This window comes from Camellia sinensis, chromosome 1 (genome assembly GCF_055761805.1).
Source record: "Camellia sinensis isolate YWXY chromosome 1, ASM5576180v1, whole genome shotgun sequence".
NCBI classification, from domain to species: Eukaryota; Viridiplantae; Streptophyta; class Magnoliopsida; order Ericales; family Theaceae; genus Camellia; species Camellia sinensis.
The window spans coordinates 250,363,654-250,435,742 of NC_138961.1; the positions used below are offsets into that span (position 1 = coordinate 250,363,654).

General features: G+C 34.0%; 4 protein-coding genes and 1 long non-coding RNA gene across 12 annotated transcripts; 2 read left to right on the plus strand and 3 right to left on the minus strand.

Moving 5' to 3' along the window:
* Positions 1–4,467: 4,467 nt before the first annotated feature.
* On the plus strand, positions 4,468–9,406 carry LOC114308069 (lysine histidine transporter 1). The gene is made up of 8 exons (XM_028253559.2): positions 4,468–4,864; positions 6,662–6,819; positions 7,231–7,614; positions 7,952–8,345; positions 8,443–8,548; positions 8,670–8,761; positions 8,858–8,926; positions 9,031–9,406. The coding sequence occupies exons 1-8, from the start codon at positions 4,820–4,822 to the stop codon at positions 9,127–9,129; spliced, it is 1,347 nt and encodes a 448-aa protein (XP_028109360.1). The 5' UTR covers positions 4,468–4,819; the 3' UTR covers positions 9,130–9,406.
* Positions 9,407–10,337: 931 nt separating this feature from the next.
* Positions 10,338–13,835, plus strand: LOC114308070 (lysine histidine transporter 1). The gene is made up of 8 exons (XM_028253560.2): positions 10,338–10,663; positions 10,981–11,138; positions 11,919–12,302; positions 12,479–12,872; positions 12,947–13,052; positions 13,162–13,253; positions 13,359–13,427; positions 13,541–13,835. Exons 1-8 carry the CDS (start codon positions 10,583–10,585, stop codon positions 13,640–13,642), a joined length of 1,386 nt encoding a protein of 461 aa, XP_028109361.2. The 5' UTR covers positions 10,338–10,582; the 3' UTR covers positions 13,643–13,835.
* Positions 13,836–15,671: 1,836 nt separating this feature from the next.
* On the minus strand, positions 15,672–16,762 carry LOC114308071 (TLC domain-containing protein At5g14285). Its single transcript, XM_028253561.2, has one exon. It carries the CDS (start codon positions 16,617–16,619, stop codon positions 15,861–15,863), a length of 759 nt encoding a protein of 252 aa, XP_028109362.2. The 5' UTR covers positions 16,620–16,762; the 3' UTR covers positions 15,672–15,860.
* A 4,217-nt stretch (positions 16,763–20,979) lies between these two features.
* Positions 20,980–27,441, minus strand: LOC114308073 (transcription factor GTE8). Its single transcript, XM_028253562.2, has 11 exons — positions 27,009–27,441; positions 24,997–26,290; positions 24,841–24,889; positions 24,602–24,733; positions 23,194–23,264; positions 22,934–23,000; positions 22,538–22,615; positions 22,343–22,458; positions 22,164–22,230; positions 21,898–22,028; positions 20,980–21,818 (listed from the first exon to the last, which is right to left on the minus strand). The coding sequence occupies exons 2-11, from the start codon at positions 26,221–26,223 to the stop codon at positions 21,549–21,551; spliced, it is 2,208 nt and encodes a 735-aa protein (XP_028109363.2). The 5' UTR covers positions 26,224–26,290; positions 27,009–27,441; the 3' UTR covers positions 20,980–21,548.
* Positions 27,442–46,240: 18,799 nt separating this feature from the next.
* On the minus strand, positions 46,241–51,283 carry LOC114308034 (uncharacterized). Of its 8 annotated transcripts, none has more exons than XR_014348659.1 (13): positions 51,077–51,283; positions 50,873–50,995; positions 50,632–50,681; positions 50,365–50,479; positions 50,170–50,275; positions 49,970–50,045; positions 49,802–49,870; positions 48,473–48,562; positions 48,262–48,343; positions 48,021–48,080; positions 47,889–47,941; positions 46,628–46,720; positions 46,241–46,535 (listed from the first exon to the last, which is right to left on the minus strand). It is a non-coding gene; the product is annotated as an uncharacterized LOC114308034 (long non-coding RNA). The 8 variants fall into 8 exon arrangements; XR_014348668.1 differs by having other exon boundaries at positions 48,428–48,562; XR_014348669.1 differs by having other exon boundaries at positions 48,262–48,562; positions 49,837–49,854.
* Between the last annotated feature and the right edge of the window lie 20,806 nt (positions 51,284–72,089).

The following is a 72,089-nucleotide window of genomic DNA, read 5'->3' on the forward strand; positions in this document are numbered from 1 at the left end:
GATTGAATGACCGGTAGATGGGTCATGGTAATGAGAATTGAATAGTAATCATTTTGGAAATTAGATAAACTTGGTTTTGAAACGTGATTTTAAAATTTCGGAGACGAAATTCCTTAAGGGGGAAAGGTTATAGCTATCCCAGTTTTGACCCGACCTTTGTTGTATTCCGGACTCGAGTTTCGCGGTTTAATATTGTTATCCATGTCTTGTTTTCCTCCTTTAACTCTTTGAATTTGAGCTATCGGTGGAAGATGACTATGATTGTAGAAATTACATGATGATTAGGTGAATTGAAACTGATCATTTAAATTATGTCATTGAATATGACGGTATGATTGAAACATTGAATATGTGTTGTGGATAGTCATTGTATATGATGATGCTTTAAAATACATTGTATATGTATTATTGTTTGATAGGAGATAGATGATATACTCCATTGTTTGGGAGGAAATAAGGGATGGACTCCATTTAAAATTAAGTTGGTCGGAGTGTCCAGGGTGAAAGTCCTGAAATCTTATATATATATATATATATATGGGTGCCAATTCCCTCAGACGAGAATTCATAAAATGGCAAAATTGAAGTGTTTGAAAAATAGTTGTATTGAATTGTGAATCATTGAGTTTTAGTCTCATTTGGATTATTTAGATAACAATGAACCTGACTCATGAATTGACTTGAAATGAAACGAATTGACTTGATATGAATGGATGGAAATGGATTGAGGGGTGTGTATCAGTATTAAATGGTCTTGGAAAGAATGTAAGTTGGTCGTTAATATTGAACGTTTATCTAACACTTATATCTTAGTTAAACCTTATATATCGTGTTGGTATATCTTTATTGGGTTTTGGCTCACCTTACTTGGGAAACCATTTTTAGGTACTGGTGACATGCCACCTCCAAGGACATAGAGCTTAGGACTCTTTCTTTTGTTGTAACCAAGTGATATCTTGGAAAGATGTAAGCCGTAGGGCATTTATTTTGTTATCACCAACTTGTATTACATGCTGTAGATTCAGAATGAATGTTTGTGAATGTGTAATGCATGTAATACCTTTTTGTAATATAAACTCTGATGAATAAAAGTATATCATTTTCATTAAATCGATGAATCTTATAAAGGGATTATTTATATTGTTTTTTTTTCACGGCGTTACATTAACTATCCCTTTCGACTAGTAATCCTCTCATTGATAAGACTATCAATCCCATAGGAAGATTTGGATTAGAAATTGAGGGAATGAGTGAATTTTAAAATAATTTGTAAACAAAATTTATATTGTTTAAAACAAAAATAATAATAATTATTATATTAAAAAATACTAAAAATTAAAAAATATTAATTTGGGAATTTTTTTTAATGTCCCTGATATTAAGATTTTATAGTATAAAGGACACCCGATATTTTTATAATGTCTAAGGTCTCTTAACATCGATCCAAAGGAAATTTGACCTAGAGAATTTCTTTAGACTTCTCAGAGAATTTCACTGTGTTTTGACCAATTTTATCTAGTTTGCTCATAATTTTCTCTGTATTTTTTTGTTAAACCAGAGAAAATTGAACAATCACCATTTTCATTTTGACCAATTTTCTCTACACTGTAAGACATTCAGACAACAACAATCCAGAGAAAGTTGAACAACCACCATTTTCATTTTGACTAATTTTCTTTGGACTATAAAATATCCAGATAATAGCAAATTAGAAAAAATTGAACAACAACCATTTTCATTTTGACCAATTTTCCCTGGACTGTAAGACATTCAGACAACAACAACCCACAGAAAATTGAACAACCACCATTTTCATTTTGACCAATTTTCTCTAGACTGTAAGATATTCAAACAACAACAAATCAGAGAAAATTGAACAACCACCATTTTGATCAATTTTCCCTGGACTGTAAGACATTCGAACAACAGGTGCACCAATGTCGATCGAAGAGATCTTGCTTCTAGTGTATGCATAAAATATTGCAAATACAAATAGAGCAAATGAGAGTTACCTCGTCAATTTGGGCAAAATAGATGAAAACATCCACCCAAAAATCAAATCATTAGTATTCTAATTTACAATATTAATCAAATTAATGATGAATTCTAGAAATAAAAACACCAAAAGCAATGGATATCACAATACAGCACTTAACCAAACTAGTAAATTTCACAAACAACAAGTGCAATCAAACGAAAATCAAGAATTAAGTTGTTTTTTCTTTTGTATATTACCCAAAATTGTATTAAAATCAGTGATGTAGATAGGCCCTTGTGGTTCTAAAAAGATCAATTATAGAGAGAGAGAGAGAGAGAGAGAGAGAGAGTGTGTGTGTATGTGTATGTGTGTGTGTGTGTGTGTGTGTGTGTGTGTGTGTGTGTGTGTGACTGTTTAGGAGACGATGTATTCGGGCATGAAGTTGTTAGTGGCAACTTTGAGGTCTAAGAAAGAGAACTCCGAAAAGGAGAAAACTCTGGTGTCTGGTTTGCCGGAAGATCGTCGGTGGATGAAAAGTGGGTTTGTGCTCTGCGGCGGCTATTAGAGATGATGAGTATATGTGGTGGTCTTGAAACAATATTGATAGTGATGACGATGACGATAATGAAGGAACCATTAAAAACGAAGAGTTATCAATGGCAGTGACAATTGTAGTAGAAATGAAGATTAGGGTGAAGAGTTGCAGAGGGGAAGATTAGGATGTATATTTCCCAAAATTGTATTAAAATCAATGATGTAGATAGACCCTTGTGGTTCTAAAAAGATCAATTACAAAGAGAGAGAGAGTGTGTAACTGTTTAGGAGACGATGTAGTCGAGAATGAAGTTGTTAGTGGCAACTTTGAGGTCTAAGAAAGAGAACTCCGAAAAAGAGGAAACTCCGGTGTCTAGTTTGCCGGAAGGCCGTCGGTGGATGAAAAATGGGTTTGTGCTTTGCGACGGCTATTAGAGATAATAAGTACGTGTAGTGGTCTTGAAACAATATTGATGGTGATGACGATAATGGAGGAACCACTGAAAATGAAGAGTCATCAATGGCGATGACAATTGTAGTAGGGATGAAGATTAGGGTGAAGAGTTGCAGAGGGAAAACCATGGTTCTTGTTTCACTTGTAAAGGGAGAGAGAGATCGAGAGCGTAAGGAAGAGACATGAAAGAGGATATGACTGAGGGAACTTAGACTACAAAAAAAATATTGTGGATATTTCTCATTACTAAAAGTTGGGGAGGGATGTTAGACTAAATTTTCCTATTAATACTGTGTATAATATTACTAATCCAATGATATACAAATAAATATTTTTTATTTTATATCTCCAATCTAACACCATCATACTGATAACGATAATGTTAGGGATATCAAATTTTCTACTAAATAAATAACCAAATATCTCATATGGGTGTGGAGTTCGCAATTTTGTGAATCATACATTCCATGTAAGACATTTAGTCATTTATTTAATAGAAAATTTAAGACCTATAACATTTTCCTACTAATAATGGTAATGTTAAGAATATTAAATTTTCTACCAAATAAATGACTAAATGTCTCATATGGATGTGGGTCCACAATTTTGTGAATCCTACACACATATAAGACATTTAGTCATTTAGGCCTCATTTGGGAACAGGTTAATTTAGTAACTTTTTGACTATTTAGCTAAAATATGAGCTAAAAAAAATTAATATGTTTGGGATGATTTTTTGACTTTTTATGAAAAGATGTGCAAAAAGTAGAGAGAAAAGAGAATCTTTGACTTTTTGGTATGAGTTGTTGATTTTTTAATTTTTTACTGACTTTTTGACTTTTTAGCTAAATGGGTCACTTCCCAAACGAGACCTTATTAAGTAAAAAATTTAGGACCTATAACCTTTTTCTACTAACAAGGATAATAATGTTAGAAATATTAAATTTTCTACTAAATAAATGACTAAAGGGTGATTTGGAATGATCTAATAAATATACTTTTTAATTTTTTATGAAATATTGGTTGAGTTTGAAATGATATGATAGAAAAGTGATGTGACTTAAATAAGATAATGTGAATTAAATAAAATTGTGACTTTTTAATTCTTTTAAGTTATGACAAACAAAATCTAGATATCTCACATAAATATGAACGTAAAACATTTAATTATTTATTTAATAAAAAATTGGGCAAATTACATATACCCCTCGAGATTTGGCTAAATTACAGATACCCCTAAGGTTTCGAAAATTACATCCCGCCCCTGAGGTTTGTATTTTCATAACAATTTGTCTCCTGAGGTTTATATTTCATAACAAATTACCCCCTAATTTCTTATGCAAATATAGTATTCAGGGAGAAATTCGTAATTTCTCAAACCTCAGAGATATCTGTAATTTAACCAAATCTCGAGGGGTATATGTAATTTGTCCTAAAAAATTTAAAACTTATAATAAGAAATAGTAATGTTAAAAATACGAAATGTGGCCATATTGTCATTTTCCGTACTCTTCCATGGTGTGAAATCAAACAAATATGGCCACACTGTTAAAGTAGTTCTTTGAATAATTATATATATTTAAAAATAAGGTTCGCTGTCTTCAGTAGCGGACTTGGGAAAGTCAAATAAAAAACGTCACGTTCAATCTCTCTCTCTCTCTCTCTCTCTAAAACTTTCTGGCTGAATCTCTTTATATCCACACGGCAATTTTGAATCTCTTTTATATATATGCCCTAACCTTACTCATTTCTGTAGTTTCTGATTTCAGAGCTCTCTCTCTTTTTGTTTTTCTTCTATCGTTTCAGTTTCTCGTTGTTTCTGGAATCTCTCTCTCTCTCTCTACTGAATAGGCATGGGAACTCAAGCTCCAAATGATCAGAACTATAACCCCAACAATGTCAGCTTCTCTCTCTCTCCCTCTATACATATAGCTATGTCTCTCTGCTTTTTGTGTATGTATGTTGATGTGTGATTTGATAGTGTTCTGCTTCTGATAATGAAGTCAAGTTAAGATTTGTTATTGTTGCTTCGTTTGTTGTTGTTGTTGTTGTTGTAAGTTTTGGGATTTAAATCTTCGATTTTGATTTTGGTTGACTTGAAAAGAGTTGAAATTTTACCTCTGTGTGTGAAGTTCCGGTCATATTTGACAAGATTAATTAATTTCTTCAGTTGTTTAAAAGGTAGATACAAAATTATAAATATTCCTCTCATTTTGATATTTTCTTGGGAAGACGTAAAAATAAAATGATTAAATGGTCTAATTAGAGGAATTCAACATTTACTAGTAATTGTCATAAGGATTTTTTTTTATATATAAAAAACCATATACCAAGAAAATTTTTTTAAAAAAACAAATATTACAATTTTCCAAAAATTATAGTTGTCCTGATTCCGAACTATAATTTTTTTAAAAAAATTATTTTTCTAAGTAATTTTTTTTGAATTTTTTTTTTTTTTTTTGGATAGATTCATAAGTTATATACCAAAAAAATAGGTAATACAGTGAAACTCGTTACACGCGCATAGGCAATACACCCTTCATGAAGGAAACAAACATGCCTAACTTTTATACAAAATCTAACAAGTAGATTAATATACAAGGAGAAATCAAAATTGGGCCAAGCAATAATGAAGGGACACACTTACGATTTCAAAGGAGTCTTACAATTTGATTTTTCAGAGTTGATAGAGAGGCTACCCTCTTAAGTTAGGTTAAGATGGCAATTCTCTCAAGGAATTTTTTTTTGTTTTCTACCTTTGAAGATGAATTGTCTATGAAATAACGAATGTTCCCTCTAAAATGGATTGAGGAGCTCTTTTAAGATGTGAAAATCGTGGACTGACCCATTTTTATTTTTTTTGAATCCTAACACGGGCTTGCTATCAAAAGTCTAAAGAGGTTCATTAGTGTGGACCCTTTTTGTTGGGAAAGACGTTGAACCCACGGCAATTTCGGTTTCTATTCCTGATGTATCACAACCACACAAAAAAATTTGGATCCAAGCTTATCTTATAGGCAATAAATAGTAGCCAAGTTGTCAAGTGGGTGTTTGAAAAATTGCTATTTTAGCAAGTTATTTAAGCTTTTGACTATTTTAGTAAGTTAAAATTTTTATATTTGGAAAGATATATTTTTTTATAGTTGGATATGATGTTTGTGAGAGTAAAAGTGAAATGATTATGGATTTGATGTAATATTTTATCTCATTAGCTATTTTAGTTTATTTTGTCTTTTTATGAATTTTAGCCAAAAATTAGCTAAAATCTCACCTGCCAAACACCACCTACTAACATAACTGTGACTAAAAATCAAGCTACTATGATTTCGTTTTTATTAAAATTTAAATAAAGATTAATTTAACACAAGGGGTACTAGGCTTTGTCTTTTTTTTTTTACCATAATATTTTCAAAAAATAAAAAATTGGAGAAACAGACTCTGCACATGCCTTGTGCTTGGCAGTGAAATTTTCCACTTATTATGTAATGTCTAATATACTCGAAAGATTAATACACACCGTAAAAATAATAAATAATAAATAATAAAAAAAAAGATTATTATACATCTAAATGTCTATTGTGACTGGTTTATGGTTACACAGATTATATTAATGATGTTTTTTATTAAAACTGTGTTTTCTTTTTTTTAATCTTTTTTTTTTTTGGTTGAATTTATTTGAAACAAACATGCTACAGGTTGACACACAGTCTGAGAAGGAGAAGGCGATCAATGATTGGCTTCCAATCACTTCATCAAGAAATGCAAAGTGGTGGTACTCTGCTTTCCACAATGTCACCGCCATGGTTGGAGCTGGCGTCCTCAGTCTCCCGTATGCCATGTCAGAGCTCGGATGGTATGCACTATGCATAATCATGAATCATGATCACCAAACAATTTACTTTAATTCATTAATAATTTTAACTTAAGACAAGCATTTTTAATTAGTTGAAAATAATTTCAATGAAAATCAATGTATTGTGGCGTCTAACTGAATATGTTTGATAAAGCGCAATGTTATTAAAATGTTCATTTTAGACCATTCATTCTTGTAAAGGGCTACTTTTTCAAATTTTTTTTACCATAGAAGTTTTTATTTTCTGAAACTTTTTTAAGATTTTCGAATAATTGAGAGTCTGAGACATATGAATTTCTTTAAATTAACCATTTTCATTTTACTTCTCAATCAAAAAAGAAATTTTTATTTTTATTTTTATTTTGGAAATTTTACAGTCAAGTAACTGAGTTATACTCTTTTGATTTTCAGGGGTCCTGGTGTGGCTGTACTGGTTATATCATGGGTTGTCACTTTTTACACCTTGTGGCAAATGGTTGAAATGCATGAGATGGTACCTGGAAAACGTTTCGACAGGTATCATGAGCTTGGCCAGCATGCATTTGGTGAAAAGCTTGGTCTATACATTGTGGTGCCCCAACAGCTTGTCTGTGAGGTTGGTGTGGACATAGTCTATATGGTCACTGGAGGGAAGTCACTCAAAAAATTCCATGATTTGGTGTGCAAAGATTGCCAAAATATTAGGCTCACTTTCTTCATCATGATTTTTGCCTCTGTCCACTTCGTGCTCTCCCATCTTCCCAACTTCAACTCCATCTCCGGTGTGTCTTTGGCTGCAGCAGTCATGTCCTTGAGGTACAGTCCCTCTTGCTTTTCTATTCCATTTTATGTTACATTGACTCAGGTACACACAGTTATGTGTGTGAGTGTCTAATTCATCTAATTATCATGTCAAAGGACACGAGAGTCCATGAAACATAGTTTTAATGTCCAAAATTCATCTTCTCATTGATGCCATTTCATCATTGTTTCCCAATAATTTTATGTTTGCATGAAAAAATATAATTAAACCTAGCAGTCACATGAAAATTCGTGGAAAAAAAAGGCAACCCCTAATTTTTATTAGTGCTCCAATGCTTAATATTGATCGGCAAGCAAGTACAGCAATATCTTTGATTTCGATGTCCTGCAGTTACTCTACCATTGCATGGGCTGCTTCGCTTCACAAGGGTGTGCAACCGAATGTCCAATATTCATATACAGAGAAGAGCACAGCGGGAAAAGTCTTCAACTTCTTCAGTGCCTTGGGTGATGTGGCTTTTGCCTATGCAGGCCACAACGTGGTCTTGGAGATTCAAGCAACAATCCCTTCTACACCCGAGAAGCCTTCCAAGGGCCCCATGTGGAAGGGAGTGATAGTTGCCTATATCGTCGTGGCCTTGTGCTACTTCCCTGTGGCACTGATCGGTTATTGGACATTTGGGAACAATGTTCAAGACAATATCCTCATCTCATTACAGAAACCCACATGGCTCATTGCAATGGCTAACATGTTTGTTGTTATTCATGTTATTGGAAGCTATCAGGTGCAAGCCATAATTTCTTGATTTGATTAAGTTGATAAACTTTCTTTGGTGGATCTCTATCTGATTTTTTTTTTTTTTTTTTTTTTTGTTGATTTAGATTTATGCAATGCCGGTGTTTGACATGATAGAAACGACTTTGGTAAAAAAATTGAATTTCAAGCCCACTTTAATGCTTCGCTTTGTTTCTCGAAATATATATGTGGGTAAGTGAATTGTACTCCTCATCTTCATCCAATTACTGCATTATTTTACATGAATTTGTGATTTTGTCAAAAGCAAAAAGTTACGTTTTTCCAAAGTTAATATAATTTCTTTTTCTTGCAGCATTCACAATGTTTGTTGGCATTACGTTTCCTTTCTTTGGTGGTCTTCTTGGATTCTTTGGAGGATTTGCATTTGCCCCTACAACATACTTTGTAAGCAACTCTCTTGTCTCTTTTTTATTGAAACCATATAGAATGAAGAAACAAACATCGTATGATTGCTTACTCTCATTCTTGCTTTTTCTACAGTTACCATGCATCATTTGGCTTGCTATCTATAAGCCGAGGAGGTTCAGCTTGTCTTGGGTTACTAACTGGGTATGACTGAAACTTAAAATTAATTTCACATTGCTTTCATTTTTTTTCCTTGTGGTTTGAAATTTAAAGCTTAATTAATTTTGATTTGGCTTCATCAATTTCAGATCTGCATTATACTGGGTGTTCTTTTGATGATCTTGTCGCCTATTGGAGGGCTAAGGCAAATTATAAAAGCTGCAAAGGACTATCAATTCTACTCATAAGCAAATCTTCATACGCCAAGAGGACGTGGCTGTCGTAAAATACCCAAATGGAGAAGAGAAGATCATGACGACACTTAGAATGGCCATGGCAAAATGACTAAAGTGGGATTCATCAAATGGGACATCAATTGAAATTTCTGTAATTTTATCGCTTGTTATGGAAAAATGGCATTCCAGCCATGGAACCAACTAAGAAAGCTTCCTGGAGGCCTTTATTTACAGCTTCTTTTCATTCAATGGTGTGCAGATATATATCAGTTTCATGTTTGTTATCTTATATTTCTTCTTCTTCTTCTTCTTCTTCTTCTTCTTTTCCTTTCTTTTTTTTTTTTTTTTTTTTTTTTTTTTTTTTTTTTTTGGATTAACTTTCACTTGTGAGATAGAAGTGGATTCTAATTCTTTCTGAATTTGTGCTGGCTAGAGGTTGTGTGACTTTGATGATTAGCATTAATGTTTTACAAATGAAGGTTTTTATTACAACAATGACCCTGATTCTAACGTGCAATCTGATTAATGTTTTTACATCTTCCGCTCCACAAGGCTCCGTGGTGGCAGTGTCTGGGATGGGGTTGTGTTTAAAACCCATGATGCCCAGTTCAAAATGAAGCAACCTTACCGTTATGCCAACTAATGGAACAGGATATGAGAGGAGGAAAAAAAATTGAGTTCTCAATTCTCTCTCAGAATAGAGTAGAGGCACAAATCATACCTAGTAGAGAACAGCTCCCTCCTTTCCATGCCCTTCAATGATTAATTTGTTATTTTTGTTTTATGCAATATGTCTGATCAAACACAACAAGAAACAAAGAAATAAAGAGGTAAATTAATGGACATTGTGCACTACTTGCTTTGTTTCTATCAAACAACATATGGTTGTCTGTTATTGAGCAGTTGAGTACAACTAGAATCTACTCTGCATTAAAATTGTCAGTAAATTAATCTTTACAGCGCAGACCCTGAACCAGATGATTAACATAGATGACGTTGAAAATTAATGCAATGTCATTGTACTTAACGAAGCCATTTTGTAACCATTCAGTATAAAATTATTCATTTGATGTGAATAATGAAGCATTTGTCATAGTACTTACCGGTACCAATTCAGTTCGACTTGAATGGTGTGGTGTCACATCCTGTGAAGCCGGCCTGCTTCATCACAGTTTGATTCGAATAATCAACTATATAAACTTTGTTTAATGTTTGCTCTTAAAGACGTCAAATTCAAGACAGCTCCAAAAGACTGTTGTTGCTTCATTTGTCTAAAGAAGAATTATTTTCAACAAAAATTGCTTAAATACAAACAGTATATTCCCTATCTCTTTGAATTGCAGGCTGAGCTTCTTCCTATTAAAGTTCAGACAGTTTTGATATTTCAGAGTTGGAATAGCTTTTATACGATCGTAGATTTTTTCTTTTATTTTGTGCTTCATCTTCCCCTGTGGTGTGTAAAGACATGGTAACTCAATCACCAAGTGCAACAGATGACAACTCCAATACTACCACAGCAAATGAGAACTCCATTACCACCACAATTGTAAGACTACCTCTCCCTCTCTCTCGGGCGTGCGTGTGGAGATGTCCATTTTGTGTCAAAGCAACCTTGTTCCAATGAGCAATACAAGCAATAACGCAAACATGTTGACACAAATTTCAAAAAATGCAAGACATAAGATGAGGATACGCGCAAAATATACCATTCTATATATATATATATATATATCATTCAAATATAAGAAATAAAAAAATAAAAAAATGCAACATTAAACTAATTCCTATAAATTTACATTACTTATTGTTTAGCGTTGCTGCTGCATACTGATTACTGATTCAGTGTGTCATGCATTATTGCAGATTGATGAGAAGAGGGCACAGCAGAAGGCCATAGATGATTGGCTTCCGATCACTTCATCGAGGAATGCAAAATGGTGGTACTCTGCTTTCCACAATGTCACTGCCATGGTTGGGGCTGGAGTCCTCAGTCTTCCCTATGCCATGGCTGCTCTTGGATGGTATGAAAATATGAATCAAAGTTGAAAACAGCTCCAACTGAAAATTACTAATTAAAAATATTGGTACAATAATCTCTTGCTAGAGTATATGACATAATATAGGGAAACTTCAGGGCATTAAGTGCAATAAAATTTAACATTTGAATATAAAATCAACTTACATGTCTTCTTCAATTCTTGAAGGCCTGTAAGGGTCTTCATTTGCCCAAGGTACACAGCTCGGCCCAACCCTACCCTGCCCATTTGCTTTTACCCATCTCAAACCCATACCTCAAGTGGGATTGGGCGAATAAGGTTTGGGTTAGACATGGGCTTAGTTGTTGAAGCCTGACCAGTTGACTCATGATAGGTGGCTCAGTCTACAAGCTTGGCAAAAAATAGAAAATGAAAAAAATCTGAAGGTCAGCTCATTGGGCTTAGCCTGTGGGTCTGCCCGTTAACCCATTGGGCAGGGCGTGGGCCTACAGCGTTTTGTCTGGGCCGGTCTGAGCCCATAAAAAAAGCCTATCAAGCTTGACCCATGGGTAGGCTTGGGCACTATTTTCGCGAGCTGAGCTGAACGATTCTAACCCTTAAGGGCTGTTAGGTTGCATTTTTGTTTTTAGTAATTTTTGGAAAAAAAAAAAAAAAAAAAGAGCGAAAACTTCAAAAATATGTTTTTTATTTTTATTTTTGTGCAAAAAATAGTTTTTGTAAATTCAAAACCTGTTAGTGTTTCTTAAAAATAGGTTGTTTTTCAATTTTTACCAATAATGAGAAGTTATTATATGGTTGAAATAGGGGACCAGGTGTTGTGGTACTGATACTATCATGGTTCATAACATTGTACACATTGTGGCAAATGGTTGAGATGCATGAGATGGTTCCTGGGAAAAGGTTCGATCGATACCATGAACTTGGTCAGCATGCTTTTGGTGAGAAGCTGGGGCTTTACATAGTGGTTCCCCAACAGCTGATTGTTGAGGTTGGAGTCAACATAGTCTACATGGTCACTGGAGGCAAGTCTCTCAAGAAATTCCATCAACTGGTCTGCAAAGATTGCACTGATATCAAACTCACCTACTTCATCATGATCTTTGCCTCTGTCCACTTTGTGCTTTCCCATCTTCCCAACTTCAACTCCATCTCGGGTGTCTCTTTGGCTGCCGCTGTCATGTCCTTGAGGTAACCTCTCACATCAGAGACGGAAAAAAGTGAAAACAAAGAAAACAGAAACACAATCAAACAGCTTTCAATAAACAGAAAACCGTGCAGTTTTACATTACCTAGTTTGAAATTGAATGGGAAAAATTAATCAAAATGTTGAATATGTGGTGGTGGTTGTTGTTGTTGTTATACAGTTACTCTACAATAGCTTGGACAGCTTCACTCCACAAGGGAGTGAAAAAGGATGTACAATATGGTTACAAAGCCACAACCCCAGCAGGAACAGTGTTCAACTTCTTCACAGCCTTAGGTGATGTAGCTTTTGCCTACGCTGGCCACAATGTGGTGTTGGAGATCCAAGCAACCATCCCTTCCACCCCTGAAAAGCCCTCCAAGGGACCCATGTGGAAAGGAGTGCTCGTAGCCTATTTCGTCGTTGCTTTGTGCTATTTCCCAGTCGCTCTCATTGGGTATCGGATGTTTGGAAACCAAGTCGAAGACAACATTCTCATCTCACTTGAGAAACCGGCATGGCTCATTGCTATGGCTAACATGTTTGTTGTCGTCCATGTCATCGGAAGCTATCAGGTTCAAACTTAGGCCTATGTGTCAAGATTTAGTTTGATATATATACGATGTGTTTTTCATTTTTGTGTTTGTAGATATATGCAATGCCAGTGTTCGACATGATAGAAACAGTGTTGGTCACGAAGCTAAAATTCAAGCCCAGCACAATGCTTCGCTTTATTTCACGCAATATATACGTGGGTTAGTAAATTATCAATTGCTTTCAATAGAGTGAGGTTCTGATTTTGATGGTGTTGAGAGAATTGTTTTGATATTGTATATATTTGATGCATCATCTTCTCTGTTTCAGCATTCACAATGCTCATTGCCATTTCATTCCCCTTCTTTGGTGGCCTCCTCGGATTTTTTGGGGGATTTGCATTCGCACCTACAACATACTTTGTAAGTCATTCTTGAAATTTTCTGCTGATTTCAGTTTAAGTCAAGTAATTATTCATATTATATGCACAATTATTGGTTTAATCTCTCATTGTACTTCTTCCACAGCTACCTTGTGTCATGTGGCTTTCCATCTACAAACCGAAAAAATTCAGCTTCTCTTGGTTTGCTAACTGGGTAAATATATACTTATCGTGCAAAATTTCTCTGTTATTTCTTCTTTTTTCGATTAGACTAGGTCTGTCAAAAAAGTTGATCTCTAAGATTGGATCAATTCAATGAACTTTCAGGTTTGCATTACACTTGGAATTCTGTTGATGATTCTATCGCCTATCGGAGGGCTAAGGAATATCATACTCCAAGCCAGAGACTATCATTTCTTCTCTCGATAGGACAAGAACTAATCAGAGATATAGAACTCATTATGTTATCTCCTCTTCAATATATTGATTGTGTGTGCGCTTCTCATGTTTGTTTTTCCATTTTAGATATGGAACTGTAAATGTAAATAAGATAGTCGACGAGTCGAGTCTAATAAAATTAACAAATTCTAAAATAAATTCAATTCTTTGGTTTTCAAATCAATCTCAAATGAGGTTCAACTAAGAAGATTATGAATCGAATATGAGTGACTCTTCTTTTCAGCATATATAAGTTTATCGAATCAAGTTTAAGCTGACCTCAATAAATTAACAAGATTCAATTTGAGTTTGATTTGTTTTGAGCTGATTTCACTAGAAAATCTCGACCAGATTTTTTACAAGCCAAGTCCGATTAACTTCATTTTAGAGATCTTCAATAAAAATAAGGGTTCTACTTAAAATGCATCTCTTTGTGTGAGAATTAGAGACAAATTTGTCTTAAAATAAAAGGAGGGCAAGTAATAGATTGTTCATTTATTTTAAAATAAATGTATTCTATTTATGTAGCTATCTATATCCAATTAAACTAATTTTTTGTATGAATTATATGTTCAAGAATTCTTACAAAAACAATAATTCTAACTCTAAAATTAGGCCTGGGATGGCCCCCACCGAGGGTCAGAGCTTATTTTAAATGATCTTAGAATATTAGGGGTACATTAATAAACTGGTTATGGTTATTAAACAAAATCATTTCAACATAAACACCACAATAAATTGTTTTAACATCAATAATACAATCATAATCAAATTAGTGTACCAAATTTTAAACAAAACACAACACAACACAACCAAAATTAATGCTGAAAGAATGTCATCAACCATTGCTCGTGACAGTCCAATTCACTCTGCCAGAAGAAAACTCAAACCCAAACTAATGTACAATGAATAAACATCCAAAGTCCAGCAAGCCAAACATGTCTAGAGAGTGACAGCCTAACACAGCTGACTCGGAATTTAAAAACAAAGTTAGTAAACCACCACCGACGAATTAGATGAGGCGGCCTCAAGGTGACAATAAATGACTACAGCATTTGGGAGAAAGAAAGGAAGTTTCATAACCACCAAAACTAACTTGCGGAATTATGAGTTTATTCCTACCTATGCAATAAATTCCACATTTATAGTTAGCATGGCCCAACTACACAACAGTTATTGTGTATTTTTGTGCAACATTAGATCTTATTGGTGGTGGGTTGAGATTGAGAGAGTGAGACATTTCTCTTCCAGATCACTAACCATAACTTAAATCTTCAAGGCAAGCAAGGCAGTTAACTATTTGCATAATTGCATTGGATCTTTGCAGAATGCACAACAATTATGAATAGTGGAATCGTGGACCACATCAATTAATGGATCCAAATCCAAAGTCCGCTGCCTATTTCCACTTACATTACAATAAAGCCATGTTTGCTTGAGCGACGAGCCTTGAGATTCGATTAATAATTCAACAAAATACGTAATTCCATTAAAAACTACCAGGACATGGTATCGAATCCCAAGAGCCAGGTGAGATACAAAATGGAAAATAAAGTAGAGATTTAGATTCGTCGGCTAAACTATAAAATTGATAGGATTTTACCAATACCTCTCCATAATCTTAAATCAATTGATAATTTCAATACTGGCTTCATTTGGAATGTGAATTGATTTTTTAACTTTTTGAGCATTTTAGACTGGGACTAAAAAGTTTTATTTAAAATAAATTTTTTAACATTTTTAACTTTTGTGAAAAAATAAAATAAAATAATTATAATTTGAATGTGATATTTTATCTAATTGACTTTTTAATTTATTTAATCTTTTTATGACTATTTTAATTTGATTGCCCCTTGAACTCACATGCCAAACCAGAACTAAGAAATACTAATCTCATCTGATCTAATCCATCCAAATAAGTCTAAAAGCTGCTAAAACAAGATCTATACAGTACCTTCAAACTGGAACTGAACTGAGCTAACTACTGATTGCAATAACTTCAAACTGGAAAAAAAACAACTCAAAGCAAACAAGCTTTTGAACAAGTTCATTAAACCCAATAACTCAATGGCACAAATTGCATACAACAAACTATCCGTTATTCTAATTCCAAAAAACAAAAACTCCAAGAAAACATTCGATAAATTTCATGAATTCCTCCAATGAACACACACAATAAACAAAATCACAATTACCAGTAATTTTCTTTTTAGGAAACTTTCTTCTTCAGAATTGTTCCAGTTCTTTCTCTATAAAACTCAACCCAGAGATTCGAAATCCACAATATGCTAACAGAAATCGCCATTACAACTACAATCACCCAAGAAACCCAAACCCATCTCGGAATCACATCATCCGCAGCCCCACTCCAATAAAACTTACTCATTTCATACATAAACATCGGTCCAGCCAAACCCCTAACAACAGAGTAAAATGCATAAAATGGAGGAGACAAAAAATCGTACACTCTCTTCGCAACCCTCGAATCGCCTCTCCTTGCACTCGCCAGAGTCCACGTGTTCTGGCAAAAGCTCGTCACCTCCGCAAGAACAAGAAGGATGAGAATGGCGTAGCCTCCATGGAAGACAACGTAGCGACAAGTAACGAAGACGAAGAGAGTGGCTAAATGGTGACCTATGAAGAGCAAATCACTGGGATAGAAGATGAGGTAGTGACAGAGGTCCATTAAAAAGTAAGCGATACTGTAATCGAGGACTGAGTTTTGGGAATTGGTGTTGATCGAAGCAAAACCTCGATTTGGATCGGAGAAAATTGCGCGAGAGGCCAAGAACAAGGCGGGAGTGCCGTGAGCAAGAGAGATGGCACAGCTGGAAGCTTCGGGTCGGAATTTAGGGCTCCAATTGGGGAAGATGATGAAGTAGGCGATGAGGTATATGATGAGGAACATGAGGAAGAAGAGAGGGAGGTTAGGGATTGAAGGAGATTGGATTGGGGTTAGGGTTTCCATTTAGAAACCCTTGATTGAAATCGATTGAATTGAATGATTTGAGTTTTAGGGTTTGATGAGGAGGGAATGAGAGGGACGACGATACAGAGAAAGAGTCAGAAGGCCAGTGGACTCGTCTGTGAAGAATATAAATATATTAACGGGGTGTGATTGGAATTTGAGATTTTGAGAGAGAGAGAGAGAGAGAAATGGGGACGTGACAAATTTCACGTATTTTGGTGTGCAAATTAAAACAACGACAATGCTACGTAACTCAAATTTTGTGACTTAAAAGTGATTTAAATGGTCAAAACGACGTCGTTTTGAGGACAGAACAACATAAAAATGGTCAAAACGACATCGTTTTGACCATTTGAATCACTTTTGAACCACAAAATTTGAAATACGAGACATTTTTCTTAAAACAAAACAATACTCCGATCTGTTAGGTAACCCCACCTATTATAAAAATTATAAATATTTTAAACTTTATCACATTATTTTTTAGTATATTTATTAATAAACTGATTGCTACATATGGCATTTTTTTAGTGGTATTCTACTTAGTGATGCTACATACACTAATTAATTAATGTACTAACACTAATTATGATATTATTATTAATTTCATTTATTATATAAATTACAAATATAAAAACTCTCTTAAATTATACGGTAATGCTTTATGCAACAATTAGTATACTAACTAGTGTACCAACACTAGTTATAATATTATTATTGATTTCATTCATTAATTACATTACAAATTCTAAAAACTTCTTAAATTATGTCACGTCATCAATTGATACACTAGTTAGTACATTAATTAATGCATATAACATTATTCTAAATTATATCATATCATCAATTAATACATTAATTAATATATTAATTAGCACAAATAATATAATTTTATGAATAATGTTATATGTACCAATTAATATACACACTAATATAATAATAAATAATATAACATTATTTATATAATTTTAAATATTTATAACCTGTATAACAAATATGATCAATAATAATATCATAAAACTAATTAATACATTAATACGTCTATTAATTAGTTCATGTTGTAGCACCGTTAATCTATTTTACTCCGATGGGTAGGGTAGGAAGGACTAATGAGAGCTTCGAGACAGAAAGGGAGATCCCATACGATACGAGTCACTACTACTAGCTATGCACCTTTTATTTTTTTTCATCTTTTTAAGGTCATTTTTCCAAATTTATACTTTTTTTATAAGTTATCAAATTATTTTTTACATCTCTTTTTAATTTTTAACTTTTAATCTATTTTAAATTACATTATCTCCCATATAACTTATTTATAAAAAATCAAAATAAGTTGAAAAAATTAAAAAATTAATTTTTAACCCATTTCTCAAAACTCCTCTCAATATTCTCATGACATATTATTATATCATATCAATCATTTATAAATATATAAAAATAGTATTGTGTGTTTGGTTTGAGTTTTTTGAATTAAATTTTTTGATATTTTTTATTTTTTCTATTTTTTTGTTTTTAGTGAATATTTTTAAAATTTTAAATATTTTTTTTACTTTTTTAGATGCACTTTACTTAGATGTATTTAAAAAGTAAAAAAATTGTAAAAAAATGTTTTAAAAAATTAATAAATACATAAAAATACAAAAAATATATTGAATTCTCATATTTTTTTTGTATTTTTAGTATTTAGTGAGTTTTTTTTTAAAAAATTCAAAAAAATTATACTTTTTATGTTTATTTATGTTAGGTGTGTCTAAAAATTAAAAAAAAAATACTTAAAATATTTTAAAAATTTAGTAAAAATAAAAAATTACGGAAAATAAGAAAGTAGAATGTTTTGAAAAGTATTTTTGAAAAACCAAAAACAAGCAAATTTTTTGTTTTTCAAGTGACAAATTTTTAGACTTTTTTTTTTTATAAAAAAGGGCAAATTACATATACCCCTCGAGGTTTGGCTAAATTATAAATACCTCCCTGAGGTTTGAGAAATTACAAATTTTTCCATGAATGCTATATTTGCATAACAAATTAGGGGGTAATTTGTTATGAAATTTAAACTTCAGGGAGCAAATTGTTATGAAAATACAAACCTTAGGGGGCGGGATGTAATTTTCGAAACCTAAGGGGGTATCTGTAATTTAGCTAAACCTCAAGGGAGGTATATGTAATTTGTCCAAAAAAAGTTTACATATTTTATATCGACCATATTGGAGAGAAATACTTCTTATCCATATATTTTTCGATTTGATTTTTATATGAAATATAACTATAGATTATACTTTGATTGTACAAAGGCCATGTTTGGTTTGTATTTGTGAAAAAAAATTTGAAAAATAATTTTCTAAAAAGAGTTTATAAAATTTGAAAATAATTTTGGAGTTTTGAATGATTTAATTTTTTTTTTGTAATTCAACAGATGGATGTGGAAAAAAAAAAGTAATTAATTGATGTGTAAGATATGAGAGAAAGAGATGAGAGAGGCAAAATGATTGATTAATGTGTAGTAGAAAAAAAAAAGTGATTTTGAATTTTTTTTTAAATTTTTTTAACTAAACAAATTTTTGAGATTTTTTTTCTCAAAACTTGTCTCTCTAGATACTAATAGCATTACTCAATTTTTATAATTTAAAATCTAAAGTTGTATTTTCAAATTTCAATTGAAATATGACTTAAAAAAATTAATTTTAAAACTTTCTATTTAAAGGCCTTTAAAATTTAATTAGGCCATATATATTTATTAATTTTAAAAATAAAACATAGCCAAGATTTTATAATCATACTTTCGATTTAATAGTTTTAAAATTTTGAAGTTAAATATAGTTAATAGTTACATGTCATAAGACTCCCGTGAAATCTTAGGGCTCAACCTAGGACAAGCGATGGAAACTACCATGCTAGAGTACAGTAGGAGCAGAGGGAATTTTCGGTAAGACGGTGAAATGCGTAGAGATCGGAAAGAACATCAATGGCAAAAGTACTCTGCTAGGCCGACACTAACATTGAGAGACAAAAGCTAGGGCAGCGAATGGAATTAGATACTCCAATAGTCCTAACCATAAACAATAGATACTAGGCGCTATGCGTATCGACCCATGTAGTGTTGTAGCTAACACGTTAAGAGCATGTTTGATTGGGTGGATTAGAGTATGGGATTGGAATTATTAATCCGTGAGCCCAATTATCCTATGTTTGTTTTAACATTTTAATTTAGGATTATTAATCTAATGAATAATTAATCTAACAAATTTGTAAGATTATTAGTAATGGGATAGGGGTGGGATTATTAATCCAATAGATATTAATCCAATTGGATAGTGAATACCACACTAATTTAATAAGATTATTAATATTACACTATTAATCTTGTGAATCAAACATGACCTAAGTATCCCGCCTAAGGAATACGTTCGCAAGAATGAAACTCAATGGAATTGACGAGAGCCCACACAAGCTGTGGAACATGTAATTTAATTCAATACAAAGCAAAAAACCTTATCACGGTTTAACATGCCGCGAATCCTTTTGAAAGAGAGGGATGACTTCGAGAAGACATAGGTAGTGCATGGCTATTATCAACTCATGCCTTAAGGTGATGGGCTAAGTCTTACAACGAGCGCATCTGTCGTATTTAGTTGCCATCGTTGAGTTTGAAACCCTAAATAAACTGCCAATGATAAGCCAGAGAAAGGTGATGATGACATTAAGTAATCATGCCTCTTATGCTCTGGACGACACACGTGCCACCCTTGAGCCTAAATTCAAGTCCCAACATTTGGAGTGGTTAGAAAAGATGATCAAAAACTAATCTTTGAACTTTTTAAATTTTTTTACTGTTTTATATGAGAAGTGATATAACCCAAAATGAGTTAAAATCTAATTTTTGACTTTTAACCCATGCTCCCAAAATGGACCTTTATAGCCAAACTTTTTGTGAACTATCTCAAAAAGAGTTTAAAAACTATTGGAAAAGAATCAAATATGTAATTCTTCAAATGGACGAATAAAATATGGCATTACACTGGAAATACATGCCTTTAAACCTCAGATTGTAAAATTCTCAGCACCCTTACCAAACACCCACAAATAAACAACCCAATCCAATAAATTTAAAAAATAAAAAATAAAATAAAAAACTTCTTATATCATATGACAATAAAAATGAACAATAACAAGTTAAAAATTGACCATCAAAAGACAAAAAACTAAAAACACCTCCCACCTTACTTCCCCATAATCATTTTTTTCAACTTATTTAACCTACTTTGGTCTCATTTTTTTCAACACTTCAGCACAAACATACAAAATAAATAAAGAAATTATAAGCAGTTTCTTAAGCTCTGCACCAAACAACCCAAAAAAAAGCTGCAGCAGAAATTGTATGATTGTAATAAAAATACTAGTAATTCTGTAACTATATATATAATAGAAAGACACTAGATTAATTATTCAAGAAAATACCATATTACCATGTACCTCACTCCAAGTCAATGACAACCATAACCCCTTTTCAAGCTAAATTTTCCTTCCCCACTTGTATCATGCATTACCATGGTACACCACTAAACACAATAAGGTTAAGAAATTCCTGACCATTTTCCAATTCAGTTTTCTTCTCCATCTCTACGAAAAATCTGTATGTAGCAGCACATGTTTGCTGCTGTTGTAGAGAAGCTTCAACATAAACAACAAAATTCCAACATTCTAAGCCATTGTTCGCTCAAATCCAGAAATTTAATCCATCAGACCTTCATCCAAACCCATAACTGATAGCAATGCTTGAGCCACTCCATTGAAATTGCAATTAATAGTTCATTGCTAACGCAAACAAGAGAAATGCACTCTCTTTTGCCCATATAACATTAAATAAGCAACCATGGCAGGACAAACATTTCTGGATTGTATTCTATATTGTAGCTCCATCGTTCAACAGAGTCAATCAATTTCTCCTTCCTCTACATCATCAACAATTTTCAGAACACTGGGTGGCTCACCTTCTTCCTCCTCCTCATCCACTTTTATGTACAATCCAAGTTGTTCCAAAGGATTACTGCCCCCAAACTTGAAACTGCCCAACCCATCTTGTGAGTGATCTGGGCTCGTCTCATCTACAGAGCTTGGCAATTGTTCGGGAGGGGCGGTCCTTAACATCTCTAAGTCTTCAAGAAACCTAGAATTCTCATTAATTTCAACTGTCTTTTCCATCTGCACAATGCCAGAGAAGTTTCCAGTGAGATTGGGCCACAGTTTTCTGTTTCAGTAGCATTTAGGTGTTTTCCTTTACCTTTTGCAGTGCCTGCCTAGCTGCTTCTCTCTCGAGCTCCCTCTTCCGTCTGGCTTCAGCTGCTGCTTCTGCTTCAGCTCGCCTTCGAGCATCTTCAGCAGCCTTGGCTTCAGCTTGCAATCGAGCCTTCTCTGATTACACATGAAAACAAACATTAAAAATGATGATGACCATATCAACCCACCTTCATGCAAAATAGATAATTGATCCCAAAGAAGATAACAATAAGAAAGAACAGTGAAATTTCACATTTCTAAGGCCAATACCTTTCCTTTTCTGCATCTCAAGTTCCTCCTTCTCACGGCGTAGTTTCTCAGGATCCCCCTTTTCACCCTAATCTCAGCAACAGCAAATCGTTCCCCATCATATCCAAAGAAGAAAACATTTGCAAAAAGGACCGGTACGAATAGGGTATGTTTATAAGGAACCCATTTTTGTAACCAACCTGGTTGAGTGTCTTTTCTCGAGCTTTCAATATGGTATCAGCAAATCGGTTTTTCAAAAGAGCAGCCCTGTAGCGCTTCTCAGGTGAAACTTGCCTCTCATTTAGAGCACTCTCCCCTAAAAACATAATAAGAAAGGATGAGACACCACCCCTGATATTAATAGGATGCCAATTTTCTTCACACTTCATGCTTACCATCCTGATGGCAATCTGACTCAATAGAGTTTGGCTTCTGGGAGATTTGTTCAAGTTGATCCAGTCCACTAACAGATTCTGCACAAAGGGCATGGTCAAGAGACTTTGTAAGTGAGGCAACCATTTCTAAGTCATACCGAATAGGGAAAATTTAAGAAGCCGAACAGGCCAATTAATTTCCGTTCACATGCAAAAAAGTAAACAGAGACAACTTAAAAACGATTCATGTTTCCCAATAATACAGTAAAACATAATTAGTATAAACATTGAGATCACAACTTGACTACATCTCAGCTACATGGTAGACATCAAAGCAGTAGTAAAAACACCCAATAGGCAACACCAACTCCAACAAAATGGAATTGTATATAACAAAGCATCACAGGGTTAACTCACGATTTCCATCAAGCAAGTCAACAACACCTGTCATTTCATCTAAATCTGCTTCAGGACCTGAATTTTCCTATAAGCAAATAAGCATGGAGTAAGTAAAACAAACCATGATTTAAAAGGAAAATAGAAGATGTAATTTCCACATATAATCCAACGAGCAGCAAGTAAAGCACAATCATTTATCCACCATCACCCAATGAAGTGTATGTAATGTAACTACATAGCTTTACACTCAGAAAAACTAAATACCATCCCACACATACCTTTGGTGGCTTTGCTAGAGTAGAAGCTTTGGCACCATCAGATTCATTTTCAGAACTGCTAGAGTCTGAATCTGAGATAAAACATATATACATGAGGGAAGTAATAAAACAAAAATTATAACAAAACAGACAACAATAACAATGACAACCTTTTGGCCTTGGTTTGTCAAGTTACCCATGTCATTATAGAACATTCTGTAAGGGGGTTAACACACATGCAAGCACAAGACACACACACAATAGCCCTTGCAGAATTATTTAGTAAGCAACCTTTTGGCCTTATAACAATTTTTGCCCACATTTAAGATAACGAAGGGAGGAAGAATTTTAGTAATAATCTCATCATTTTCTTGATCCTATAGAAAAATAATGTGGTTTGAAACAATGGTTTCATTGGAGTTCTAACTATATCATCCAAAAAACTGCGTCAGTTACGGACATCTATTCAAATCATATACAGTGATATAGCAGCACCTGAAAGATTAAAGTTTTTCACTTGGGGGATAAATTTGACATGAACAAGCATGTCCCAGAGCTCTGGTGGCACATCTTTGGCAATATAGATAAGGCCACAGGCAGGACCTTTCCATATCACCGATCGTTAGTTAGTCCTGTAATCAGCTCAGCTAGAGGAACTTGGTTGGTGTCACAAGTCAGCTCCATGCTACAAGATTACTTTGCAGCATTTTCTTCCAGCTCAACAAGCAGCCATTCTGCAATCATCCAGCCCACCAATTTTTATTTTTATTTTATTTTATTTTATTTTTTTGAACAACATCCAGCCCACCAATTGATAGACCCTTTTTTCCCTCCTTTTTTCGAATATTGTTTCCTCTTTTATTTTGGGTGACGGCTGGGGTAAAACACAGCTCGTTTCATATCAAATTCCATGTTTGAGGTAGAAGTCAGGTGGGATAGAGGAATCTTAAACTAAGGGCTTGTTCACTAAGTTTTCGTTTTCTATTTTCTACTTCAGTTTTCAAGAATTTTGAAGACTATCATTTCCAAAAATTGGAAACAGATCTCAAAAAATGAGGAAAAATAAAAAAAAAAAATAAAACATGTTTTCATTCCCTCCTCCCTCCCCCACCACTCCGGCCACTCCTGACCACACAACACACTTTGTCATCGAAACATTTGTGAGAATCCTGTTGGGCACACAAGAAATGGCATGATCACATTGAAAAATGAAGTACTACCCTGGTATATATACAGGCACTACTACAATTGAAAAACGATAAGTAAAATAAGTCAGGTACTTGAGCATGTCTAGTTGGTTTGTGAGGTATGAAAGGAAGACTTAAAAAAGTAAAGTATTTTTGTCCCCTAGAAAAGCTCAAATCAGAAAGTACATATTCACTCTGAAATGTCCAAACAGAGGAAAAACAGGAAGACCAAACGGAATTACCACTAGAGCTGCCTGATCTGATACATTTGTTGCTTCTACGACCTTTATCTTTTTCTATCTCTACTGGAGGATAGCTTGAGATAGGAGGTTCATTCCCCCCAATATCAACATCTTCATCGATTGGATCATTCCCTACAAATGCACAATAAATGAGAAAATATATCAGCTACAATGAAAGGTTCACAATCAGTTTAGATGAATGCAATTTTGGAGCAACCAAATACAATGGATAATATAACCTTCGCACAATTGCATGGATGAATTGCTAATTCCTGATTCGTTTAGTAGCTGCAACAGAGAGGGAGAACATATTAATTAATATAGACATACTAACTGTTTAAGTAAAGGCCTTAATTTTCATTTTAATGAAGGAAGGGGGTATGAATGTAAAATACCTCTATTTCACAAGGTTCAGCTCTTGCATGTTTCTTCTGTTTCTCCTGTAAATAATCATCTAGTAACTTCCGTAACTTGAACAAGGTATCATCACTGAGATCATCAATATCAATTTCAATCTCATCCTCTCCAGTTTCCCTTCCATTTGAACTCTGTTCTCTCAAAAATTCAACAATATTGTCTGGCAACTCCCCCAGCAAAGCCTCCAATTCCCTGCTTAAATTATGTTTCTCCTCATCTGTCATTATCCGGCTAGCAGGGTCTGGAATAACTTTATGATCCATTGAAGTGATTTTTCTCTTTTTTGATGAAGGCATTGATTTAACTGTCTCCTTTTCTTCATGTGCACCTGATTTTTCCTGTAACGGCCGAGAATCCTTAAGAAATTTCTTCTCAATAACTTTCCATCTTAATTCAAAAAATTTACGAAGTGTATCAGCCATGATGTGGACATGATTTGCAGGTGGATTGTAGGTCATGGCATTGGAGAAAGTTAGTCTGACATCTGCAACAAAGTCCAACACACTTGAGTACTCACTTGAAGTAATCTTGCTCTTTATTGTCCCCAAATCCATTGGGTGTTTGATAACAGTGTAATAATCAGGAATGTTCAACTTTACTACATCAACAGGAGTGTTAAAAACCCAACCATACTGATGTTGCATTAATTTTTTTAATAACGCCTCACACTGTTTCATAAAAACTGTATTGAAAGTGCTTGGCATTGATGCTTCTTTCGCACACTCGAACCTTCCTGAAGTACCACGATTCCAGCCACGCGCCTTCTGGGCTTCAGGGTTTACTTTCCTCCCTAGTTCAGATTTCAATCCTGATGATTTCTTGAAGTTCTCTACTGGAGGTCCATTTTGTACATTGCTACAACTAAGAATATCACTAGATGATGATAACGTAACCACATTAGTTCTCTGTTTTTCAACTCTCTTCTGGAGGATACGAATCTGTTCAAGTTCGGCTCTCAATCTTAGTACTAAGTCCTTCCTCTCAGAAGTACACATTTTTGATAAAGGGAGGACCTGTAATGGGGCACTAAAACCATCACAAGCAGCAGAATTCAAATTAATGCATTTCCTCCTCGGAGCACTAGAATCCTCTGAAGCAGTAATCTCCGTGTCAAGTCGTCCTGAGCTACCAGACCCTTCTGACTCATAATTAGGAGCAAAACCAGTGGAGTACCCTCCTGTCAACCTATCATTCTTTGCCATCATCCACCTTAGTTCTCGAACCACTTCTTCCGTCTCCTTCTATCCAAGGTGTAACATAAATTGCTTAATTCTGCATATTTGAATTATGGGCAGATGAGTTCCTCTAGCTGCATACTTCTTCTACCTCATAATACTCTGTGTGTGTGTGTGTGTGTGTGTGTGTGTGTGTGTGTGTGGGGGGGGGGGGGGGGGGGATGGGTTTGGTTGTGGATTTTAACTTATTTATAAAATTGAACCCAATATTTTCTTTCTTTTATTTTTATTTTTTTCTTATTGGATAAAAATGGGGGGAATTTCAATATTGCTTCCCTTTTTTCTTTTAAGTGAATGAAATCTTCAGATAAACCCAAGATTTCAAAGACCACTTTCTCTAGTGTATATAATCTTTCAAAAATAGAGTTGCAAACTTGACTAACAACTTTATCTTTAATAAATTTAAGTACCCAATATTGCATTCTTTCTTTTATTTTATTTTTTCTTATTGGATAAAAATGGGGGAAATTTCAATATTGCTTCCTTTTTTTTCTTTTGAGTGAATGAAATCTTCAGATAAACCCAAGATTTCAAAGACCACTTTCTCTAGCGTATATAATCTTTTTCAAAAATAGAGTTGCAAGGATGACTAACAACTTTATCTTTAATAAATTGAAGTGAAAATTTATTGAATCAATAAGCATGCTTTAAGTATTCTTAGATGTCCAATTTCACACTCAAACATGTTAATACGCTATTAACAGCAACAACAACAATAAAATAGTGACTAACAGCAATGCAAATAAAACCCTAACCTTAAAATCTCGACTCAAATGCCCTCCTTGCGTACCACCGAGCGAAATCATTCAGCAAAGCAGAGTCCAGAGAGAGATAATAAATATCATTCGATCAACGAAATTTCATACAAACGTAAATACAAGAAGCAGGAACTATAAGTCGTGCACCAAGCACACAAAAAAAAAAAAAAAAAAAAAAAAACCTAAATCAACAATTTGAACAAAATTAAAGCTCGGTTTCAACTTAGACAACGAGACTGTGCTTGAAACCCTAGAAAACAATTGTGTGGACCAGTTGAGAAGTCTGGATCGCAAACACGACAGAGGAGCGATGGCGGCGAAGAGAGCTCTGAGAAGCCTTCGAAGCTGAGAAAGAGATAGGAACTCGTAGAGAGAGAGAGGAACTTATAGAGAGAGAGTCAAACTTGGCCAGTTTTACACACTGGTCTGTACTTAAAAGCCGTCTCACCGCCATTTTCAGCAATCTGGATCGTTGAATCCACGGTTTTGGATAATCCGAGGGCTGAGCGTTGGTTGTGATTTCACCGTTAGATCTAGATCGGATGGATGAAATGTGTTTGCGTGCGTTGCGTCATTTCTATTTATTAGCATAGAAGGTTTTTCTTTCTCTTTTTTTAACTAAAATAGTTTTAAAAAAAAAAAAACATTTTAATTTAATAAGATAAAATGTCACATCTAACTTATAATTATTTTTTTCTCTCATAAAAGTTAAAAAAAATTTAAAAAAAATTATCTCACCTCGTTTGGAAACAGACTATTTTAATAATTTTTTATTTTTTTTTTGCTAAAATATAAGGTAAAAAATTAATATATTTAAAATAACTTTTTTATGTTTTATGAAAATATGTGTAAAAAGTAGAAAAAAATATAATTTTTTACTTTTTGATATAGAGACCTATTTTGAAAAATGGGTTATAATTCACTTCTCAGATTATAACACACTTCCTCTCTCACAAAAAAACTGTTTATAAGCAACTTTTCACAAAAAAATTAATTATAACCATCTTCCTAAAATAACCCAAATTATAAATTTTTTTATTTTTTTAATAATTTTTTAATTTTTAAACTAAAATACTACTTACCAAATGAGATCTAAAATAACTAAAAATCAACTCACATATAAAACAATGCCTGATTTGCTTTTATTATGACTGCATCCTTGCATTTGTTAGGACTTGTAATTTCTTGTCCAGATTTGGTAAAATCGTGAAAAGGAAAGTATAAAGGGCAAATTACACCGTTCTTATAGTTTGGAATCGTATCACTTTAATTTTTAATTTTTTAATTATAATATATTTAATTTTAAATTTTAAGTTTTATTTTAAATAAAAATAATTAAAAATATTAATTTTAAAGGTAAAATTATCAATTTGATAAAAATAAATATCAAAAAAATATTTTTAAATTATTTCTATTCACCAAAGATAAAATTATGTAAAATTGATAAATCTTTTAAACATTTATTTATTTATTTATTTTACCAAATTAATTTTTATTATATGTTTGAATGATGATCATGTAATGAGTAATCGATATATATATATATATATTTAAGGATGAATTACACTAATAGTCCCTATAGTTTGAGACTTGTGTCATTTTGGTCTTGACTTTTCAATTGTGACACATTTGACCATGAATTTTGAATCTTGTTCCAAACAAGGACAATTAAAGATATCATTAGATATTTTAAGGGTAAAATCATCAATTTGATAAAATATAAACTAATTTAACAAAATAAATGTCAAACCAATATTTTTAAATTTTTAAAAATTATTTCTACCCATTAAAAATAAAATTATGTAAAATTAATAAATCTTTTAGACATTTATTTTTTTTACCAACTTAATTTTTATTATGTGTTTGGATGATGATCATGTAAAATAAATTTTAAAAAAATAATTATGTAATTTTTATTAATTTTTATCAATTTCACGTAATTTTATCATTGGTGGATAAAAATAATTTTTAAAAAATTAAAAATATTTTTTTTGACATTTATTTTTGTCAAATTAGTTTATATTTTATTAAAATGACGATTTTACCCATGAAATTAAACAATGATATCTTCAATTGTCCTTATTTGAAACAAGATTTAAAATTTAGGGTCAAATGTATCACAATTGAAAAGTCAGGGACCAAAGTGACACAAGTCCCAAACTATAGGGACTATTTGTATAATTTGCCCTATATTTAATATATGAAATATTTTTAGTTTTGACTTTTTCGATTTAATATATTGGTTTATAATAATATCAAAATTGTTGTCATGTTTGACTTTTGGAAAAATAAAAACCAATTTAATGAAAACAAAAACAACCACCATTACATGATTATCATCCAAACATATAATAAAAAATAATTTAGTATAAATAAATGTCTAAAATATTTATCAATTTTACATAATTTTATCTTAGTGGGTAGAAATAATTTTTAAAAATTCAAAAATATTTTTTTGAAATTTATTTTTGTTAAATTAGTTTATATTTTATCAAATTAACAATTTTTCCCTGGAAAAATCCAATGGTATTATCGATTGTCCTTATTTGGAACAATATTCAAAATTTAGGATCTAATATATCACAGTTGTGTTGGCTACATATTTTGTATAAAACCAATCACAGTTCAACACATGACAGAATGAGGGCAATACAGGAAGACAATTCAAATATTCGATCGTAATCGTACACATGGCAGTCAGTATTAGTTTTGATAAGATTTGCGTAACACTGGATCAGCAAAGAGATGCAAAATAATGTGGCTTCAACGGTTACTCATATTTAAATTCAAAATCAGGAGGGAAGCCTAACTGCAGATATTGGCATTGTGAAGCTAACTATAAGACAACATGATCAGTGATCATGGAGAGGCGGTTCGACGGTTAGAAGTGCAGTTCGATGGTTGTCATTGAGAAATACAAATAGCAGAGAAGGCCCCAGAAAGCGCCCCCAAACTTAGATCCAAAAAACCAGTTTTATCTACTTTATTTTTCCTTCCAGTTTTCATATTTCTTGTTCTTTACATTCATGTACTTCAAATTCATACACTGCATTTCATTCATAGGAGTAGTTTTTAAGTAGCTTGTTGCTGTAAACCTCTACGAGGCTAATTTGAATCTTTGTAAGTCTTTCATTTTACTTAATAAAATGCTACAATTATTCTTCATTTAATCATTGTTTGCTTAATTATCTTAAACAAAGCCACCAGTAAAAGTCTTCTTCATTGAGGCTGAAAGAACTAAAACACAATCATCTGATAATTGGTTGGCAATTAATATTCTGTAAGGACCAATTGATCATTGCTGGCACGCTCACAATTACAAAAATAACCTTCGAAAGCCAAAAAGCCAACATATATTTTTGGCACGCCCAATGAGACTAATTGAAATGGCTAGACGTAGGAGACAAGGAAAAAATGAACGCTTGAAAGAAGGTGTGGAAGGAGCGGGAGAAATGCCTAATCCAGAGGAAAATGTGATAACACATCCTGTGGAAGCACCTATTTTATCAGAACCTATAGTCAAACAGACCAGCACTTCGGAACAAGTACCACATGTTCATAATATTAGACGAGGCCAAGGAATTGGACCATCCACTGTTCCATCTACTCAACCAAAGAATCCATAGGGTGGCCTAGTAGATGCCATGGGATAGCAGTTAATGAACACAATGGAAAGGTAGGCAACATCCTTTTTGGATCGAATGAATACTCATCAACCAACCAACGCAAGGCATATAGAAGAAAATTCAAATGTCCCTCAGCAAAGATTGGCTAGAGATAAACAGTCTATGCAGAGTAATGGACACACTAATGGTCAAACTAGTAACAAAAACCATGAAAGACCATCACCTCAATCTTGGTATGAGCCTCTTTCGAGGCCTGTGGCAAATCAAAATGCCTCCTTACTCAACAGTGAAGCTATGCAAATTGGTGGATCTGGTCTAACACAAGAAAATGGCGTAAGAATGTTTCCAAATCCCATGTTCGAAGCCATACCTGGTACAAAGGGGTTCACTAATCCTTTGTTCGAATTTATACTCGGGGGTTTGGAAGGATTTTCTGCAACTGGAAGAGACACAACACCTGTTCCAGCACCTTTTACAGGTCCTTTCGCAGAACAGGCTCAAAACGGTCAACCATACCCTCAACAGCAGCCAGCACCATAGGGACTATCAATCCCAAACATATCACCCTATGGACCAAGATGACCCTAGACACATGGTTGTCCACCAAATCCTGTGTTTGTTCCTCCAGTAGTGGTTCAACAGGCACAAAATATGATCCCTAGGGACCAAATTGCTGATATTGTTAGAAAGATGTATAGACCAATGGCTCGGGGGGTTCAGACTCCTGTGTACAGGAAACCGTACCCAGAATGGGTAGATAGGGTACATGAATACCCAAGAGGTTTCAAGATACTAGACTTTGCCATTTTTTATGGGAATGGAAACCAGTCAACGGTTGAGCATATTGCTAGATTCGCGGCTCAGTGTGGTGAATTTACCAATAATGACTACATGAAGTTAAGATTGTTCCCAAATTCTCTAAGTAGGGTAGTCTTTGTATGGTATATTAACCTTACACCTGGCTCTATTCAAACTTGGCAACAAATGGTGGAGGCATTTCATGCCTAATTCTTTCAAACAGAGCCAGAAGTGTCTATGGCTGACTTGGCAAGATTGAGTCAAAGGCCTGATAAAAAGGCTACTCAGTTTATTGTCAAATTCAAAAGAGCACGAAACAAATGTAAGATCATCTTACCAGAGCCTAAATTTGTGAGGTTGGCTCAAAATGGTCTAGAGTTTAGGCTTCGAAAGAAGTTTAACTCAATTGAGTTTAGAGCCTTAGTGGAACTAACCTATAAGGTATCTAGGTATAAAGCATTACTAGAGGAAGAGCAAGATCGAAGTAATGCATCATACAAGACGTATTATAGAGATCCTAATTATGAGATTGATGCGACAGAGATTGTGGGAAAAGAACTTGTGATCTGTGAGGCATTAATTCATAAAGACAACAATAGACCAACAATTCAAAAAGAAAGACCTTCATAGGAAATACTCTTTCAATTTAACAAAGGCAGATGAAATTTTTGATCATTTGCTTGCGGCAAACTTTTTGAAGTTACCAAAAGGAGTCAAAATTCCATCTCCAGAGGAACTTAAAGGAACAGTGTATAGTAAATGGCATAATTCTTAGTCTCACCCAACTAAAAACTACATTGTTTTTCGAGATAGGATCCAAGAGCAGATTTGAAAAGGGAGCGTAAAATTCCCAGCTAAATCAAAAAAGGCCATCGGGATTGACACTAATCCATTCCCAGAAATTGGAGAAATGGCAGCCAATGTTATTGTGCCAAACTTCCAGAACTTGTCCTTGAAAGAATTGGAAGAGGTTAATGTGCAAATGCATGTTGCCAGCCAAATTACTGTCAAAATAGATGCTAGAAGTTTACCAGCTGTTGGGCAAGGCTTTGCAGGTCAGAAGGAAGACTCTGATGAAGAGGCATTGGATGATGATTCTTTAGAGGCGGCTGTCGTGCAAAGAATGTGTCCTAGATGTAGGTTGAGCTATAAGTGGTTGAAAGGGCTTCCGATTGATGGGAAACAATATTACAAAGATGTGTAAAGGCGTCCTAAACCAACCAGTGCCTATAATAAAAGACCATATCCAACTGGTACTAGACAGCAGCCATTCATAACTGAGCCAACAACCATGAGAATGCAGTCCAAGGGCAAGAGACCTCTACACGAATTCAGACCACTCAACTATTACAGAATGGAGGGCAATCATCTGAGAGAAGACTTGAAGTGGGCTCGAGTCATAGGATCAAAGCCAGAGATTGGCCCCCTAGACCAGCCTCATACAAAAAGGAAAATGGCCACCTTCATAGGAGGCTTGAATTAGGCCTAAAACAAGGGGTTAGAGCCAAGCAGTAGTCTTCACAGTCAGCTTCAAAATTGGCTTCGAAGGAAGAAAGAGGTAGTTCGACGGCTGGGTCAGTAGGTTCATGGGTACCTGGAGTTCCAGATTGGTTTGTCATGCAGAACAAACCTAGGGAAATACCTACCCAAAGAAATGTTGTTGGAGATCAGGACAGGATCGTTAAACCCCATTTGGTAGCTCCAAATAATTGGGTGTTACTAAAGCATCCAAAAACAAAGGAACCAAATATGGTTCCAGTGATCTCTAGATCCCAAAGGAGGAAGATCCAACGAAGGTACACTCAGTACCAGAAGGATCAGAAAAGAAAGTGGAGAAAGCTCTTTATTGGTCCAGCCAAAGGGCCAAGCAGAGAAAGAAAAAAGTTTAAAGTTAGATCATAATCCAAAATCAACTCTTCAAGACAAAAGGAGTTGCAACAGAGAGCAATTGGCCAAAGTTCATTCCGAACTGAAAGCCAAAGAGAGATCCAGTTTGGCAGGACTGGAAAAGGCTTTGATGAAAAGTGATAATGAGACAGAGGAAGAAGTTGGCCTAGGCCAAAGGAAGGAGATGGTTGAAGAAGAAATGTTTGAAGCCTTCATGGCTGAACAAACATTTTTGGTTGAAAAACCAGTAGAAACAGATCATTCGAAGGAATTTACGAGTACTGAAGTGCCAGAGTGTAGCATGGAAGATACTTCTGAAATAATTGAATAAGTTGGCTAGAAAGAGAAACAGGTGCAGCCAGTCATCCAATTTGGCTCGTTTCCTCCAATATCAGTGAATATGGTACATATACTACCACAAGAATTCCAAGCAGAAGATGAGAACCAAGAATGTCAAGAAATTGACCCAATTCCAATTTCCAGTGAAAACTCACAAGTGAGTATGGTGCAAGATGAATCCGAAGTGGTCATACCAATGGAAACTGGAGATGTGAGTGAGGAAGAGGTGAGTATTAACCTCTCATACCCTTTTGAATATCCCACGACATCCATGACACAACATGACAAACCCTTGTATATCAAGGCCTTCTTCGATGGGAACCGAGTGTTAGTAAATAATGGGACAGCAGTAAACCTGCTTCTGAAATCTTCTTTGAAGAAACTTGGAAAGAGGAATCCCAGAATAATCCCAACCAGTACAATTATTGCTGGTTTCGCTGGAGACAAACAGATGGCTCAAGGCATTTTGCCCATCGACCTGAGTGTGGGAACCAGGGACTGTATGACTGCATTCTTCGTTATCGACAGCAATGCTAAATACAATGCTCTACTTGGTAGGGATTGGATTCACACCAACAAGTGTGTGCCTTCCTCTCTACATCAGAAAATAATGATGGCCTTAGGCAGTAAAGAGACAGAGGAGATCAATGCAGACCCTTAACCCTTCATAGCATGTGCAGATTTTGCAAAGGCTAAATTGTATACTGAATGAGTGGCACCACTCAGTGTACTGAGGAAACCTGATGGATCAGCCGAAGTGATGGATGATGAGGAATTAGCACACCTGAAGCACTTAGTCCAAGAAAGTGTTGATGAGGAGTTTGTCGTCAAAAATGACAATGATGCCTGGTTGTAGGCAAAATGATAGAACCCAGGAGGCCAAGTCTTTGGCTCTAATTAAGTTCTCAGTATTGGACATAAAATCAATAGTCCAGAAGATGCAAAAGCAAGAGGAAGACGCCTTGGCAATTGGCTGTAAGCAGGAGCAGCAACAGGTCAAGGTTTTGGCCTTGGAAAAATACTGTGCATTGGACATTGAAACAAAAGTCCAGGAGATACAAGAAGAAGAGGCCCTATGGACAGACTTTGTTTATAAAGAGGAGGGCAAAGATGTTGAAACAAAGAAACTAGGAGCAGGACAGAGCACGGAGATTGCTTCGAAAATAAAAGAAATCAAAAAAGAAGCGTCAATGAGTCCTTAGATGCAGGAACCTTTGGAAGAAGTGAACTTAGGGGAATGTTCTATGCAGCAGCCCACCTATATAAGTGATTCGTTGAATGCTCTTGATAGGGACCAGTTGTTGGTGGTCTTGAAGAGAAATAAAGATTGTTTTGCATGGTCTTATAATGAACTACCAGGATTGGATAGGTCATGAGTAGAACATAGGCTCCCTATGAGGCCTAATTTCAAGCCATACAAGCAAAAACCAAGAAGAATGAGTCCTGAGGTGATTCAGAAGGTCAATGAGGAAATTCTTAGGCTCCTTAAGGCAGGCTTTATTAGGACAGCCAGGTATATTGAATGGCTATCCAATATTGTACTTGTAGTTAAGAAGAATGGTAAAATGAGAGTATGCATCGATTTCAGAAACTTGAATTTAGCAACTCCAAAAAATGAGTACCCCATGCCTATAGTGGATTTATTGGTGGATAGTTCAACAGAGCATAGGATTTTATCAATGATGGATGGGCACTCTGGTTATAACCAAATCTATATTGCAGAAAAGGATATCCATAAAACAACATTCCGATGTCCTGGGAACATTGGCACTTTCGAATGGGTTAAAATGCCATTTGGTCTGAAGAATGCTGAGGCTACATATCAAAGGGTTATGAACACTATCTTTCATGATCTCATTGGAGGATACTTAGAGTGCTACATTGATGATATTGTAGTAAAATCTCAATCCATGGAGGAACATTTGTTTCACTTGGAAGCAGCTTTTGAAAGAATGAGAAAGTTCAAGTTGAAACTTAATCCTCTTAAATGTGCTTTTGGTGTATCAGCTGGAAACTTCTTGGGCTATGTAGTACACAAGAACGGAATACAGATTGATCAGAACAAAGCCAAAGCTATCATCTAAGCCAGACCTCCATCAAGTAAGAAAGAAGTACAAAAATTCCTTGGGTAGGTTAATTTTCTTCGAAGATTTATTTCTAATATTGCAGGGAAAACTAAAGTATTTTCTTCCTTATTAAGGTTGAAAGATGAAAAGAAATTTGTGTGGACAGCAGAGCATCAAACTACTTTTAAAGGAATCAAAGCATTTTTGGCCAACCCTTCAGTGCTGATGCCACCAAAGGGTGATAAGCCCTTGAAGTTGTATATAGCTACAGCATAAGATTCATTAGGAGTTTTCCTAGCCCAAGACAATGAAGAAGGCAAGGAGCAAGCTGTTTATTACCTTAGTAGGTTTCTAAATTCTTGTGAATGTAAATATTCAGCTGTAGAAAAGCTATGTCTTGCATTGTATTTTGCTGCAATGAAATTAAGATACTATCTTTTGCCTATAATTGTCTTGGTAATTGTAACCACAGATTTGGTTAAATATATGTTATCTAGACCCATGTTGAGGGGAAGAATTAGCAAATAGATATTGACCCTGTTTGGTAGAGCTGTGGGAAAGTGTTTATAGCTTATGTCGAAACAGCTTATAGCTTATAACTATGAACATAAATTGATTTTTGACTTATAAATTAAGCATCTCCTGCCTCACTCAAAGAATAAGCTGATTTCTGATTTACAAAAAGCTATAAGTTGCATTGTTAAGCTAAACCAAACTTATCAAAATAACTTAAATTAAGCTGAAAGCTGAAATAAGCAGCTTTTAAGCTGCACCAAACAGGCACATTAGCTTTATCAAAATTTCATTTAGAATATGTCCCCCAAAAGGCAATAAAATGACAAGTTTTAGCTAATTTTTTGGCACACCATCCATGCCAAACAGAAAGCCAAGAGATAATGGAACTTGGTATGGTTAGTGTTGAACCATGGCAAATGTGGTTCAATGGATCAAAAGCCAATGGTCTAACTGGAATTGGTGTAGTGATTAAGTCGCCACAAGGGGTATAAACCACACATGGTTTTAGAGTGGATGAAATTACTTGTTCCAATAATCAAGCTGAATATGAAGTTTTAATAATGGGACTGGAAATACTTATTGGATTACAAGCTCATGCAGTTGACATATTTGGAGATTCTCAATTAGAAGTTAACTAGGTGAAAGGGATTTTCAAATGTCAAAGTGTAAGTATATTGCCATACTATGTTGTTGCATTGCATTTGCTGTCTTAATTTCAGATAGCAAATGTAACTTATGTCCCCAGATTCTTGAATAGTAAAGCTAATGATACGGCTCAGAAAGCTTCGGATTTCAAGAGAAGAGACAACACTCAAAGGAACATAAGCCAAACGACATATCAAAAGGTAATACTACCTTTGAATAAAAGGAATATGGTTTTAGAAGTCAATCATAATGACTTATAAGAACAAGATTTGAGACATCCAATAATGCAGTATTAAGCTGGCCCATCTTCGAAAGCCAACAGAAAAATTAAATTCCAATTTATGCAATACATAATGTATGGTAATACTCTCTACAAAAGAAGGGCAGATGAGTTATTGTTGGAATGTTTAGGTCCAAAGGAAGCATTGACAGCTATGGCTGAGGTTCATAGAGGCATCTGTGGTGCTCATCAGCTTGGTGTGAAGATGAGATGGCTGCTTTAAAGACATTCCTACTATTGACCAACTATCCTTAAAGACTGCATAGAATATGCTAGAGGTTGCCAGGCATGCCAAAAGCATGACACAATAAGGCACATGCCCATAACTGACCTATATGCAGTTATGAAGCCTTGGCCATGGATATGATGGAGAAAATACACCCACCATCTTCGAAGCATCATTGTTTCATCTTAGTGGCCACAAATTACTTTACTAAGTGGGTCGAAGCTAAGCCATATAAGGTTGTAGACTAGATCGAAGTGATTGGATTCATTAAAGAACTGATCCACAGATTTGGCATCCCACAAACTATAACTGTTGATAGTGGGACTGTATTTGATAGGAAAATGGTAAAGTCTTTTGTGGCAGAATTTGGCATTAGTCTTGTTAATTCTACCCCCCTATTATGCACAAGTCAATGGTCAAGCTGAATCATCCAATTAGTCTTTGAAAAAAGGAATACAAAAAATTGTGGAAGACAATCCTAGGGATTAGCATAACTTGTTGTTGGATGTGTTGTGGGCTTATAGGACTTCTCCAAGGTCAAGTGCAGAATCACTCCTTATGCCTTAGTATATGGGCATGATGCGGTGTTACCTGTGGAAATTAATGTTAAGTCCTTGAGGGTGAGACGCCAGGATCAGTTAGATCTTGAGCAAAACCATCGGAGTATGTGCTTAGAATTAGAAAGTATAGATGAAGCTAGAATTCTGGCATTAAATAGCATTCTTTTTCAAAAGAAGAAAGCAGTAAAAAACTATAATAAGAAAGTCAAGCACATTAGCTTTGATGAAGGTGATTTGGTATGGAAGACAATACTCCCAATAGGGATTAAAAGCCACAAGTTTAGCAAATGGTCACCTAACAGGGAAGGACCATATCAAGTTCATCGAGTCTTGCCTTCGGGAGCATATCATCTGAAAAATTTAAATGGATATGTACACCCCAAGAAGATTAATGGCAGATATTTAAAACCTTATTTTCCAACCATATGGGAAACACAAGGAATAAAATAAGTGCTAAATGAAAAGAACTTGAGAACACTCAAATGATAAACAAGAACTTTATTTCATAAAGAGTTGAGTACATGTAGCCATAGATTGGCCAAAAAGTGAGTACAGTGTTTTAGTTGTTCTTTTATAATAAATGCTCTATTCTTGAGAGATGGGAACAACTGAACGGCCATGGTCATCTCCTGCTTTTGATCAGCCAACTCTTGATTGGTAATTTGTAGTTCGGTGGCAGTTTGATTTAAAGCTTGGTTGACTGCTGATAACTCTTCTTCAAGTTGAGCTTTCTTTTCCAAGAGTTCAGCTTGAAATTGGGAGACAGAGGAATGTTGCTCTTTCAAATCTGATACTTCAGCATGTATTTTGGAAACAAAACTCTGATCTCTCAACAATTTCTCCTCTGCAGCCTTGGCAGCATGATAGATGTTGATATAAAAATCGATGGTGGCTGCTGCTTGAGATAAATGACTTGAAACAGTCATGTCGGATTGCTCAACAATCTTGCAGCATTAGAGGAAGCCATTTTTTATTATAGGACTTTGTAAGGCTTCGAAAGGAATCCTCGAAAAGAATGTCAGCAGCTCTAGGCAGCTGTCCAAGTTTATTGAAGGCAAGGAAGTCTTACCACTGGAGGAAGAGCTCTCAAAAATTTCTAATAAAGAGTCAGCTAGAATTAATGGCTCAATCTCACTGCTAGCTATTGGAGAGGTAGAAGGTATATCAAAGAGACTAGCTAGCCTAGCTTCGAAGATATCCACCTCATCCATTGACATGGAAGGTGTAGGAAGAGCTCTGGTAGAAGAAAGAAATGACTGCACAGGAATAAGAGAAGAATGTGGAGTATCCTTAGCAGTTTCTATGGTTTTGGCTACCAGTAGGTCGAGGGAAGAAGGACTGGAGTTAGGCAAAGTTAATGGACAATGAGTTGGAGAATTACCAGTACCTTCTCTATAGGAATCAGCTATCATTAAAGGTGAAGTAATAGCTGGAATGTCCTTAGGAGGGGAAGGAGAAGCAAGGCTTGAAGGGAAATCAAATTGAGTAGAATTGAAAGATAAATGAGGGAAATATAGAGTTAAGCCAAAAGAAAGAGATGCAGGGATACTTAGCCTCAAGAAGGATATAGAAAATATGGGACTAAGAGGTGGAAGTATTGCTTGAATTGGCTTAACAACTCGAGGTCTTTCAACTTCAACTGAGATTGAAGGGGCTCTTGTTGAAGAAGGCAGAAGAGTTGTTGCTGCAAAAGAAGAAATACAAAGTACTGTTAAGTCTTAGTACCAAGAATTTGAGAAAAGAAAATAGAGGCACAAAGGGAATTACTAATTTCAGAAATGGTGGCTATGATTGGAGCATTGCGAAGAGTATAATATCCAGCAGCTTGTTGTTTTCTTGCAACTTCTCTTTGGAATGCATCAGCGGCAGCAGCTTCATCTCTAAGCATTTGTTGTTGCCTCTTCTTCTCATGCTCTGCTTGCACTGTTTTAACAGATACTTCGTGGATGGGATCTCCAGTGAAATCAACAAAAGAGACCGTCATTTTCTTCCTTCTGTTTAAGGGTGTCTTACTCTTTTTCTGTCTCTTCTTCTTCTGCTGTGTGAACCCCAGGTGCCTCCTCTTTAGGATCAAGTAAAAACTTTCTTTTCTTCTGTTGTTGCTGTTTGCTCCTGAGAAGGTTTAAAGCTTCGACCTTTTAGGGAGAACCTCCCTGTGAGGCACCCGCACCACCTACACCAAAGAAAGAACTAAAAGTAAGGCTAAGAGCATTATAAAAGAGAAGAAGAGAAAAAAAACAATGATACATACCTCTCTTCAAGGCAGCTCGAGTAATTCTAGGAGGAGTTGAGGTAGCAGGAATAGGCTTTGTGATGACAGGTGCAAGAACTGTAGTAGGAGGAGCAGTGAAAGAAGTAACAATTCTAGCCCCTTTCGATTTAGGTTGAGGTACGTCTAGTACCATTAATAGGTCTTGGGGAGGAATGGCCAAGTGTACCTCCATATTGGTCACCCACCAGTTCTGTCACCTTTTCAATATGTTACTTTGAGGAATGAAAGAGAAGTACTCAAAGTCAATCAAGTCCTGGATGAATTTAGAAGTTGCTTCTTCTAATCTGGATCTTCGAACCTTTAAGTCCCTGCTGGTAAGACTTAAATTGGTCTGGCTGCAGAGAGGTATTGGGACCCCTTGTAAGAAACCAAACTGCCTAGCAAATTAGGCAGGTCAATAGGGCTCAGCAATGCATTTGTAAGCTCTGGGGTCCCAATGAATAACTCTCTAGGGATCAGAATAGAGGCCCATATGTTCTTGTGTTGGGGTGAAGAGCAGAACCTATCACTCAGAAAGGTCCTCAACCAGGATGGGCCAATGTTGGTAGGTTCGAAGGGACAAAAGCTGTGGAAAGAAAGGGAAGCTGGGAGTTGGTGGAAGAAAGAAAAATAAAAAGCGAAGGTGGAAGGATAGAGTGAAACATTGGCTAATCCCATGCCATGAGTAGTAGGGTTTGGCTCTAAAAACTTTAGACATTTAGATTGTAGCTCAGTAAAATATGCAAAAAGCCAAAGCTGAAGTATCCAAAATGGACCTCCTTGATTGGCATCCAAGGGTTTCTCACAAAAAAGGGGAACAAGCTTTATATACGTGACCTAAGACATATGGAGCTAAGGCCACCTTTCTTTGTAAGATAAGAGCTTCGGCAAGAGGGGCGAATTTAAGCATGATCCTCTGAGAAGAGGTGCAGAAAAAGAACTTGCAAAGCCAATATAATATAAAAGAAAAGAATTCCCTATCGGTCACCTCTCTTTTATTCTCAGCCTTGACAAAGTCACTATAGGATGAGTTAAGAGAGGGGAGGGAAAAAGGGGTTTGAGGTCAAGATAATCTGGACCAATAGGGGTTCCAGTAGGGGACAATCCTAATAGATAGCAGAAATCAAGAACAGTAGGGGCCATCATCCCACATCTGAATTGAAAGAAATTAAAAGCAGAATTCCAAAAGCAAAGGGCAGCAGGTATTAAGAAAGGGTCCTCCAAAATAGTGAACCTAGATAATTGAAGGGCGTCGAAAAAGTAGAGCTCTTGAAGATCCAGAGTCCTATCAGGGACAGCTCGATCATACCATTCTTGTCACTCTGGTCTTATAGTGGGCCAGTAGCGATGGGGGCGGTTCATCCTCCAGTTTCCCTAATCAAGACCACCTTCATAAATGAGACCATGGTCCTCTAGACGTGAATATAGAGCTGGAAGCTCAATAGGAATCTCCCTGAAGATGGGCCCAAGCACATACTCTTGTTGCTCATGACGACGAGGAATGAAGATGCGTCCGTCAATGGCGCTTTTCTCACCGGCCTTGTACTTCTCACACTCTGCATTAATAATCCTTTTCAAGGTCATAGACGGACTCGCATGCTCCATGAACGGTATTTTCAAAGAAAAAGAAGCCATGGATAGAAAAGTTTTCTTAGAAGATGAAGTCGGGAAAGAGAGTAGAGGAAAAATGAAGGTCAGTAGAGATGAAAGGTTTATGTGATAGGCAAATAGGTGAATTCAAAGCACGAAATAAAAGGGTTTTAAAACTTTTGTGTCTAAAAAATATACTTAGTCGTGTTGTACGAACGGAATTCATAAAGAAGTACTAAAGTTACGTATGCGAAAAGTTTCTTTCTATATTGATAATTATGGAGGGAAACGCATCTCAAATACTGATGTCAGCTTCGAAATAAAACATTTGGCTTCGAAGCCAAATTTTGGCGCCAAAATGAAATGACAAACGGCTTCGAAAGTAGGAAGCCGACTTCGAAGCACATTCCATGCCTCACGGTGAAAGAGTGCTTAGGTATTTGTTTACTTCAAAAGGATTAAGGACATGTTTGTAGGTTTCTAAATGAGAGTAAAATCCTTCAAAGCAAAACTTGAAACACTTTTCGGTTAGAAATTGTTTGTTCTAAGTTTCAAACCAATAGTTGGTTTGATAGTATATAGAAGAAATTACTTTTTTCGAATAAACTAGTACAATACTTAACGGAAGTTTCCATGTAGTGGAAAATATAGACTGTTTGTCGAAACAAAATTGATTTGAAAGTCCTTGATTATATTAACCATATGTTGGGGGGTTGGATAAGATCAAATCAAGTTTCGAAGGGCAAAATTGGTGAATTCGGAGCTCTGATTCTAAAAGGGAACCAGCAAAAGTTGTTAATTACACTCCATAAGTTGGAAAAGTTCAAATTGGGTTTTTATTGTTTCATTAAGTTTGACCAAATTAAGATTCGAATGATGAAATTGTTGATTTCGAAGCCCTAAGTTTGTTTGACTTTGACAAATGGGGTAAAATCAAACCATGCCAAGTAAAAGAAAACATCTTAGCTTTATTAAAACAAAAGCAATTATATCAGAAGTCTTCTTTGGCTACATATTCGAGTTCATAAAAATAAGGAATAGAACAAATAACAAGGTCATGAAATTTGCTCCAACTATGATCAATGAACTTCTGTTCTTTCTTTATTCTATCTTTTATCTTCTCCAGGCTAGGCTGCTGAAGTTGATATGCTCTTACTTGGTAAAAAAGTTTTTCGGCCTTTACTTCGAATTCTGTTTCTTTCAACCCTTGTTCCATCTCATCCATGTCTAAGTCATCCCAGTATGCAGAATCCTTATTCTTGAAATCATTATATTCATCGATGAGGTTCTTGGCTTCATATTGGGTATGAACTCGACGGGCTGAGATTTGATCCAAAGATCGAGTGGTGGCCACAAAAATATGGTGCCAATGAAGAAGCAATGGGAGTTGATCCAAAAACATTTGGAGCTCTGCTTAGGCAATAGGGTTGAGGACATGACCCTGGGTCATAACATCACAGGCCTATCGATAGTTTTTGAGAGGAACATCGTCCTCGAGAACATTGAAGGGCAAGTGAGTAAAGGCCGCAAGCAGAAGTTAGACTTGTTGTCGCTGATGTTTGGAAGAAGGAGATGGAGGGTGATAAGTGGGGAGAAACTGGTCCTCAAAGAGGGTAGGTCTCAATTTCTCCATCCGATGAGGGTTTTACGGGAGAGGAGGTGCAGGAGTTTCTATCTCGAAAAAAGGAAATTGGGGGTTGTTGACGATATCAAGCCAGTTAGAAGAACAAAGTTTTGCCTTTTGGGCTAAGAATGACAGGCTGTACTCTAGAGCCTCTTCTGGACGGTGCGTGGCTTGTACTATCTTCGTAGGCATGGACAATGTGTACCATGCTATGAGTAAGTTGTCTTCCAAATGGCGTCGACGGTCGATGGGTGCATATGGGTAAACCACCGAACTCCGAGCAAATAGGGGAAAGTTAGGGGATCAACAAATTTAACCAAATGATGATTGATTCGTTCCCTTAACTTAGACTCCTCAGGTTCCGGCCAGCTTCTCCAACCAGAAGCCCTGGAAGAAGAAGAAGCTGCAGCTTCATCCCACGCAGAAGGTTTTGGGTCAGAAGAAGAGCTTCTAATATCCATGTTTGCAAATTTTTGGGTTAAAGAATTGCGAATAACAGGCCTGTAGTCCAAAGGTCGATAGTTTGCAAAAGCTTCAATGACTTGAATATAGGAAGGTGGGTAAAGATGGCTAATCAATGCATGAAGATTCTTTCGAGGGCGAACAGCATCATCAAACAACTCTTCATATGCTTGATCGAGGTAAGAAAAGGTTTGTTTGGCCATGAGAGCTGAACTAGTTTTTTCGAATACTGAGATAGTGGAAGTGTTCAAGGATTAGAAGTAAATTTAATGCGAATATTTCATGGATGAATGACGGTTGCATTTTTAAAAAATGCAAAGCCCATGCATGTTCTAAGACGTGGGTAAAATACCTTGATCCACTAATATCACCAAGTATTGGGTATATTAGTGCGGGGGGTAATGTTGGCTACATATTTAGTAAAAAGTCAATCACAGTTCAACACGTGGCAGGATGAGGGTAATACGGGAAGACAATTCAAATCTTCGATTGTAATCGTATACGTGGCAGTTAGTATTGGTTTTGATAAGATCTGCGTAGCATTGGATCAGCAAAGAGATGCAAAATAATATGGCTTCAAAGGTTACTCATATTTAAATTCAAAATCAGGAGGGAAGCCTAACATGATTAGCGATCATGGAGGGGCGGTTCGACGGTTAGAAGTGTAGTTCGACGGTTGTCATTGAGAAGTATAAATAGCAGAGAAGGCCCCAGAAAGTGTCCCCAGACTCAGATCCAAAAAACCAGTTTTATCTACTTTATTTTTCCTTCCAGTTTTCATATTTCTTGTTCTTTACATTCATGTACTTCAAATTCCTGCACTGCATTTCGTTCATAGGAGTAGTTTTCAAGTAACTTGTTGCTATAAACCTCTACGAGGCTGATTTGGATATTTGTAAGTCTTTCATTTTGCTTAATGAAATGCTACAATTGTTCTTCATTTAATCATTGTTTGTTTAATTCTCCTAAACAAAGCCATTAGTAGAAGTCCTCTTCATTGAGGCTGAAAGAACTAAAGCACAATCGTCTGATAATTGGTTAGCAATTAATATTCTGTAAGGACTGATTGATCCTTGCTGGCACGCTCACAATTACAAAAATAACCTTCGAAAGCCAAAAAGCCAAAAAGTTGAAAAGTCAATGATCAAAATGACACAAGTTCCAAACTATAGGAACCGTTAGTGTAATTCACCCAAGTATAAATTACACTTGCCTCTCCTAAGTTATCTCTTTTTGCCCTTTTGCCCTTTTGCTCTTTTGCTTTTGCTTCTGCTTCTGCTTTTACTTCTGCTTCTGCTTCTGCTTCAGTTGTTTGTTTCATTTTTCCCCTTCGATTAGTCTATCCTAAGTTCATGAAATTTGCTGAAATGAGCTAGTTATTCACTCTATTTGGTTTTGAATTTTTAAAAATACTTTTATGAGTTTTCAATATATATTTTATTATTTTTACATTTTAAATTCACTTGATCTATATACGCTTAAATATATATATATATATACATGCAATTTGTAATTTTTTTTAAATATACAAAAAATTATATTTAAAGATAATTAGTGTTTTATGATTTGAGTACATGAATCTACTTGATGATGATAATAAAGGTAACTATATTATGTCATAAATTTGAATTAATGGTTTTATGAAATTTGGTTTAGCCACTGCTGGAAAAATGACTTTTAGCGGCGTTTAATTTATTTAGTGACGCTTACCACCAAACGCCGAGGACACGGCCGTCGCTGTAAGTTTATGACGTTTTAAAAACGTCATAAAATTAGTATGGCGGCGTTTATAAAAACGCCGCTGAATGTGGTAGCCAACGGTAACATGATGCCACACAGGCATTCAGCGACGCTTCAAAAACGTCATAATAGTTTTTTTATTATTTTAAAAATATAACTATAGTGGCGTTTTGAAAAACGCCGCAATAGATTTTTTTTTTTTTAAACTACTAATTTTGTGAGATTTAATTTTAAATATATACCTGTAAAATAGCAATATGAATAAAACTTTGTATAGACATATATTTCTGTGAGATTACTATTCCCTCACGTCTATAATAGTACCCAATACAACATCCTTCAAGAAAAAAATCCAATAAGTTCAATCCCAAAAAACCAAGCAGCCATCTCATGCACAGTTTCACATCATCCAACAACAATCTAAGATTATTATTATTAAGAAATCAATAAAATTTAGTAACTACAAAATTTAGTATAAAGTATAATTTTACAGGTATAAATCAATAAAATCTTATTATGAGGGAGCTTTGACACTCTCATAGATTAACTCCCATGGCACAAGTGATAATGGTCAATTAAATTATTTTTTTCCTTTTCAAAATAAACAAAGAAATCAAAATGAAACAGTGAACAGAGTTGTAAATTTATATATTTTACCAATCAAATATACAGTATATATCCCAATCATCTTACAACACTACACTCAACATACATATGTGGGAACACCATTAAACAGACTCATACACAACCAAATCGAGATTAGAATTCAAACACAGTTTCTAAAACACAAAGCAAACAGAAACCTGTAACATGTTTTGATAGAACCAAATATAAACTAGGTACTTCCATGACTCTGACCACCACTTGAAACCCAATCCAGGCCCTTACTTTAAAAGTTCACAGCAAAGTGTCTCCTACCATAGCGCACCAAAAATGTTAAAGCTTTGCCTATGATTGGGGGGGGGGGGGAAGAAATGAGAACCAATATAATTTACAGAGGACTTACGAGTTTCGTCTCAACCGTAGCCTGAAAATGTGCAGTGTTCTCCCTGAGCCTTGCAATTTCTTGTTGCATGCGTAAAACTTCAGTGCTGAACTGCTGTAGAATCCACAAAAACAAAATGCAAAGTGAGAACGATTATAGAGTAAGTGATAGAGATTCAGCAAGGTAAGACCCTTTATTAATTAAAATTAAGGTTCTAAAAGTTCAGCCACTTTTACTGACTAAAATAACAAAATCCAGATCCTTACCATTTCCCTATTTCAATAATTAGAACTTCTCAAGCTCTAGAGAACGTTGATATTTTACATCTATCTATAAAACGAGGTAAGGTGTATATATATATTTGAAGTGCTAAGTTTTGACAAGTAACAAAGAATCTCAGATCTCACAGAATTCAGATTCAGAGAGTTCCAAGTAAATTCAATATATAATTTTCAACATACACTTTGTTGTTTATGTTACCTCATAAATGGACAAAATTGTATTGGTTACTGGCATTAAATATCACAATCACATCTAAAACCATTGCCTCCAAGACTTGGTGATATTGCATATCACAATTACACAACACCACCAATAGCATGATGCTGCCCAAAGGAACCAAGACATGCTTACTAGAATAACTAAACACTATCTAAACCAAGACATTGAGATATTGCTGACCACAACTACTACTGGTCAAACTATGGGTTTTCTATATAAACTCAGCTGATCATCCTAATTGACAAAGTTGGAATTGATTCTATTAGTTGCATATGTCATTCCTTTCTCACACACTGACAACAGGATGTTACCACTGTAGAGAAAGATTATTTCCAAGGGGCTCTGTGTATATGAGTAAATTGATGATCGTACTTAACCCGTAAGGTCTACTTTAAATACACAAAGGTTTCCCATGTGAGTTTGCAATGAACAAAGCAATCATTATAACAACTGGAGTGATCAACTGTTGCAAAAACATAAATGAATTATGTTATTTCCATGGTTAAATGCGTTCACTAGTTTACCCAACTAGATAAGCATCGACTACATGAATATCAATCAAATGATCAAATGATAAACTAAAAGACTAATTGACCATAAAAGTTCAGTCCAAGATTAAGCTGTGAGTTTGCTCCTCTGATACATAACCACACTTATGCCAAGGAAAAAGAAGATGTGTAGGTAACTGCATTAGGGGAAAAAAAGTTATCTAATGATGTATAAATGGTCACAGAAACCACATGTTCACTACACCTCCCAAAAATATCAAAAGAACACTCACGGCTTGCGACGAGAAGCCCAACCCGCATGTGCTTCAAACTGAGAAGGGCTGACCTGCTCACAAATGTTGAAATAGTAAACACCTCAATGAGAATCAAATAAAGATGCAACTCGAGCAGCAAAAAAAAAGTACCTCACTTTGGCAGCAAAGGCAAAATATTCCAAAACCCTTCTTATAACCTTCTGTGCATTTCTGTAGATGACAAGTAATCAGAAAACAAATACATATCACAACAAGGTGCTTCACTGGGAAAGCGTTGCTTCCACAAATAAAAAAAATATGTTAATTGTTTAATACATTTGATCTTTATAAAAAGCAACATAAACATTTCCTTAAACCAAAATAATAATATGTATGTGCTCATCTTAACAACCTGCCCATGAACAAAATAAGCTAGTTCAGTTCCATCAGGCAGTGCATCATCTTGAAATACCAACTTGTGCAACCGCAAATCTCTTGAGAAAAAGACAAAAATCAAGTATTTAGTCCACTAAATCAGCCAACTTAATCAATCAAACCAGAAATGATGACGAAGATACATCCACCCATGACACAACTTAACAACTTCAAGAACATATGCTAACTTGCGAGTTAACCTCCCCCGAGTCTTGCTTCATGATGAACTAGAGGAGACACTGTCAGATGACTTTGGAATGGAAATAATTGTTGGTGACCTAAAATTATCAAGGCAAAATATATCAGAATCAAATATATATATTGCTCAATAAAAGAAAATTATATACTATGTTTTATTCTGCAAAACAAATGGGAAAAACTCTAATTTAAATGCTAGCAAACACATGCACATGCAAAAACACAAACTATTAAAGAGTGACTATATTTACTATTTAGTATTTACCAGCAACAAAGAACTCAAAATCAGTGGTTTATATTTCAATTATACTTGTTGAACCACTGATTGCTGCCAAAGCAGGGCTTACTCACACCATCAAAACAACAATGGACATCATAGGTAACAGTTTGACAAAATTATGGCCAGGGCAAAATCAAATCCAGTGCTAGATGTTCATTTATGAGCAATGATCACCGTATCACCTGATGATTGTGTGTATGACTAGTTTAGTCCCCATTGGATATGGGTCTGGAAGGGATAAATTGAGTCCTAACGTAACCTTTCTCATAATTTGCACAATATTACGAGTCTCTTTAGCAGAAAACATGGCAATTATTTCACCATGCAAAATCTACCTACTGTGCAGCACATAAAGGGCCAACTCCAATGCATGGCTTTGGTTTTATAATGATCCGAAGCTGGGAATACAAACAAATTAAAGTGTGTAATGAAGCAAACAGGTAAGATTATGCCAAATTAACTATTCCCAAGGATAAAATATTAACACATCTCTTAAATATTTTAAGCTCTGTGACCAGCCTATTCCATCTGAATTTTGTCTTCTGTCAAATTTTACAACTTCCTTGTCCAAAATTTTCTTCCAAATTTCACCCCCTCCCTAATATTATATATAATATCATAACCTTACATTTATCTTTTCTTATTGGGTTAGTTTCACTTTTATCTCTTAAACTAAATAAATAAATAAAAACACAACCAAATAGGCCTCAAATCATTTCCCTTTTCAAACCATATTCAAACATAACATTAAAGGATTAGAATGCATTTTGAAATCATACATACTAAAAACAGACTTGACTAACTCATGCTCAACAACTAAGGTCTTTTTTCCTCAGGTTTTTTCCTCCGGTTAAGATAGGGCTAGCTGGAGTGACCTCAAGTACTTTTGGCCTGTTCATGAATATACCATTACTTCAAGATATCAATAGTATACTTTCTGAAATATGAGGGACCATGAATACATCTGGAATTATACATATATATATATATCCATAGTACATATAGAGACAGAAATGAACGAATGAATTTGAACACATACGGGAATTAGCAAAAGAATTGAGGGATGTAGATGACCTCTGCAATTGCTCTGAGCTTCAATGCCAATTCGCTATAGAGAAAAAAAAAACACATATATAAATCTTAGGTCTTCAAGATTGAGAGATCAAGAGAGAGATTGAGAGACCGAGAGAGAGAATGAGAAACCTACACAGAGAGATCCATACTTGTGAACCATGATGGCGAGCGTGAGAGAGAGGTAGGGCATGCGAGAGCGAGAGAGAGAGCTGGAGCAATTGAATAAATTGGGGGAACAAATTTATATATATATACATATATATTAAGAAAAGGAAACAAATTGGGAAAAATAAATTAGAAATACAACTAAAACAAGTAGTTTTACATCATTACCTCATTCATATTCCCCACCAATAGCTAACAACAGAACATAAAGAATCTTCATGTTACTGGTGAAGTGACTCCAGTTTGCATGAAAAGTGCAATGCTATTGAAATAACTGAGGAACAAGTAGCTACTAAGTGAACTCCATTTCAAATTTTATGCAACAGACAACTAGAAAATGCTATGAAAGTTGATTAATCACACCTTTATCCAATTTTCCATTAATGAAAATATTAAATACATTCCCATTTGATAGCCAAAGAGGCTCCTTTTGGCTCAGGAGGATGCACCACTCGCTATTTCCTGTTGATCGACACACCTAGAATTGAAAGCCAACACAAACAAACGAAATCAACAGAATCATTAACAAAACAGAATCAACAACCAACACAAACAAACAAAAATCAACAACCAAATCAGATTTACGATTGTCATATAGAGAGAGAGAGATAGAAGGGGGTAGATCCGAACCTTTCTGCCTTCTCTCAATGCCTTGATCTCCGTATATGCAATGCCTTGATCTGCACAAATGAAAATCAACAACCAAATCAACAGAAAGACCTTCGCAATAGAGAGAGAGAGACCTTCGAAATCGAGAGACAGAGAGAGCTTTGAAATCCAAATCGAAATCAACGAGATGTCATTCAAATATCAGTTCAGCTTGAGAGAGAGAGAGAAAGAGACGGATAGGGACAGAGACAATGGAGCTCACCGATCTGAACCGCTGAGATGAACTTCAATTTCGATTTCGAGAGGGAACTTTGAAATGGCTCTGATGAATCACCGATCTGTTCACTGAGACCAAGCCGAATCTCTGAATCTCCAAATCACCGAGCTGAATCTCTAAGATAATTAGGGTTTAGACAACAGAGAGCGAGAGAGAGAGAGAGAGAGAGAGAGAGAGACAGTAACTCACCGATCTAAATCGATTTTGAGAGAGGACTTCGAAATGGCTCTAATGAATCACTGATGTAAGATCTTCAAAATGGCTCTGATGAATCACCGATGTAAGATTTTGAGAGAGTGAGAGCGAGAGTCAGATTCAAAATAAAGGTGAAACAAGGAGAGGGGAGCGTGCGTGACAGAACCCATTTCAAGGCATTTATAAACATCTTCTGTTCCTGAAACGGCACCGTTTTGATTAGAGAAAAATGCGACGTTTTTCAAATGCCATTAAATATTACAAACAGTGACGTTTTAAAAAATGCCATTAAACATACGCCACCAAAATAGATATTTCTTGTAGTGAGCCCAGTTTGACAAGAGGTTTTTCGAGTTTTTAGTCAGAAGTCAATAAATTTAATTTCATTATTAAAATGTCATAATTATCTGCTCAATTAAAAAAAAGTTCCAAACATGATAATTTTATTCACTTCATAAAAAAATTAAAAAGTAAAATAGTTAAAACTATGTTTCTAAATTGTTGGCACCATAAATAAATAATTTTATTATTAGTTATTATTTTATAATTGCTGGACACGTACTCATTTGAAGGTTATGAGAAGTTATGAATCATTAAACACATGTGAAATAATGATGGACAATGTGGAGGATCATGGAGCATAATGTGGAAAACATTAAGCATGAATTGGAGATTAAAAAAAATTATGGAGACATAGAGATGAAGTGAAAAATCATGAAGTGTGAAGTGTGGAAGATGGAAGACTATGGTAGCTATTAGGTAATTTTTTCCTACAAATATTTTCTTATAAATAGTCATTCATAGCTACATTGTAAAAGAGCCAGAACTCAAATAAAAAACAATTAATTTCTATTTTTCTTGTCATTTATATTTCCCACACTTAATTTTCTGCACTTTATTTTATGCACTTCATTTTCGAAACATAAGAGTAAAGGTAAATTTTCTATACTTTATTTTATGCATTTCCTTTTCGAAGCATAGGAATGGAGGGAAATTAATGCTTAGTTTGATTGTTCACCCAATCATCTTTCTCCGTTTCCCTCATTCTTCTTTTAATTTTTCTTTTCTCTACACTTGACAATTTTGAAATACTTTTCATTAAGACAAAAGAACCGTTAACACAATCGTTTGATAATTGGCTTGAATTTAATCTGTAAAGACTTTTCAATCATTGGTAGCACGCTTGCATTTATGATATTTTTCTTCATATGAAAAATAAGCCAACACAACCAGCTCTAAAAAAATAGATCCAAAAAAACGCAACGCTCAAAAAATATAACCATAAAATATCTATTGATCGGTTAAGCTCTATTAGTGAAGAGTTTCTTTCGGTATAGTCTTATTTTTTATTTTGTAGTGTTTTAGTGGACAATTATACTCTTTTTATTAATGTGACAGGTATGATGTGACACTTTAATGTGTCAAGTATTAATGTGACACTCCAACGATGTGACACTCTAAAAAAATTAAAACTCCTTAGTGTATTTTTTTCAAATGTGACAACATGGTAGGTATAATGTGACACTCTAAAAATTCTACTATAAAAAAATTAAAAATTTCTTAATATACTTTTCTCAAATATGATAATATGGTAAGGATGATGTGACCCTGCAAAAAACTAAAAACTCTTTAGTATATTTTTTTTCAAATGTGACAACGTAACGGGTATGATATGACACTATAAAAAAATTAAAAACTCTATAGTATACTTTTTCCAAATGTGACATGTGACACTCCAATGTGACGGGTATAATGTGACACTCTAAAAAAATTAAAAACTATTTAGTGTATTTTTTTTTCAAATGTGACACTTTAATGTGACAAGTGTGATATGACATTAAAAAACTCCTTAATGTACTTTTTTCAAATGTGATACTCCAATGTGACGAATAAACGAGTCATTACACATCCAAAGATACCAAATAGATCACAAGAAAAAATATGAAACTATATGGATTATAAGTTCAAAATATGAGACTTATTGATCAATCTCCCTAATTTTAACACAATCTTTTATACATCTTAAAATATGTTTATATGTTTTTTAATACTAAAGCAATCATAAGATCTGATTTTGACATTTTTCTCAAAGTAATAAAATAATGTGTACTATTATTACTTCTTCCATCTCAAAATATTAGTTTCTTATTTTATTTTTTATTGTCTTAAAATATTAGTCTTTTTTCAAAAATCAATGACTAAAATAATATGAATTTTCTATTTTATCTTTATTTTAAATTCATTAATAATACAAAAAGTACAATCATGATAATTGATATTCCAAAAAAATGTACTATTAAAGAGTAATTTGGGAAAATTAATATTTTTAAAGTACAATAATTGTACTATAAAAAAAATTTGAATTTTTCAAAAATGACTATTATTTTAGGATAGAGATTTTTTCAATGGGGTCTTTTGGGGACAATGGTAAAAAGTCAATTTTTTAGTTTTTTAGCTTTTTTAGCCAAAAAAATCAACTTTTTTACCCAAAGCAACCCAACTTTTTGCCAAAAAAGCCACCAAAAAAGTCAAAAAACTAAAAAGCCAATTTTTTACTAACTTCCCAAAACACCACTTAAGACATTATTTTGTTGCCTTTGAGAAATATTTCATATTATTTAGGTGCCGTTTGGTAATACTTACGTTTTCAGTTTTCTGTTTATATTTACAAAAATTTTAAAAACTCAAATAAAAACCTGTTTGGTAAATTTTTGATTTATATCAGTGGTCTCAGTTTATAAATTTGGCCAAAAAATGTAAACTCAATAAATGTGTTTCCATTTTGAGTTTTCAGTTTTTTTTTTTTTACCACCCAACATTAGCCACCACCCGCCACCATTTTCCACCACCGTCTTCCGCTACCACCACCAGTCCCCACCACCAATTGCCACCACTACCACTCATCCACCACCCGCCACCACCACCCACTACTTGCTACCGCCATCATCACCACCACCAGCTACCTGCCATCCATCCGCCACTACCCACCACCCGCCACCACCATCCACCGCCCGCCACCACCATCCACCGCCCGCCACCACCACCCACCACCACCAGCCACCTGCCACTCACCCGTCACCGCTTCCCACCACCCACCACCATTACCACCACCACCACCACCATCGCCATCACCCACCCGCCATCACCACCCACCACCACCACCACCACCACCCACTCGCTACCACCCATCTCCCGCCACCGTCACCTACCCACCTACTACCACTACCACCCGCCACCTACCCACCACCATCACCACCCGCTATCCACCACCCACTGGCCACCACCACCCGCCACCACCACCACCACCACCCACTCGCTACCACTCGCCACCGTCACCCACCCATCCACCCACCATCACCACCCGCCACCTACCCGCCACCACTCACTTGCTACCACCCATCACCCGTCACTGTCACCGTCACCCACCCACCCACCACCATCACCACCTGCCACCACCACCCATCTGCCCGCCACCACCCGCCATCCGCCATCCACCCATTTGCCACCACAACCCACCACCCGCCGCCACCACCACCACCACCACCACCACCCACTCGCTACCACCCACCACCAACCATTGTCACCCACCCACTCACCACCACCATCCACCCGCCACCACCCGCTACCCACCACCACCCGCTACCCACCACCCACCGTTACCACTTTCCACCACCGTCTTCCGCCGCCACTTGCCATTTCTCACTCCTTTTTATATTGTTAAATTTTTTTAAACATTTTGTCAATTACCAAACACATTTGTAGTTTATGTTTTTCTAAAAATAAACAAAAAATAAACAAAAACTAGTTTATAAAATTTTTGTAAATATAAACTGAAAACGTAAACGTTACCAAACAGATCCTATTATTTGATAATTGTCAAATTATTTTTCAAAAATTGAACAAAGGCCCTGTTTGTTTACCACATATAAGAGGTAGATATGAGGACGGGGTCAGATTTAATATGAGGTGGTGTTTGTTTGTTTTGGATATAAAGAATCCGAATAGTATATGATGTAAAAGGGGATATGCAATATCCCCCCTTATGGTATTGTATATCCCTTACCGTTGGATATAAAGAATCTTTCATTCAAAAGTTAAAAATAATCACTCTCTTCTTATCTTATCATATATCCTATCTTAACTAAACATAGTATACGTGACCCCACGATATATATAATCTATCATATTATATCCCATCTTTTTCCTTTAAGTATTATATATTCTCATCAAACTCTTATATCCATTTTGAACTATTAAACAAGACTTACAAATTTTAAATTTTAAAATTACTCAAAATAGAATGCCACGTAGACTTCCTTGTACCACCAAATAATTTTCCCCCAAACATAGCCAAAATTCCGAAGTTATTTGGTGTCATTATACTAATGGGATACTAGCATATTACTCGTATTATGCATGAGATTTTGTGATTTAAAATGAGTTATTATGCAAAAAAATTGTATATGGTTCTCCTTATCAAATGATTATACATACGACTATCTTATACGTTGATTTATAAATTTGTTAACTATCCATTTTCTAAGAGTAGCATGATATACCCTGATAACATTTGTCAAGTCTCCACCCTTCACCAATCATCATCTCTCTAATTTTCATCTCCTCTTTGTTGACCACATCGACTCTTATTTAAAACATATTTACTATGCGATCACCCTTACTTTTAATTTCATTTCCTTACCTTTCTCCCAAGTCGACCTCTATCCCTACTTGCAACCTCTTTTCTCTACTCTCAAGTTGCCTCCGCCCTTCATCCCATTGTTTGGCTATTAAAATTATCGTTAACCATCAATTGATAATAAATTAGTTGAGCTAGTATAAATTCTCAAACAAACTCGAATTTGACTCGTATAAAATAATCAATAACTTTGTATGTGTTGTATATACAAATACTAATAAATAAATAAAATGAACAAAAAAAATCCTTTTTTAATTTTAGAACTTTTTATTTTGCTTTTATGATTATGGTTTTTTTTTTTAATCTATAAAATCATACATGTGAGAACAACATAGATAGCTAAATACATGTATATCTATCTATATATTATATAATAAAAATGAGGTTTCTAATGAGAAGCCTCCTAAGAGTTCCAAACTCTCATTTTAAAATTATTAATTTTTCAATTTATAAAATAGATTAAAAAAACCTATTGGGAAGATAACAAAAATATTTTATAATCTCTCCATCATAATCTTTCTCACCAATTTAAAAAAAAAAACATTAAAACTTGCATTCATTTTCTCTCATCAAAAAAATTAGATAATTTTTTTCATGAAAGTTGTGGGTATTTATCTATATCTTATACATTATATTATAGCATAAAAAAAATTAAATATATAAACAAATAAAATTAATAAATTTAATTTTTATTTATTCAGTTAAAATATTTCTTTTGCCTCTCAATATCCAATTTTAAAATTTAAAAATCTAAAATGTTGATATCTCCCACTATCGTACTTTAAATTAATAAAACTCAAATATCCATCACATGTTTAACTTGCATCATAACTTACATAAATAATAATAATTTAAAACACATAGAAAGCACAGATAAATTAAAATTTTAAAAAATAGGATCCCATAACTTCATCGAAAATAAATTTTTAAAAAAATAGAAACCACACAAAAAATAAAGAAGATAAGAATTTGGGTATGGATCTCAAAAAGATATAACAATACCTAAATTTGAATTATGATTTAGTAATATAATTATCTATTTTTTTTATGTATATCTATCAAAATTTTGAATCACTTAATGGGACAAATTAATTAATTTTCTAAAATTATTGATTTTTCAATTTGTAAAATAGATTAAAAAACTATTGATTGATTTATTTATTTAATTATTTTAGAAATAATAACTATCCCTTAATTCATGGATTTCAAATGGAAAGATAACAAAACTATTTGATAATCTTTCCATCCTAATCTCTCTCACCGATTTTCAAAAAAAATATTAAAACTTGTCTTCCTTCAATCTTTCCCAAAAAATCAGATAATATTTTTCATGAAAGTTGTGGATATTTATCTATATCTTATATATTATATTATAACATAAAAAAAACACTAAAAATCAGAAATACAAATAGATTAAAAAAATTGATTTTTATTTATTCAGTTAAAGTCTTTCTTTTGCATCTCAATATCCAATTTTAAATCTTAAAAATCCTTAAAGTTTATCTAAACAAATCTAATTTGAAAACATCTTCCACCATCATACTTTAAATCAATAAAACTAACATGTATATCATATATCTAACTCACATCATAACTTACCTAAATGATAATAATTAAAAACAAATAGAAACCACAGATAAATTAAATTTAAAAAAAAAATAGAAACCCACAACTCCATCATAAATAAATTGGAAAAAAAAAATCGAAACCACACAAAAATTAAAAAGATAAAAATTTAGATATGAATCTCAAAAAAATATGACAATATCTAAATTTAAATTATAATTTAATAATATAATTATATATTTTTCTGATGTATATCTATCAAATTTTAAATCACTTAATGGGACAAATTAATTGTGACAACCACCTCCTTAATTAAGCAAATTAATTAAATTGATTATGTGCTTATTGCTAATTATGTGATTATATGTTATGAAGTGTTATTGTTATGCCATGTGATTACTTGAATTGTGTTATTATGGATAGGTAGGTTAGAGTGAATACTAAACATGTCTGATTCATTAATTTTAATAAGATAGAATTAAGCAATTGGATAGGAATTAGAGCCTAATTCACATTAATATAATTTAATTTAGTGTAATTACGATCATAAGATAATGAGAGTTAATTTAAATTGAGTAAATTGAATTTAAATTAGTTTATATGATTTATTACTTTATTTGTGTGAACCTTTATGTGTATGATTAAAGAATTAGAGTATGACTCATCAAATTGACTAGGAGTAAGAGAGTGGTGTAGTGGACTTTGTGAGCTAGAGTTAAACACGTAGAGAGAGAGAGGGAGAGAGTTTGAGGATTAGAGCTCAACATAGAATAGGAGAAGAAGAAGAAAGTGAAGAAAAACATTGAAGCTACGGTTTAACTCTTCATAGATTAACCAAGGTAAGAATTCTCTACCAAATTTCATGGAAATGAGAAGTTATACCTTAATCCTTTAGTTTTTGTCTGGGGTAAGGTTGAAGTTCATGTTTAATTAGAGGTTTGTTCATGAAATGAAGAGGTAGAACATACATGTTTTCATGTGAAAAGAATTGTAAGAATTAACTCTCATATTCACCATGCATGGCATATTTTCCAAAGAACTCATGACCATTTAATTGTTTCAATGCTTCTTGTTTGAGTTTCAACCTTTGGGAGGAAAAACTCCATGCATTTTAAAGAAGTGGAACTCAATTTACATTAGTTATGAACTTGTGTTTACACATCATGATTTTGAACTCCTTGCATGGTTTGAAAACTCAATTGAAATTATGAAGTTTGTTTCAAACTAAAGATGTTTACTCCAAGGTGTTATGTCAAAGTTTTGGAAGAGAATTGCATGTAAATATGAGTGAAATTTGCTAAGGATTGCATTGCCATAACAGAGCCACTTTCGGACTATTTGCAACAAGCACTGCACGTGCGGAAAACAGGGCAATTCAGCTGAGTATACTGCATTATATGCAGGTGCGGGGGGCACGTGCGGCAATGGTCCCACACATGCGGCTAAGCCCTCCGCACGTGCGGCCCTTTTGGACAACCCCGTTTTATTTTTCCTCTCCTCTCTTTCACCTTCCAGGCCTCCGTTTGCATCCTTTTAATAATGTTTTTCATGCGCATTGCATCTCATGAGTGAACAAATGAAAGTTGGAATCGAATAAGTGAACAACGAATATAAATTGACCAAATGAACAACGAAACGAATAGAAATAGAATGATTAAATCTGGCATGAATGTAATTGAGTTATTGTGCCTGAATTTGTTTGTTTAGGTCGGATGTTGCGCCTTTAGTGCATATTAGCACGTGTTTCACGGAGCCCACTGTGAGTAACAATGTTGTAAAGCTATATTCAATTATGATTATTTTCTGAATGATTAACTGTACTGCTTTCAGAAGTGATATTGTTTATTAAATGAATGTTTGTCCTATTTTCTGAACTGTACTCGTGGCATCCTTAGCAACTGACTGTTCCTGCTACTGTTATAGAGATCTCTGTCAATTCCAATGTTGGAACTACTGTTTACTGTTATGATGGTCATTAATTGACTGTTCAGTCTTTTAAGAATTATTGTATTGTTCTGCTATTGGATGTACCATGTATGACTGTTTTGCTTACTATACGATAAATATGATATGAAATATTGATCAAATAAATGATCCACTGATGTAATTAATTGTTTTCAAATACTGATGAGGACATCATTCATTAAACCTTTTACGCATTTGTTATTCACTCGGTTTTAGCTCACTGTTTATATATATATATATATATATGTAGGTGATTAGGCATCTGAGCAGAGTTAGCAGCGTGGACTCGGTTCCGTTTTGTCAAGCCAACTTACTGTGCCTCACTGCGAGGCTCCAAGTCTTTATTGTCAAGGCTTTGGGAAATCTAATTCCACCCTTTTGCATGTCACATAATGCCTAAGTGAATGTTTTACATTTTGTTTTTGGCTTGGGGTTTTATTCCCTAACGTGTCCTGGATGTTTTGAACTTAAGCTTTTACGTTTATGATGGGCATAGACTTGGACTTGTGTGTGCATTGGCATATGTATTTATGGAAGTTGTTTGTTCATTTACGTCCTCACAGCTCTTTGAACATTAGGATTTAATTTGTACAAGCTTCCGCTGGCCCTTTTTATTGTTTGATTGTTATTACTGCTACGCAAGCCTTTGCTAATCACAGATTACTAGCCGATTACGATGCAAAACCTTCAGGGGCAGGTTTGGTGTAACGACCCCATCACGTATAATAATTAGCACTTAATTAATTAAGGAGATTTGAAATTTAATTGCCTCTAATTTAATTTGGGATTTACGAAAATTATGGAGATTGATTCATATATGGTTCTATTAAGAAGTTATTTTGGAATTAGAAATTGAAAGCCTAAATGGCTCAAGAAAGTACAAATAGTGAATTGAATTATTTAAATTTCGAGTATCGGATCATGTGGGAGTTTAATTAAATATTCGATTCAGATCTATAAAACTAAGATTTGATTAATTGGGTCCAAATTGGAGTTAATTAAGTTATACGAATTAGGAATTAAGATTATTATGAATTAAATTTAATTATGAGGTGTTCAATTGAATATGTAATTTATTGACTAAGATTTTGAAGTTTAAGCTGAAATTGAAGGCCTTAATAATTTGAAAAATCAAAATTGATGATGGCAATAAGTTTAATTTAATATTTGCAGTCTTCGAGAGTTTGATTAAAAGGTGATTCAGAATGGTAAAGATTAAATATAAATAATTACGGGCCTTAATGGAAGTCAAATTAAACTAATTAAATTATGTAGGAATTATAATTACTTATGATTAATTAGGTTATGTAATCAAGACTAAGTGATATTTAATTAAACTAATGTGTAATTAATGTGCTAAATTAATAGTAGCATACCACCACATGGGTTCATATTGCAAGGACAAGTGTCCCACTAATGAATAAAATAAAATAATAAAAAAAAGATGATAAACGAAATCAAAGGGTGGCTTTCAATCTGCTCGAAACAGAGTTAGAAAAAAAAGAAAGGAATAGATAGCACGACTGAGAGGGAGAGATCGGGAGGAAGGGAAAAAAAAAATGGCAGAAGAAGAAAGCCTTGTGGGATATCAAGATTCAAGTTTAAAATTGTGGAAAATTAATCTTCAAGTAAGAAATTCCATCATCTTTTTAGTATTGTTTAAATAATCTAGACATAAATTGATTTAAGATGAATTTTGAGAGGATTAAAAATGAAGATTTGAGGATCAATTATATAAATCGATAGAAATTGGGTTTTGCATGTAAAATGAAGGTAGGTTGAAGATTATGAGTTATGATTCTTTAAATTTGTTAAGTTGAGTTTAATTTTGAGAATCATTCTTGAATTGTGTTATAAAAATTACATGCAACAATCATGTATTGAAGATTCGATCCATGCAATGGAATTAGGTTCAAATTTATGGAAATTAACTTAGAAATTAATCACTTTGGGTTTGAATTTAGTTGTCTTAACATGAAATTGAGCTTCAATTGTACATGCATTATGAATTTTTCAAGAGTTTTGAAGTTTAATTTGTATTTTAAAATTTGTGGGTTTGAAATTGAGTTTGATATGGAGAAAATAAATTAAATCTAAATTAGGATAGGTTGGAGAGCAAAATTATGAGTTGATTTTGATTTTAGTTTTGTACATGCAACTGTTATTCTATAAGTTTTATGGTTTTAATTTTATATTTTGAAAGGAATTAGTAAGACAGATAAAGAAATTAAGTTAGGTTCAAAATTAAAGAAGTTAATTTGGAAAATTAATTATTTTGGGTTTGATTTTGAATGTCTTATATGAATTTGAATCTTATTTCTACATGCATGTAATTTGGAGGAATAAAAGAATTAATTCATGAACATGGTTAAGGTTAATCAATATGGAAATAAATTATAATTTATATTTGAAAATAAAAAATTAATTTGATTTTGATTTAAATCTCTTACATGTAAATACTTTGAAAGGGCTTTATAGCTTTAATTTATGTTTTATAAACATAGAAGAAGAATGTTGGAATTAGTATATTCATGAAATTATTGGTTTAAATCTTAATGATCGAAGAGATTTTTGTATTAGAAATTGGAAAATTAGTCATGGGTTCATCTTTATTAATAAAATTACATGTTTAAATTGGTTCATGCAAGAGCCTAAGTTTTGAAATGAAGATTAATAAGCTAAGAATTAACATAAATTAGTTGGTTACAGCGTAAGTCATTGATTAAGTAGTAATTCATTAAGAAACCAAGTAAGAAATCGGTCTATTTGAAAAAGAAGGATGTAGTAATAAAAGAATATATGAAATGAGAACCCGGTTTATTTGAGTAAGAAAGACTAAGTATAGTAGAACTTCGGGTTACGTAGACAAGAAAAGTTAAGTTTGATCAAGAAAGTGATATTGTGTTTCAATGTGTATATGTTATGGGTTTGTGTAGGTCACGCACTATCATTTGCCTGATCTATCTGAATTGTCTGCATTATCTGATCTGCTAGCGGAGCCATCTGTGAGTAATAATGTTGTAAAGCTATGTTCAATTATAATTATTTCCTGAATGATTGGCTGTACTGTTTTCTGAAATGATATTGTTTACCGAATGAATGTTTGTCTTATTTTATGAACTGTACTCGTGGCATCCATAGCGACTGACTGTTACTGTTACTGTTACTACTACTGTTACAGAGATCTCTGTCAGTTCCTATCCTTGGAACTACTGCTACTGTATTGATGGCTATCAACTGACTGTTCAGTTTATTAAGACCTACTGTACTGTTTTGCTAATGGATATACTACGTATGATTGTTATGATTTCTAAATGACTGATATGACATGAAATATGAAACATTGATCAAATAACTGATCTATAGATGCAATTGAGTGTTTTAATTACTGAAAGGGCATTCATTCTTAACCCCTTTACACATTCGTTATTCACTGGGCTTTAGCTCACAGTTTATTGTATATATGTAGGTGATCAGGCACCGGAGCAAGGCTAGGGGCGTCAGCCTAATTTCGTTTTGTCAAGCCAACCTAATGTGCCTCACCACGAGGTTCCAAACCGTTATTGTCAAGGCTTTGTTTTGGGTGGTCTAAATCCACATCTTTTGAATGAATGCCATATGGCGGCAAGTGAATGTTTCATAAGTTGTTTTGGCTTTGGGATTTAATTCCCCGACATATTTTTTGTTTTGTACTTAGACGTGTTTTGGACTTCAGTTTTTATATATGTGTTGAATATGGACTTGGACTTATGTCTGTATTAGTATATATATATATATATATATATGTAAGTTGTTTGTGCATTTAAGTCCTCACAGCTCTTTGGACATTATGTTTTAAAATTTACAGGCTTCTGCCGGCCCCTCCTATTGTATAATTGTTATTACTGTTAAGCAGGCCTTTGGTAATCACGGATTACTGGCTGGTTACGATGCTAAACCCTTAGGGGCGGGTTTGGGTCGTGACATTTGGAATGTGACATTAATCAACTTTCAAGTCTTATTTAATGAATAATCTAATTAGTAATCCTAACTCCTAGACTACACAGGCACTGGCGGAGGAGATAACGAATTAGGTTAGGTAAGGTCTAATTTGTTGGAGGTAATATTCTCTCACTCCATAAATTTATTTGTTTTTTAATATTCTCTACTGTTAGTTTGGATTAGGTTTCGATTTTAGTAAGGTTTATGCGTTTGTTTACAGGTTTGCATGGTGAAGAAGAATTATTGGTGATTATGGTTGCAATCGAAGTATCTATGTTCGTTCTGTGGCAAGAATTTGGATCGATTTTTGTTTTCTTCAATAAAGACCATAAAATTGAAGGGGAAAAAAAATGGGTATTAATTTTTTTATTTTTTATTGTCATTTTATTTTATAGAAAATGTAAAAATTTACTGAGAATTCAAAATTATACTACAACGATAGATTTTTGTATAACTAGGTAAATTTAAATCTCTTTAATATCATTATGTTCTTTATTTTTATCCTCTTTCTATTCCATTATACCATTACTGCTATTTGTTAGTTTGTTAATTATAATTCAATTAATTGAAAATGAAAACTTAATATAACTTTTCATATATATTATAGTTAATTTGTTACAATTATAATTGTATATAATAGCATAATATATAGGGATAATATCTAAATATAATTTATATATTTTTTTTGTGATTAAATAATTCAGCTTAAATAGTATATAGAAGAGTTAGATAGTTTCTTTTATCTCTAAAAAACCCAATCTATTTTTTTTTTACTTTTTAATTTTTTAAATTAAAATATCAATTGTGTATGTCTATAAAACAAAACTGATAAACACATATCAAAAAATTACACATTTTTTTTTCTTTTTTTAATATGTAGGATATTTACAAATGAAAAATGCTTGAAACCTCAAATTTTTTTCCATAATTTGAATTATAATGATATAGTCATAAGTATCATTTTTTATACAAATATGAGAAGATAATTAATTAAATTATACATTTCAACCAACCATATACTCAAACTTTGACTATTTCAAGATGTTATTTCACTATAATTCCTATTAAGTGAATCTTCAACCCTTAATATATATATTTTTTATCAAATTATAATTTAATAAAAATTTAAAAAGATGAATATAGCGATCCCGGTTTTCCCTTGTTGTTTAACTGTGTTCCGGACTCGGTTCCATGGATGTGTTGTTGTCTCGTTCTCATTTCTATCCCTTACTCTTGTATTTGAGTCTTGGGTTGTGTTGGGAAGGTTTGAAACATGTTGGTTGTGTTTAGAAACCAAAAGTTGATGCTCAGATTTTGGCCTTCACGCTCGGGCGGGGCTTTTGACGCTCGAGCGGGCCCTTTGTTTTTGCTTCTCCGCTCGAGCGAGAGTTTTGACGCTCGAGCGTGATTATTCATCTCTCAGCATTTTGTTCTATAGGTCATCGGACGCTCGAGCGTCCACTTTCACGCTCGAGGGGGGACCATCGTCTGCAAAACTTCTGGAAGTGTGCATCCGGCGCTCGAGCGGCACTTTTGACGCTCGAGCGTAAATCTGTATCTGACGCTCGAGCGGGGAGTTTTACGCTCGAGCAGACCTGTTTTTATATCAGTTTGGGATTTCACTTTTTGGATCACTTTTCGGCATTCTCCCTCTCTCTACCTTTTCAAAACCCAAACTTGAGAGCTTCTCACTCTAGACTTCAACTTCTCTCTAAGGTTTGATCTAGTTTGAGTGATCTTCTTCCTTAGTTCCTTTGCAAAAAGTGTGGAGCTTGCCTTGATCTTCATTTTGATCCGAAAATCTTGGGATTTGGAGCACCTTCGAAATTCTTCATCTCCTCCGTTTGATCTCATCTCTTGAGATAGGGATAACTACTCATTTTTATGATCTTTAACATAGATGTTGGGCATTTGTATAAACGGTTTGATTTGGGAAAGTTAGGGTTCGAGATTTGCAATAATGAAAAGAGGGGTTTGTTCTTTTGACCAATACATGTGTATTTTGGGTCTTAAAAGAGGTCACTGATGTTTATTGTTGATTATTTGAACCTTTAGGTCAATGTTGGAAAAGGGGGAGAAAAGTCCTAATTTATAGTATGAATAAATTTGTATAATTAATTTGGGAAAGTTATGGAAATATGAAATTAGGATGGAAATGATGAAATCGGCTTAATATGAGATTTAATGGTGGAGTTGGATTCATAAATCGCTCACTTTTAAAAATGTTGATAATTTATCTGTTGACGCATTTATTATCTGTTTAGAAATAACTGCTTTGGGCTATCGGTGGAGGATAGTCTTGATTGTTGTAGACACTGTATGTTGATTAGGGAAAACTGAAACTAATCACATTGAATATATCATCGAATATGACAATTGGAATAATACATCAAATATGTGTATTGATTGATCCTTGGATGTGATGAGTGTTTATATACTTGGAATATGTGTTTTATGTGAGAGGAGATAGGGGATGTACTCCACGGTTTGGGAGGAGATAGTGGATGGACTCCTAAACCAGATATTATTTGGGAGGAAATAGGGGATGGACTCCATTGATATAGCAAATATGTGTATCATTTGTGAAGTATGGAAGTGTTTTAATATGAGTCGTTATCTCATGTGAATTGTGAAGTATGGAAGTGTTTTATTATGGGTTATAATCTCATTTAAATTGTTGATATTGGAAAGGTTTCTGACATGAGCCGTAGTCTCATGGGAATTGTTTGGCCAGGTTCTGAGCCATGTTTATAAATTGAAATTGTTAAGTAAAGGAATATGGAATGGAACATGGACATATTTGTTATGGAATTGGATTGTGCTGTATATTGGTTTATATGAGTTAAACATTTATCAAATGCTAATGTTTTAGTTATTGCTCATATTATGTTTAGCATATCTTTACTGGACGTTGGCTCACCCTATATAGGGCATCATTTTTAGGTTCAGACGATATGCCACCTCCAAGGACGTAACTTGGGAGACTTGAGGCTGATAACTCTTTTTGGTGTCTCTTTTGTATATTACATGTATATCAAGTCATGGGCTTATTTTGTGTAAAGAGTTAGAACTCTACTTTTGTTGAACCCAAGTGTTGACTTGGAAAGTTGTAAGCCTATAGGGCATTTACTTTTGTTGTCAACATGTAATATCTTTTGTAAGGATACTCTGATGAATGGCAATATGTTTTACTCTCTTAAGTTTATGGATGTAATGAATGCATGATTTATGAGTTTATTTTGAAGGCGTTACAATGAAACATTGAAAATTATTATTTTTTTCATCAAAATAAGAATGAAAGTTCTTTTAAAAATTAATAAAAATTTGATAAAAAAGTTAAAGTAATTCATATCAAATCAAAATTTTTATTCAAATTTAAAATCAAATTAGATAAAAAAAAATTAAAAAAAAATGATGAAAGTTTGAAAATATTTTGAAATCTTATTATTCTTAAAGACTAAAAATCCGTATGTGTATTATATTTATATTGTATTTTTAGTTATGAAATTGTAATCAAAAGAAATGTAACTTAAAATTATTGGATTAATAATAGAAACATCATATTAATTATTGTTATCACATTTAATAATAAAATTGTATATTTGTCTTAATTATAACTTTTAAATTTGTATATTTTCATAACAAGAAAAGGTATGCCATATAGGAATGGCAACGGGGCGGGGCGGGGCGGGGCCCGGGATCACCCTCCCCATCCCCCATCCCCGATGGTGGAAACTCCCCCCGTCCCCGGTCCTGACCCCGACAGGGAGCTCATCACTGCCCCTGCTCCCACCCCCGCTCCCGTCCCTTAACGGGGATCGGGTTTCCCCGACCCCGAAAAGTCCCCGACGAAAAAAAAAAAAAAAAAATTAGTTCCATAATTTCTTCAAACTATAACAACAACAATTAAACAGATCTAACAGAGAGAATGGCATCAACAACAACAACAATTATTAAATCAGCTCCATATTGTTACAACGTAGAGAGAGAGAGAGAGAGAGAGAAATCAGATGCTCAAATGTAAATAAAAAAAAAATTCAAATCTAACAGATCTGTTCATCACCATTAACAATCTGATGAGCTCAAAAAAAAAAAAAAGATCTAACATATATATATATAACAAATCTAATAAATATATATATAACAAATCGATGAAGAGAGAGAGAGAGAGAGAGGAAAAGTGCTCAAACAGTGGTGATGGTGTCATTGCCGGACTGCCGCAAACAGTGGTGGAGTTGTGGTGGCTCAATCGGCGGAGGAGGGAGAGTAGGGCGATCGGCGGACGAGGGAGATGAGGGAGATCGGTGGAGGAGGGAGAGGAGGGTGATCGGCGGAGGAGGGAGAGGAGGGAGATCGGAGAAGGAGGAAGAGGAGGGCGAATCGCTGTCGGTGACAGCAAGAAAGAGAGTTGACAGAGAGAAGAACGAGAGAGTGAGAGAGAGTTGAGATGAGAGTGTGAGAGAGAGATATATATCTGAGTTAGAGAGTGAGTGTGAGAGCAACACAGTAAGTGATATATAAATCTAATACACTGGTTTGGTTTATTATAAATGTAATATACGGTTTGGTTTATTATTATTATTATTATTATTATTATTATTATTATTATTATTATTATTATTATTATTATTATTATTATTATTATTATTATTATTATATATAAGGGGTATAAAAGTAATTTCACTTCGGGGAAATTCGTGGATGGGGCCGGGGCTTAAACACTGATCACCGTTCCCGGCCAGAAACAGATCGGGGATTGATTTTTAAATACTGTCTTCTCCCCGTCGGGGGTATTTTTCGGGAAAAAACCGCTCAAATCAGGGTCGGGGTCGGGGTCGGGGATCCTCGTCGGGTCGGTTTTAAATTGTCATCCATAATGCCATAACTTATTTAATCTCATTTAATCAAGTTTAACTTTTTTTTGATACAAATTATCAAAATTGCACTAAATAAATTTATATATATTTTTTGAAACTGATAATTAAAAAAGTTATAAACATAAAAGTTAACTTATAATTTTCATGTGTACCACAAAACAAATTAGATTATTTCAAGATAATTATAATATTTTTTTAAAAAAAAAATTATTAAGTCGCGTGCATAGCACGGGGTACCACTAGTACATATATATAGATAAATTTACATGGTTCAACATATAACAATTACATATTCATAACTCAATGTTACTCTTTAATTTTCAACTACTTCGAACTTAGACTATTAGCATTAAGAGAGAGATTAACATTTTTACACACATAGATTTGCAGAGAGTTAGTTGGTCTAGGGTTTCTAAAGGTATAGATTTTTTTTTTAAGGATCGATCATTTTTTTTTAATGTTTTTAATTGACATGATTTTCTATATTAGTGGGGTATTTAAATATTTAAATTCAAATTTAAAGGATAGTTTTTTTTTTTTGATTCAAATTTAAAGGATAATTAGAGTTTTTTTTTTTCCTTGAGTAACTTGTCTCACAAAGAATAGAAGCTAAATCTATTTTAAATAGTAGGTTAAAAGTTAATTTTTAAATTTTTTTATTAAAATATGTATATATATATATATATATATATAATGACCAATGTGGGTTATTTGGCGGACCTGCAGCGTGGCTAACTCCTATCTTATATCCTATCTTAACTAAACATAATATATGTGACCTTATGATATATATAATCCATCATATTATACCCCCATCTTTTCCTTTAAGTATTATATATTTTTCTCAAACTCTTATATCCAATTTGAACAATTAAATAAGACTTAAAAATATTAAATTTTAAAATTATTCAAAATACAATGCCACGTAGGCTTCCTTGTACCACCAAATAATTTCCCGCCAAACATAGCTAAAAATCCGAAGTTATTTGGTGTCATTATACTAATGGGATACTAGCATATTATCCGTATTATGCACAAAATTGTATAATTTAAAAATGAGTTATTATGAAAAAAATTATATATGGTTCTCCTTATCAAATGTTTATACATACGACTATCTTATACGTTAATTTATAAATTTGTTAACTATCCATTTTCTAAGAGTAGCATGATAACATTTGTCAAGTCTCCACCCTTCACCAATCATCATCTTTCTAATTTTCATTTTCTCTTTGTTAACCACATCGACTCTTATTTAAAGCACATTTACTACGCGATCACCCTTACTTTTAATTTCATTTCCTTACTCTCTTCTCTGCTCTCAAGTTGCCTCTACCCTTCATCCCATTGTTTGGCCATTAAAATTATAGTTAACCATCAATTGATAATAAATTAGTTGAGCTAGCATATATTCTCAAATAAACTCGAATTCGACTCATATATAATAATCAATAATTTTGTATGTGTTGTATATACAAATACTAATAAATAAATAAAATGAGCAAAAAAATCCTTTTTTAATTTTAGAACTTTTTTGTAGTGCTTTTATGATTATTGTTATTTTTTTTAATCTATAAAATCGTACATGTGAGAACAACATAGATAGCTAAATACATGTGTATCTATCTATATATTATATAAGAAAAATGAGATTTCTAATGAGAAACCTCTTAAGAGCTCCAAACTCTAATTTTAAATTATTAATTTTTCAATTTATAAAATAGATTAAAAAAACCTATTGGGAAGATAACAAAAATATTTTATAATCTCTCCATCATAATCTTTCTCACCAATTTAAAAAAAAAAAGAAAATTAAAACTTGCATTCATTTTCTGTCATCCAAAAAATCAAATAATATTTTTCATGAAAGTTGTGGATATCTATCTATATCTTATATATTATATTATAGCATATCAAAAAAAAATTAAAATAAATAAATATACAAAATTAATAAATTTGATTTTTATTTATTCAGTTAAAATATTTCTTTTGCCTCTCAATATCAAATTTTAAATTTTAAAAATCTATAATGTCAATATCTCCCACTATCATATTTTAAATCAATAAAATCACATATCTATTACATGTTTAACTTGCATCATAACTTACCTAAATAATAATAATTAAAAACACATAGAAACCACAAATAAATTAAATTTTAAAAAAAATAGAAAACCACAACTCCATCTAAAATAATTTTTTTTTAAAAAAAAAACAAATAGAAACCACACAAAAAATAAAGAAGATAAAAATTTATATATGGATCTCAAAAATATATAACAATATCTAAATTTGAATTATGATTTAGTAATATAATTATTTATTTTTTTTGGTGTATATCTATCAAAATTTTAAATCACTTAATGGATAATCAATTTTCTAAAATTATTGATTTTTCAATTTATAAAATAGATTTAAAAACTATTGACTAATTTATTTATTTGATTATTTTAGAAATAATAAGTAATTTTCTAAAATTATTGATTTTTCAATTTATAAAATAGATTAAAAAACTATTGACTGATTTATTTATTTAATTATTTTAGAAATTATAATTATACCTTAATTTATGGATTTCAAATGAATAGATAACAAAACTATTTGATAATCTTTCCATCCTAATCTCTCTCACCGATTTTCGAAAAAAAATATTAAAACTTGCCTTCCTTCTCTCTTCTCCAAAAAATCAAATAATATTTTTCATGAAAGTTGTGGATATTTATCTATATCTTATATATTATATTATAACGTAACCAAAAAAAAAACTAAAAATTAGAATTACAAATAGATAAAATTAATAAATTTGATTTTTATTTATTCAGTTAAAATCTTATTTTTGCATCTCAATATCCAATTTTAAATTTTAAAAATCCTTAAAGTTTGTCTAAACAAATCTAATTTGAAAACATTTTCCACCATCATACTTTAAACCAATAAAACTAACTTGTCTATCACATATCTAACTCACATATTAACTTACCTAAATAATAATATTTGTGGGGATATATTTTCTGAGTACCAACACGTGGCATGATGACGCCGACGTGTCAGCCGAGGTGCCACGTGTCGTGGTAGCTGTGCCGAGGTTATCTTGGCGATGCCGAGGTTATCTCCGAAGATATCGGAATCCGAGATAAACGGATAAGGGACAAAAGTCCTAGATAAAAGAGAAGACTTTGCTAAGATAAGGATAAAGCTCTTAGGGAGTTTATCTTTATCTGTTGAGGAATCCAAAGTAAGTACTAAATTGGAATCCATAGAAGTCAGGCTTCTAGTAAGACTTGGACTAAGTAAACTATAAAAGAAAGGCACTCCATGGGTCTAAGGTACGCAATTTTATACTCAAGCTTGTGAGTTTAGCACTTGATTATCTTTGAGAGATATACTGACTTGATCGTCGGAGTGCCCCCGGGTGGAAGAGCCACCGCCGGAGCCTTTTCTTTCTGTTGCAGGTCAGTCAGGTGCCATCTATTCTGCCAGTGCTCTCCAGCTGGTTACTAAGCGGGCAGTGTGGTCGGAAAATCACCCACACAATTTGGCGCCGTCTGTGGGAATCTTAGAAGAATAGATGGCCAGTAACGGACAGAGGGAAAACATTGGGGGCGACACTCCTGCTGAGAGTGGCAGACCAATTGACCTTGACGTCGAAGGAGACAACCACAATACAGAAAATCATGACTAGGGCCACGGAGAAAGAGACGTCGGCCAGGAGGACAACACTTCAAGGAAAACAGACCAAGGCCAGTACTATAACGAAGATAACCTTCAGGTATGGAAGGATAGGTGCCTATAGAGGGATGAGGAAGTAAAAGACTTGGCAAACAAGTTGGCAGACCTACAATCAGTGGTCAACTTTATGATACAAAACAATGTTATGCAGCCACCATACCCGCTGCAAGATACGCCGATGCCAGCGATTAAT

Excerpts from the sequence above, each read along its gene's own strand:
- LOC114308069 (XM_028253559.2), top strand. The coding sequence starts at position 4,820 with ATGGGAACTCAAGCTCCAAATGATCAGAACTATAACCCCAACAAT. Across the intron at positions 7,615-7,951 it reads GCAGCAGTCATGTCCTTGAG|TTACTCTACCATTGCATGGG; the intron begins GTACAGTCCCTC and ends GATGTCCTGCAG. Across the intron at positions 8,762-8,857 it reads TTGCCCCTACAACATACTTT|TTACCATGCATCATTTGGCT; the intron begins GTAAGCAACTCT and ends CTTTTTCTACAG.
- LOC114308070 (XM_028253560.2), top strand. The coding sequence starts at position 10,583 with ATGGTAACTCAATCACCAAGTGCAACAGATGACAACTCCAATACTACC. Across the intron at positions 12,873-12,946 it reads ATGTCATCGGAAGCTATCAG|ATATATGCAATGCCAGTGTT; the intron begins GTTCAAACTTAG and ends TTGTGTTTGTAG. Across the intron at positions 13,254-13,358 it reads TCGCACCTACAACATACTTT|CTACCTTGTGTCATGTGGCT; the intron begins GTAAGTCATTCT and ends CTTCTTCCACAG.
- LOC114308071 (XM_028253561.2), bottom strand. The coding sequence starts at position 16,619 with ATGGAAACCCTAACCCCAATCCAATCTCCTTCAATCCCTAACCTCCCT.
- LOC114308073 (XM_028253562.2), bottom strand. The coding sequence starts at position 26,223 with ATGATGGCAAAGAATGATAGGTTGACAGGAGGGTACTCCACTGGTTTT. Across the intron at positions 23,265-24,601 it reads CAGATCAGGCAGCTCTAGTG|ATTCAGACTCTAGCAGTTCT; the intron begins GTAATTCCGTTT and ends GTTTTATCTCAG. Across the intron at positions 22,616-22,933 it reads TGACTTGCTTGATGGAAATC|AATCTGTTAGTGGACTGGAT; the intron begins GTGAGTTAACCC and ends CCCTTTGTGCAG.